The 60,905-nt window shown below is 40.2% G+C and overlaps 2 protein-coding genes and 1 long non-coding RNA gene across 5 annotated transcripts; 1 reads left to right on the top strand and 2 right to left on the bottom strand.

Moving 5' to 3' along the window:
* Nucleotides 1–6,226: 6,226 nt before the first annotated feature.
* Nucleotides 6,227–15,368, bottom strand: LOC148969317 (G2/M phase-specific E3 ubiquitin-protein ligase-like). The gene is made up of 4 exons (XM_089126785.1): nt 15,244–15,368; nt 6,864–7,174; nt 6,571–6,749; nt 6,227–6,235 (listed from the first exon to the last, which is right to left on the bottom strand). Exons 1-4 carry the CDS (start codon nt 15,366–15,368, stop codon nt 6,227–6,229), a joined length of 624 nt encoding a protein of 207 aa, XP_088982911.1.
* Nucleotides 15,369–20,725: 5,357 nt separating this feature from the next.
* On the bottom strand, nt 20,726–25,787 carry LOC148969316 (uncharacterized). 2 transcript variants are annotated; one of them, XR_016149950.1, is made up of 3 exons: nt 25,360–25,787; nt 23,995–24,071; nt 20,726–21,034 (listed from the first exon to the last, which is right to left on the bottom strand). It is a non-coding gene; the product is annotated as an uncharacterized LOC148969316 (long non-coding RNA). The 2 variants fall into 2 exon arrangements; XR_016149951.1 differs by lacking the exons at nt 23,995–24,071; nt 25,360–25,787 and adding an exon at nt 24,640–25,304.
* A 27,505-nt stretch (nt 25,788–53,292) lies between these two features.
* Nucleotides 53,293–59,713, top strand: ikbip (IKBKB interacting protein). 2 transcript variants are annotated; one of them, XM_039670219.2, is made up of 3 exons: nt 53,293–53,736; nt 53,823–53,940; nt 54,986–56,372. In XM_039670219.2, exons 1-3 carry the CDS (start codon nt 53,486–53,488, stop codon nt 55,601–55,603), a joined length of 987 nt encoding a protein of 328 aa, XP_039526153.2. In that variant the 5' UTR covers nt 53,293–53,485; the 3' UTR covers nt 55,604–56,372. The 2 variants fall into 2 exon arrangements, with proteins under 2 accessions (XP_039526153.2, XP_039526152.2); XM_039670218.2 differs by lacking the exon at nt 54,986–56,372 and adding an exon at nt 58,691–59,713 and having other exon boundaries at nt 53,296–53,736.
* The last annotated feature ends 1,192 nt before the right edge of the window (nt 59,714–60,905 follow it).

Below are 60,905 nucleotides of genomic sequence, written 5' to 3'. Positions count from 1 at the left end.
AAAATATCAGACAAGGTAAAATAAACTGCCAATAATTTGTGTTTCTTTCTAGCTGAGCCTAACATATTTACCACCTCAAATGAATCCTGGTAAATTATCAAACCCAGAGATGATGGATCAGTTTGAAAGAGAACTTTCAGAAAAATTCTTACCATCCTTTACATACCGAAACAGATCAGTTTCAGCTGTTTGTGAGTGCATCTGTTCATATTGATCCCTGACAGACTGGCACTGAAACAGAGCGCTGATGTTCTGCTTAACTGGGACATATTGAGCAAAGCACACTTTCCCAATTCTTTCACTGACTCCTAACAAAATAGAGACTGGCTCAACACAGTGGAAATCTTGCTTGAAAGTATTCTTTCTCCTTTGTGCTGTACTTAGAACTCCACTATTACAAGCTGTCAGCAAATCTCCTCTAGACAACTGATCAATCACATCATTAATCCTTTCCTCTGGTCATTCAAGCAAAGCAAGTTTTTCTCTCAGTTTGCTAAGAAAATATGACTGTCCAATGTCATGAATGTTTTGAAATTCTTCAACAATGCCCTGAATGGTAGACTCAGGTAATAACAATTTAGCTTGCCGTTTCAGATAAAAAAGGGTTACATTTCTTAGAAAAAAAGATTCATCCACAACTTCAGAAAAGTTTTGCTCTACAAAATATGATATCTCGCTCTAAGACACAACATCTGAAACTGGAGTTTCCAAGGCCATAGCAGGCTCTATCAGATGGTTTACAGAGCACATATTATGTGTCCGTGATACATGTGATGCAAATGTAGATCTCACCTTAAATGTTCTGCTGCAACCAAATGGGTACCGGATCTCCAGACCTGACCGAATATGCACTCAGCTAAGGAATTATTAGGAACACCTGTTCAATTTCTCATTAATACAATTATCTAATCAACCAATCACATGGCAGTGGCTTCAATGCATTTAGGGGTGTGGTCCTGGTCAAGACAATCTCCTGGAACTCCAAACTGAATGTCAGAAGGGGAAAGTTTATTTAAGCAATTTTGAGTGTGGCATGGTTGTTGGTGCCAGACAGATCGGTCTGTGTATTTCACAATCTGCTCAGTTACTGGGATTTTCACACACAACCATTTCTAGGGTTTGCAAAGAACGGTGTGAAAAGGGAAAAACATCCAGTATGCGGCAGTCCTGTGGGCGAAAATGCCTTGTTGATGCTAGAGGTCAGAGGAGAATGGGCCGACTGATTCAAGCTGATAGAAGAGCAACTTTGACTGAAATAACCACTTGTTACAACCGAGGTATGCAGCAAAGCATTTGTGAAACCACAACACGCACAACCTTGAGGCGGATGGGCTACAACAGCAGAAGACCCCACCGGGTACCACTCATCTCCACTACAAATAGGAAAAAGAGGCGACAATTTGCAAGAGCTCACCAAAATTGGACAGTTGAAGACTGTAAAAATGTTGCCTGGTCTGATAAGTTTCAATTTCTGTTGAGACATTCAGATGGTAGAGGTAGAATTTGGCGTAAACAGAGTGAGAACATGGATCCATCATGCCTTGTTACCACTGTGCAGGCTGGTGGTGGTGGTGTAATGGTGTGGGGGATGTTTTCTTGGCACACTTTAGGCCCCTTAGTGCCAATTGGGCATCGTTTAAATGCCACAGCCTACCTGACCATTGTTTCTGACCATGTTCATCCCTTTATGGCCACCATGTCCCCATCCTCTGATGGCTACTTCCAGCAGGATAATGCACCATGTCACAAAGCTCGGATCATTTCAAATTTGTTTCTTGAACAGGACAATGAGTTGACTGCACTAAAATGGCCCCCACAGTCACCAGATCTCAACCCAATAGAGCATCTTTGGGATGTGGTGGAGCGGGAGCTTCGTGCCCTGGATGTGCATCCCACAAATCTCCATCAACTGCAAGATGCGATCCTATCAATATGGGCCAACATTTCTAAAGAATGCTTTCAGCACCTTGTTGAATCAATGCCACGTAGAATTAAGGCAGTTCTGAAGGCAAAAGGGGGTCAAACACAGTATCCTTTAGGTGAGTGTATGGCTCTTTAAATGAGACAAAAACTGTTAGGGTCCTACATTGAACTTCACAAAAGTCTACATGACATTTAAATGTTTTATCACACATCATTTAGCAGACCGGTGATGTTCCAGTGATTTCTGTTTATGTGGGACTTCAATGAAGAAAACTTCAGGGTTTCTGCAGGTTTCAGTAAGTCAAATTTAAGACCTTTTTAAGACATTTTAAGACCATAAACATAGAAATTTAAGACCTACATTATCAAAACGCATTATCAAAAATTTTAATAAATAAAAAAAATATTTGTAAAAAATTATTTTGTGTGTGTAGGTGAAATTTGTACTTTGCATTTTATGCTGTAAAAACACAATTATAGTTGAATTTAGTTGATCATGCCTAGAGATAAAATCAATCAATCAATAAAATCAAAGAATAAATCAATTTGCCAAATCTATTTCGAAACCCAGCAAATAAATAAAGTTAGCATTAATATGCACTTTTTGTTTACATAGACATTAAAATATCATTAAAAATGATGGCCAGATTTTTAAGGAGTGTCTTGCAACAGGTTATCTAGTTAAAATAGTCTTCACAAAAAAATAGTTTTATAAACAGATAAACCTCGCGTATTTCAGCCTTTAAATGGTCTTTTATAAAAAGATTGAGTCAAAAAAAATGATAAATTACTGACAGTTACATCCCCTTACTTTTATTATTAATAGTAAAATTCAGACGATTTTCCTGTTGCGTCTGTCGTTGCTAAGCAACCATGCACTGCGCTCTACATAACGACAAAGACGTTTTAGGCTACGTCCACATTAATCCGGATAGATTTGAAAACGGGGTTTTCGTTTAAAAACGCTCTCGGTCCACACTAGCGTTTTCAGGTGTTTTTCCGACGTTTCAGTGTGGATGAGAAACTTCTAAATTCACTTTACTGCGCATGCGTGAAACTTCACAAAAGCTCACTGAGATGATACAGATGGGAAAATAAATAATAATGTTATCGCACAATAACAGGATAATTTTATTTGGCAAAATATCTCACCATCACGGATGCGTCCAGGTCGGATAATTTGGTCTAAAACGCAACTGCTCTCCTGCTTTGCCGCAGGACAGCAAATGTGAGTAAGCTACATTATCTGTCGTCTTTGCAGTGCTGTGCTATGAAGAATAGCACATATTAAGTAATATAGAAAATAACATATTTTAGCAATAGTGTAAAAATTAATAACACATAACAGGCACAATACCAATAAACATGAATATCTATTGGTACTACATGGATCACATGACTAAACTTGCGTCATCGTTTTGAAATATCTCCGGTTTCACTGTCCACACAACAACGCGAAAACGACGTTTTCAAATTTATCCACTTTGGAGAGTGTTTTCCAAACGATACGTTTTTGTTGAGTTAAAACGGCGTCTCAGTGTGGACGGAAGGCCAAAACGTTTTCAAACGAAAACGTATTAGTGTGGACATGGCCTAAAAGTATTTGCTCTTTTCTTAATTTCTGTCAATATGTAATATTTGTCAAATGCAAACTGCATACTCCTTTGTGGCCTCATTGCTGTAAACCAGACAAAGAGAGAGACCAAACACACTGAATTGTTCTCCTTAAGTCCACACAGAGGTACAATGTCTTATATATATATATATATTCAAGCATTTCAGAATGAACTTTCTTCAATCTAATCTTAATTCATTTTCACATGATGTGGCTGTGCAAAACATATAACTATACTACATTGAAAAGATCTGAACTTTTAAAACATTACAGACTGAAGCACGGGCACAGCACACAAAACCACTCAATTCCTTGTCCTTACTCAGATTGTCCTTGTTGCTTAAAGAGTAACTAAACCCTAAGCCAACTTTTTATAGTTAATGATCTTTAAGAACAGGGCTTTATTAATACCAGTCATTGATTCGAGTAACTTTTTTGACATTTGTGTATATTTGTGTTTTATTTCTATAATATATGGTGTAAAAACATCTTAGTGCTGCCCTCTTCAGGTTGAACCGGGGCTACTGCAGTTGAATTTTCCAATTGGATGTTAGCGGTTCTTCGTGACGTACGCACATTTCAGCTCACCACGCCCTTGGTAGGAGCTACGCTCTTGGCAGTATAAAAAACAGCTTGTTTCGTCAAAATCATTGTAGCGCATCAGGAGTTCCCAGACAGCAAACTGACATTGAATCAACGTGGAAACGACGTCTCTCATGACATTGAAACAACGTTGATTTTGCTCATCGAATTAACGTTGAACCAACGTCAGACGCGGCATTCTTCAAAGCTAAATGAAATCGAAAATTGGTTTGCTTTCATAATGTTGATTTCAAGTTGATTTTCCGTTAGTTTTGAAAGAATGACGCGTCTGACGTTGGTTCAACGTTAATTCGATGAGCAAAACAATGTCAGATCAACGTTGTTTCGATTTCATATTTCCACGTTGATTCAATGTCAGTTTGCTATCTGGGTATTGACATAAACTCGATAAAACTCATCAGATTCATGTACATGTCGTCTTGTGACCGTGTTAGGAATAATAATGACATAAATGTAATACTGAAAATAAAATAAAATGAAAATGACCTCAGAAGTTTGTGAGTTTATTAAAGCTAACTAAAAGTATTTGTAAACATTTTAAAATCTCTAAAATTACTGAATATAAGACTGTAATTTTAAATCATATTTTTTCCAGATCTGCAGGTGTGGAGGCTAACATGAAGCCAATAAGGAGAAGCACAGGTGATTTTGTATACTATGGAGCTTTTCAATGTTTCATTAGTTAAGATTATATGATTTTGTTTAGTTCTTTCGCATCTTATTGATAACAAATCTATTATTCATTTGTGCAGCCACCCAGGCTAGACTGCCTAACAGGAGTGTGTAATGTGACCCAGGCACACCGATAAAGCCTTTCACAGAGTGTCCCGGGGCAACCTCTACACCAATAAAGAGGAAAAGATGTGAGGTGTCCACTGATGACTCCAGCTACCATCAAGATAGAAGTGAGAGCACCATGAACTGCACAAGGGCATGCGTTTAGTCCTGGTTTTTCAGTTATATTTGACTATTCTAATTTGGCTATTACTTGTTTTTAAATACTTTTGATGATTTGTCATTAAGTTATTTCTGATACATACACATTTCATAAACCAAATTATGATTATTTATCCCTTTATTTAAATTTCTTTTTACTTTTACAGAGTATCCAATGAAGTATTACCCCACAAAGTGACTAAGTACATTGTTTATGAAGATAAGCTGCTGGAGCTTTTCAGAAGATGCCCCATCTGCACCCGGAGTTTGGTTGTTTCACAAACCACCATTGGGACACTTCTCCATATCAAACAGCACTGTGATTACTGTGAGCACTCCAGTGATTGGTAGAGCCAACCAATGGTAAACAATATACCAGCGGGAAACCTACAGCTCTTCGTTTTGCCAGATATCGAAGGTGAGAGATAATAACGTAGCGCTGTCATATTTGCCCAGGTTATTATATGAAGATGTTTTTTTTTTTTTTTACTTCTTCAGTTCTTGGATGCCATCAAAATCCAGGGTATCTCTGGGCCGTAAACTCCTTATCCCAACCATAAACTGAAGATTGAGCAGGATAAAGCTATTGGAACTGCCATTGCTAATGGGGCTGTGACTCTTGGTGGGGACACAAGAGCTGATTCACCTGGTGATAAATAACTAATTAATCATATGTATATATAGAGTCCAACGAACGGTTCAATATGAATACATGTATCATTACACCTAATATATTAGACTGCTGTCAGGCAGTTTAATTTGTTGACGTTGGCTTTGTGCAAATAACACAATTGTAGGACATTCCGCAAAATATGGCAGCTACACCATGATGGACCTCAAAGCCAATAGCGTCATAGACATCCAACTAGTCCAGGTAAACAACTACACAATGAAAACATTTTGTTACGTAAATTACTATATACTGTGCATTGGTCTGTGCAAGTGTTTGTGTTTGCTGAGACGTTTGAAACAGCCAAAGAATGGAGGATGAGGGATTTGAAAGAAGCCTGTCTTTTCTCGGGTCTTTGGTGACTGATCGTCACACAGGGGTACAGAAGTTTATGAGGGAGCAAAGAAAGGGTATTAGACACTTCTTCGATCCTTGGCATATGGGAAAAGGTTAGTATTTTGAATTGAATGAAAACCGTATCAGTATTTCTAACAGAACATTTTTCAGTTAAAGTGGTAGACAATTATACGGGAAGATTGCACAAAGTGAACTTTAAAGGTGCCCTAGAATGGATTTTTAAATTATTTTATGTTTCCTAGGTTGCCCTTATAATTTTAGTATGTTTTTTAGATCAAAAAAAGTCATAATTTAGAAATAAAAGGCATTTTTCCTTGATTTCCCTGATTTCAGCCTCTGCTTTGAACACTCTGATTGAAGGGGCGTGTCTGCTGTGTGTAACCGGCCTCTGCTGTGATTGGCTGACATGCTTGCATATGAAATAGCTATGTATTACATGTGAAACTCTCTCGAATAATTTTACTACCTTTGTGAGTTTTTCTCTGAAGCAGCTGTCTGCAATTTCCTCAAGGGAGACAGGAAATGAACATGTACCACAGAGCTGCATAAAGAGACGGTCAGAAAAGAAACAAGGGCCAACTCCACCATGAACTATGCACACTGCAATCATTTTTGCTATGGTCATGTACAAGCCATTCTCAAGTGCTAAAAAACATATACAATATACATAGGTAGTGATATACTTAGTGAATGTGATGAAATATAAATCTATTTTAATTTAATAAGAAAAAAAAGAAAAACAAATTAGATAATCCTCACCATGAGTATCAAGAGCCAGTAGTCTGTTATCTTCCGGCCCTTCAAATATTTTTGATATCTGGATTTCCCTCATCAGCAAGTGAAGATATTCCCTGGTAGGTCCACCATCATCTACAGCTCCTTCTCCAACCCTATCAGAGTCCACAAAAATCACATCCAGCCTTGCTTCTGGATTGAAGCGCCTTCGTTTGAAAGCATGCAGGCTACCTTGTAATATGTTTTCTCGACTTACATTAATTTGATTGCTTGTGGGACAACATGAGAGATCAACTCTGCTATGAAGCTTCTTCAAAATCATCTGTAGATCAACTCTAAAACACAAAGGAGGAAAATAATTTAGCTTTCATGTGTCTGAAAAAGTTTAGTTCTTTACATTATTTAAAGCAGAGGTGCCCAAACCTGCTCCTGCCGATCGAATGTCCTGCACAGTTTATCTCCAACCCTAATCAAACACGCCCCTTTTATCAGAGTCTGATCTCTCCCCTAACACACAATAACACTCCCGAGCACATTCGCCGCTCAATTGCGAGTGACTGTCAGTACTATTAGTTACTACAGCTGAGCCTACAGTTTGCTACCTAGCTATGCCTTCGACACGGACATGCATAGGCTACCTGGATGCGATCATGTACAAAACAGATCGGTATCTTCATTTAAATTCCCTAAAAACGATCACATCAAGAAGAGGTTTTTTTAGAGAGCCAACCTTGATGAAGAGCTGAGGATCACCGCCAACACCCGCCTCTGCAGTGATCGTTTTACACTGGATCGTTTTATAAATGCTGGAGACAACTGGGATTCACTGATAATCCACTGTTACTGGTGAACGGGGCTGAACCGACTATCTCCCGCCTCAGTCTTCATCCTCCCGTCGCGAAAGCAGTTTCACCTAATATCACCGTCGACAGCTTTCCCGCGAGTGGGCGTGGTTTCAGCGCAGCCAGTGGACACGCCCCCAGCGTTTGAGAACAGAGATAACTGCTCATTTTTTCATGATTTTGATAGCTTGTTTTATGTACTTACCGGCTTTTTTTAATTTTCATTCAAATTTGGCTGGGTGGCTAATAACACATTTTTCTGTGGTGTGACAAACTCTAATTTTGACTTTACAGGGACTTTAAGCATTATATTTATATCAAAGAAAATGATTACAAACCTGGTATAATTCTGCTAATGGCAGAATGTACAGCCTACTCCGGCCAAGAGCTTGCTTTAATTCTTTGACAGAAGTAACCTGAAGCTTCTGTAATTTCTTTCCTCTGTCAGCCTTAGCTAATTCATATCCAATCAAATTTAGGCTGACATCTGGGAAACTTTGACAGATGCATTGTTTGAAATCTGCCAAACTCCAATTCATTTGGATTTGGGAGACTTTTTCTTTACCTGTGTCATCCACAGGTCTACCTAAATATGTTTTGAAAGAAAAAAATGATAACATTACTGCATTATTGTATTTCAAAAATAAAATAAAATCTCATAATTCACTGTGCCATTACCAAATCCAGTTTGTGTCATTTTTCTGCGTTCTGCGACTGTAGGTATCTTTGTAAAGGTTGGGCCAGGAAGCAAAAACAGGCCAACATTCCAACAAAGATTTCCTCGTCTTCCAGCTGTACCTTTAAAACAGAACATTAAAGACTGAATAAATTAAATAAGAGAATCATCTGATCAATGTGTTCATTTTACCAGTTTGATATCCTATTAGAAAAGGAATAACCAGAAATTGAAAGACAGTTAATTTATTTTTAATTATTAATTAACTTACTGAGATTTCGGCTTGACTCCGAATGTCAACAAATTTATGTCAAAACAGGTCGTTTCTTTTTACACAAAAAAACCAACAACAACATATAGAATAGACATTGGCTCATGGTTTTAAAGATCATTAATTTGATACTTAAATCACATGACTTTGGCAGTTTGATACAGGCTCCGAATCACTTCTGAATCACTCACTGAATCATCAAAAAATGATTTGTAAATGTTTCGAAGCATGTTCGAAGCTTCGAAAGCCCTCTCATCATCACTAATGAAGACTCATCAGGGCACTTGTTATTGTAGCCTGGACAGATTGCACACTACATAGTACGTAGCAACAGCTTTCGAAATGAGACGTTCCCGTACAACCTTTTGCAATGCTTTGGAAACGCACCCCTGGTCAAGCCAATCACGGGAAAATTTTTACAAATCATTTACAGACAATTTTGGGAATCATTTGTTTTGCACAATTAGCCTACCAACTTCTATACACAATAGGCTACATTTAAAATGATAGTATGGTCTATTTCAAGTCAACAACAAAAAAACGACAACATCAAATTGTAAAAAAAAAGCTATGCAAACCAATGAGTATGAATGGTAGGTGAGTAACATTTGGTAACTGATAAAAAGAAAGGTTTTCGAAAACATGTGGCCTACCTGAATGTCGATTTCGAGAACGTTGAAAAAGCCTCCTTGTAGCAGCAAGCAGATTCTCGTTCGATGAACTCTGAATAAGTTCCATTCTTGCTCTATTCGCGACATCAAAAATTCGATCAAAGGCAGAAACTGCTGCATCTAGCGTTATCTGCTCTGATGAAGCTGTTTCTTCCTCCATCTTACACGGACTCGGACTGCTTTGAAGGCGCCAAAAGTACGAGCATCTGATAGTGGGAGGACCGCTGATGGTTAATTTTTTTTTTTTTCGAATGTAATTGGAGATATCAAGAATTTAATTGGTGATATCAAGAATGTAATTGGTGATATCAAGAATGTAAAGTGATATCACGAATGTAATTGTTGATATCAAGAATGTAATTGTTGATATCAAGAATGTAACTGGTGATATCAAGTATTTAATTGTTGATATCAAGAATGTAATTGTTGTCGCTGTAGTCGCTGTCACGTCGCTCGCTCAAGTTTCAAATGTAGACGCCCATCAAGCGCCCAGCGCGCTAATATAATTGAAGCGACGCGCTCATTTTTTCCAGGCGCAGTATATTTGTACTTCATGGTTGTCTATGACAACTATTGACAACAAACCCACCGTAAGCTGTCACGAGACTATATATGGTAGCCCATAAGGGATAAAAATAATAATAATAAAAAAACGCAGCAAACGCAACTACGGGCCGCACTAACATTAAACTTTAATATCAAGTAGGGGGCCACAAAATATCCCGCGGGCCGCGAGTTTGAGACCTCTGAATTAGTGTCTAGTGAAATTATTAAATTATTTAACTAGTGAAATGTAGTTGTTGATATCAAGAATTCATATCCTGCGAATGATTAAAACTCAAAACGGCTTGCCTATTGCCATTCCCAGGATATAAATTATTAATATCAAGAATTATAGCTTTTACTAGTTGAAATTCAACTGTTAATATCAAGAATTATAGTTTTTACAAGTTAAAATTGAATTGTGGATATCAAGAATGACAATTTTTACTAGTTGAAATGTAATTCCTGATATCAAAAATTGCCATTGTTACTAGAAGAAATCTAATTCCTGATATCAAAAACTATTATTTTAATTAGTGAAAATGTAATTGTTGGTATCAAGAATTCATATCCTGCAAATGATTAAAAGTTAAAACGGCTTGCAATAGTGCACAAAGATCACAGAATCCGGAAGTACTACGTATCAGTGTGATAATCCCCTATTATGTGGAGATTCGCCTGTTTTTCAGGGGTGTTTTTCAAAAACTAGATTTAAGTAAGTAAGAAGTAGAAAACAATGGTGTTTAAGACTCACTGTATGTCATGTCCATGTACTGAACTCTTGTTATTTAACTAAGCCAAAATAAGTTCAATTTCACATTCTAGGGCACCTTTAAGATGCCCCAAAAAGGTTAATATGTCACAAACCTATTTTTATCATATAACCTATACTGAAACACCACCTTGGTCTATAAAGTGCTGTGGGAAACCGATTTTAGTAATTGTTTGTATTATTCTTTGTGTTCAGGGCTTGGTAAAAAAATGGATGCTCTTAGTAAGGGTAGGGCACTGCAGGACGTGGGAGTGTGGAGAAAGAGTGTGGTCAATCACCGTCTGCGACCACATCAACATCTGGGGAAGAGGTAGCGGCCAAGTGGAGCTCTGTGGCAAACCATATTCAGGACATCCACCGCCACGAAAACACTGTTTCCTTCTTGTCTTCACGAGCCTCTGATTGGTGATCAGAAAAGACTGGCTCAAACCAAGTACAGATAAGCTGTAATGCTAATGTATTTTATTTTGTTCTTTTGTCACTCTCTAGATTTATATTGAACTCTTCATTACATCAATTCAAAGCTAATCCAAATTCAAAAGCCCCTATCATAGCATTTGAAATGTTCCTATTTTTGTTTCCCAAAAACAGTTTAACGTGCATGCAAGGATAAAAAACACATTATTTGTCTTATAATATGCATTGATTTTTAACTGATTTGCTCACTGACTCCCAAATGATTCCTACAACGACTAATTTTTCCAAACCACTCCTTTGCGTGACTCTAATCGGCGGTGATTGGTCAGATGACCCAGTCAGTTATTGTTTGTTAGCCCAACGCATAAACATATTGATAAAGCACAGCAGTACTACAAGACGCTCTATTCTTTATGACAACTCCAATAACAGCGACAAACATTTCACATATTTAAAAAAAATGACATTGGAGACCTAGAAGCTGCGCTGAGCGTAACTTACACACATACGCACACACATACTTATTGCACCTTCCCTCCTCGCGCCCCGACGCTACAAAACCGTTCAAAGCCCATAAAAGCAACAATTATTAATAATACTTACAGGTTGTGATTCGGAGGAGGAAGCTGATCCATATACACTGGGTACTGAGACATCCTTCAGGAACAACCGCTTGCGAATCCACATTTGAATTCATTTATGTTTTTGAACGATCCGTAATTAAAATGTTGAGAACACAATCGGGCTATACTGTTGTGGTATCGTTGCAAATATGAACTCTAACCAACGATTCTTCACATGCTCGTCCCTGGTAAATGAACACAAAGTGGCTGAACTATCTTTGCATTGTAGAACACAGCGTCTTCTCGACATGATGCTATGATGAATATTTGAATGTGTAGACTTCAAGTTTACACTTCCGTCTGCGCACGCAGTAACTGGGCGTGGCCAGTATGTATCTACGTCACGATGTAACAGCTAATGACTCCTTTCAAAAACAATTCATTTCATAGACTCAGAGTCGACTCTCACTTTTGAAAAACAATAACTTTATATACGGTGCACTTTCAGATATAAATCTTTGCAGGATGTTTTCATTCCCTTAGAGCTCATTTTCAAAAATCCATGATAGGTGCTCTTTAAGAACTTTAAATCTTTTGTTTAGGCACAGCAGGATGTGAAAAATTCACAGTAATTTTGTTGTCACCACGTCTTCTTAAAGGAGAACTCCGGCGCAAAATGAACCTTTGGTCTAATTACACACTGTTACCTGGAGTCCTAGACAACCTTTATATGAGATTTGTTTTCATGATTGCCGAATGTAAATAGTTTTATCTCTAAAAACAGTTTAGCCTATAACGCTAGTATAACGCTATTATATGCGGCATAGAGTAATGACAAATAAAAATCGCTTGTTATTACCACTAACAAGGCTCAAAATAGCCACACACTAACACGACAGCATAATAAGGGTCCCTACATTCAAACTGAAACATTGAGAACTTTGTCAGTGTCCATACAGTTTAATAAGAAGATATTTTATACACTCAGTCAACTTCACGAATACTGGAAGAAGCCATCTTTGAAAAATAGTCTCTACCAGTCGATCTAGGAACGCCGACCCAAGTGCGCTGGTGAGATGTGAATAAGGTGATAAGGTGAGCGCGAACAGTAGGCTACGTGTACATATTGAAGAGAAGAAAATGGTTTGTGTTTGTGTTTCTTCCGGAAACAACGGACCATATGAGATTCTGCACAGTTCAGTGCAAAAAAAAAAAAAAGCCAATTTGCCTAAGTTTCTCCGTTCAACACCATGTGCTGCTCACCTCAGTCAGATTGTGAATTCTGTCGTGGGAAAGTGCAGATACGATGTCAGAAAGAAGATAAGGTCTTGATTTTCTTGTGCATAAAAGCAATTAACTACTTCATAAGCGGTTCTTGACTCTGCGACACACAAAAAAACATTTACTATATGATTGCAATAACATTTAATCCTTTTTTTTACGAACAATGCTCGACAATAATGAACGATTTTCACTTACAAGTTAAAATGTTGTTTTGAAAACAGCTTCAATCTTTTGGGGAATGCTGTCTGCTAGATGTGTGAATCCTTACATTTAACTTCACTCCTAAATTGGAAAAACCCGATTATATCTAGGGAACCAGGGGGGTAGGGATTTTAATTTCATACCTGTACCACGTTGTCCTGAGTCGGGAAACACTGGATTGCGATGTGATTAAAAGTGCAAGCTTCACTTTTAAACAATCAGGATAGAATTAATATTTTACAGGGACTACATCCTGTTAGTGGTGGTTACAAAAAGGAAAAGAGGAAATAAAACTAAGAATAAAATAGTGTCATCAGAATATATTGTCATTAAAAATAAATTGAATTTCATAAATGCATAGTGTATGATTTTGGATGATGGCGATTGGTATTCCTTGCCTTAGATGATCGATCATTTGATTATTTTTGCCTTGGAATTTTCACATGATGGGGGAGGGGCGCGCGAGCTCCGTGTCCTGTGTCTTTTATTGACTTTATATCTCCCCTAAACATATGAGTAAATTGTAGCGGAAATATACTTTACATAGGTTAAGGCTGTGAAAAAATGGGAAGTGTCATTTGATGTGTATTCGCTGTGTATATAAAAGTTCGGTTCAAGTTAACCGCGTGTGTATACAGCTGGTGAACTGATGGCAGAGACCATGCGGTCATAAAAATGTGAAAACTGAGTGAATAATTAAATTAACATCATATTGGTGTTTTTGAGAACTAATTTAAAAAGTTAAGTTACAGGTGACAGTGCTTAAAGAAAAGGAATCTAGGTTCATAAGAGAAAGTGTAATATGTGTAATACAAAGAGATATTTAGTTTTGCTGACATGCTATAATTCCTGAGAAGTTTACAAGAGTTATGGTAAACGGCACATATATATGTTTAAAATGTAGAGTATCATATGTGAATAGCAATATTTAGTACGTATATCATTAATGTGCATTGTAATTCAAGTTTCTATTGAAATTATTTGTTTAATTGGTGGGAACAGTACCTATTGTTGAGAAGCTGTGTGTGAGTAATTCTATATTTGTTCTGTATATTGTGTTTTTCTCTAAAAATATATGTTGTTATGTTTTATTGACATATGAGAATGCAGAAATATTTGCATTAATGTCAGACAATACAGAGCAGCTCCATGTCCTGTGTCTTTTATTGACTTTATATCTCCCCTAACCAGCGTGACAAATGTTGTAAGTTGTAAGATTTGAAACTTTGAAAAATGTGAAATTATATATATATATTTTTTTTGGAACAAACTATATGAACTAAACAAGAACAATTAAATCATTTTCTCAGAACACAAACAAATTAAATAAATAAAGAAAAGTGGTTGAAGTCTCCTTCTCGAGGATCTGCAGGACCCGTCTGATAATGTGCTTCAGCACAAGTCTCATTGGCAGTCTGTTGATGACGTCGTCTGGGTCGCCAGAGAAGACGGCTGGCGGCACAATGAAGACCTCTGACTCACTGCTGAGGAAGTGGCCGGTGTCGTCTACCTCAGAGACACCAATGATGTCTACCTCTCAGGGATCTGTGGAAACAAACCAGTATGGGGGAATTTCAGTGTATTAGTACTAAAAACACCTCACTGTATTTCTTTTGTACCATTTTGCTTTTCTGTATATTACATTTTTGTTTATTGACCTGTTGTATTAGAACACACTTGCAACTCTAGCCTATCATCAGATTACAGTCATGCTGATATTCTGAACAGTTATGCTTTTGTTCATGTGATATTTATTCATTAAAATGTAGGTTTACATCTCCAAAATCCATCTTTACACTGTTTCAGTGTGTACTATGGCAGCAGTGGTGTTGTGCATTATGTACCTGCACAGACGTGTAGAGGAGTGTAATTTCTCCTCGGCGTCAACAGTCTTACTCAACTGTTACGTCCTTTTAATTTATATGTTGACATTTTGACAACTTTGAATCACCCATTAGATGCACAAACTATTTAACATATATATATATATATATATATAATACAGTGTTGTAATTGATTTAGTATGTTTTTCAGACCTCTCGGCTCACAAATACAAAATTCACAATATTGTATAATTGAATTTGGCACAGGCATTACAGAACACGGTAGTTAGTAAATGATATTATACTGCTAAATGTATTAGACTGATATGAAATGTACTCACTTCTCTGATCTTCCCCTGGAGGCTGAGGTCTCCACCCCGTGAGTAAATGTCCTCTTCTTCGTCACTGGTGAAGCCGGACACAGGGCATGTTTGGCCTGATCCCCTGCCTCTTCTGGGATGTCCATTGGAACAGTTTTAAATTTCAGGGTTCCTGGGCCAACAATACATCTGCCCGTAGTGTTTGGCAGGACAGAACTAACCCCCTCCTCAAACTCTGGGGTAAATCCATCTTTTTTAATTATGAATGTTTGTAACCCATCTGTCAAAGCACTCAAACAGTCGGTTTTAAATCTTGCTATTTCAATTTTCTGTCCCTTGATGAAGCTCAGGACTCCCTGGTTAATTTTGTTTGCAATGCACTTGCAACACAGAAATGGAGAGTCGCCATGCTGAAGAAAAGGCAGAGGAAGGTACATGTAAAAACTCTGGCAACTATTATTTACTTTTGTTTTATTCATAAAATTGAAGTCAAAGCAATATTTTGAAGGAAATTGTGTTGAGTTTTGAAGGAATGGTTCACCCAAAAATAAAACAATATTTTCTCCCTTCTCTTAAAGGGTTCTGACCGAACTTCATAAAAAAACATTAATTTAATTTAAAAAGGTATTTTCTGAAGTAATTTATCCACTTATTTGAGATGTAACCCTTCCTCTGAAATCAAATCCTGTCAGAAAATAACTTATTAAAAATCATAAATCGAATTTGAAATAAGTGGAAAAATTACTTATTATTACTATTATTATTCAAGTCAATGGAGTCAGGCAAAAACTACGATAAACCTGTTGAAAAGCATCTTTTGCTGTGATTTTTGTGTGAGCAGCATATCAGTGAACACCCCAGACCACTCGGTGAGTTTGACGTCTTTGTAAACTAAAGTTTAATGTGTTTTATGAATGATTGTTCCAGTGCACAAAGGCAACCATTGTGTAGGTGGGGTGTGCTAACCACAGTCTATGGTGCTAACACAGAAACCTACCCAGATAGCAAACTGACATTGAATCAACGTGGAAACATGACATCGAAACAACGTTGATCTGACATTGTTTTGCTCATCGAATTAACGCTGAACCAACGTCAGACGCGTCATTCTTTCAAAACTAACGGAAAATCAACTTGAAATCAACGCGTTGTTTCAACGTTATGAAAGCAAACCAATTTTCGATTTTCATTTAGCTTTGAAGAATGCCGCGTCTGACGTTGGTTCAACGTTAATTCGATGAGCAAAATCAACGTTGTTTCAATGTCATGAGAGACGTTGTTTCCACGTTGATTCAATGTCAGTTTGCTGTCTGGGTAACATTTTCGAGACAGCAGCATTTGTCCAAATTTCAATCTTAACCGTTCCATTTCATCAGAAACAATCTGAAAACAGGGCTTTAAGTGTAAAATACCGAACTACCCAGACAGCAAACTGACATTGAATCAACGTGGAAACGACGTCTCTCATGACATTGAAACAACGTTGATTTGCTCATCGAATTAATGTTGAACCAACGTCAGACGCGGCATTCTTCAAAGCTAAATGAAATCGAAAATTGGTTTGCTTTCATAACGTTGAAACAACGCGTTGATTTCAAGTTGATTTTCCGTTAGTTTTGAAAGAATGACGCGTCTGACGTTGGTTCAACGTTAATTCGATGAGCAAAACAATGTCAGATCAACGTTGTTTCGATGTCATGTTTCCACGTTGATTCAATGTCAGTTTGCTATCTGGGTAACCCTTTAAATGTTCACACATGTTCTAATTTGTTACACTGATAATTTAAATTTAAATTATATGTTTTATTATATTGACGTCTTAATTATTATGTTATTATTTATCCAAAACACAGAAACGAGTTGCATTTTAACTCTTCTGGTTCCATTGTCCTATGGGTTTTTGGATGGCTGAAATAAGGTCATATCCAAAGCTTTCTTATGGCAACCAAGTGTTTGGCTTTACCAACTGTTGTACATTACGCAGCTGCCGCGTATCGGCCGATTCCGATACACGCAAAAAACGCAAATATATATAATTCAATTAATCGCTTAATTACAGGTTTTACTTAGTCGCTTTGGTGCATTTGGTGCATAGCTCACAGCTGAAGTAATTGCAGAGGCCAGACAGACTCACGGAGGCGATTGACATCTCACAAATCGAACTCGTATAACTGTCTGTCGCACGTTCTACTGTTACATCGTTACTTAATAAACAACATGAGATAAAAGAATTAGCATCAAACAGAAATTAACCGCAAACATGGGGTGTTTGAGGCGCACATATAACACTGCAGACAATTCAACAGGGAGCGCGCAGCTCTTAAAGGGGCCACACCTTATTTACACTCGTTATAGGCTGATATAAAACAAGATGAGAAATTAAATATTCCCAGCACTTTCTATGATGTAGTATGCTTGCTTATCAAAGGAAGTAATAAGAAATGACTCTTATATTAAGATACTTAGCCTAGTGAGAACAGGGTGTTGGGGGAATCACTTTTTTTCTCTTTTTCATCAAACCGCAGTTTTTGCAAGTTCCCGCAATTTTTGCAAATTCCCGCAATTTTTGCAAATTCCCGCAATTTTTGCAAGTTCCCACAATTTCATTGCATAAATATCCCGCATATTCCATCGCATTATAAAGAAAACGGGCTGCGTAATCAAGGATTTTTGCCCGCAATAATCACAAAAAAACTCTGGAAGGACTGTATTACAATCTAGAACATCCTCCAGATTTGTATCATTCATTATATGGGCATCAATTTTGTCACCTGCGTGCATCACCTCGACATCACCGCAGTGCCGGCGCTATGGGGGGGCATTAGAGGGCAATGCCCCCCCAAATGTATTTTGTGCCCCCCCAAATTGAATTATGATATAATTTAAAAAATAATATCAGTTTAATTTAATTCACATTTCAGTGAGAAATAGTACAAATATATGTCTACAAACGGCTCATTAGCTGAAAATACAATAAAGCCAACATAAAAACCAGTGTGACGCTGTGAGGAAACCCCCCTGCCGCCCCCCCCCAATCACGCACGTTAATACTTGAATGAAATGATTTTCAGTTGGCGCGACCGCGCGAGCTTGAATCCTGCATTCAAAACAAAGTAAACAGATGAAAACTCTCCAAAAATGGAAATTAGAAAATTGTTCAATACCACAGTTTCTCCTTACACATCGATTACCCCATACAGCAAGACAACGACAGCCCGGCTTTGGTATTTGGTGCTTCTACCGTGCAGTTTTGTAGTCGAGACCGAGACCACAGTCGAGTCCGAGACCGAGTCGTAAGTGTATTTATCTAACTGGCATGTACTGTAATGTTCACTATGTGTTGTCACGTGATGAAACTAATAGTTTAGTTGGCCTAGTTTTTGCGCTGGCCATTGTCCTGAAATGTCACTCACTCCCGCCGTGGAGAAACAGGTGTTTAAGCCTATATTTTCTTGTAAATGGAAATTGTAGAATAATATCTGTGTATGTTGTGGGTGTTTTTATTTGTTAAAGGTGTTAAAGGTTTTATTTGATAAAGGTAACTACATGATGCTTTTTTTAAGGCTACGAATATAAATGCTTATGTTAGAACATAGCAGAATAAAGTACTTAGAGTACTTAGCTTTTTTTTTCTCACTTCCGCCATTGAGATAGCATATAAACGGCTTCTGTCAGTGAGACTCTATGTACATGTTCGTTAGCTTTGCTATTATAAAGCTGTGGTCAGAGTCGGTCTTGCAAATTTTTTTTTTTTTTTTTTTGTATAGGCCTATTTAACCCTTGATCAAATTTCTTAAGAGTCGCTCGTCTTGCAACAATGTGTATGTTTTATGTGTTTATTGTGTGGGTTGCATTACTTCATGTTAATAGCTAACAGAAAAGGCAGTAGCAATAATAAATATAGGATATCTAATATCGGAAAAAAAAGTCCCCATACCTACCTAGTGCCCACCCATTGAAAATAAATGCCCCCCTGCTAAAAGCGGTCTGAAGCCGGCTCTGCATCACCGGCCAGTCTCCTGGAGATGTGATGCCCGCTGTGCCAGGCTGTACCCGCTGTGCCGTGCCACATCTTCAAACTTCAATAGAACCTGAATCAAAGAAATCACTGTTCATACATAGTTTCTGCAGTGCAATATTATCAATTTCACAATATCAAAATGTATATTTACTGAAATTACCATTTTATTCAACTTATGCAAAGTTATAGTATTATTATGCTTGTATTGCGCTAAGTATTGCGGATTCTTACATTCCATATCCAAAACATTTGACATTAATTTTTTAAATAATAGTTTATCAGATTGGTTCCTGTGTTTTCACATTTCAAACTTTATCAAAAAATGTTTCTAAACATTGTGCTGAAAACCCATAGGTTTAGACTTATCCAAACGCAGTCTTGAATGCGCCCACAAAAATCGTCCATTTAGAAACAGTTCCACTTACAAAGATCACTTTTATCAATGCCATTGATGCTTTTGTCTTTCTAGATGAATTTATAGAAATCAAAACAGTTGAACAATAAAATATAATAACACACGGGAACTCGCGAGGCTGTTTCATTCATGCTTTCACTATTGAACAGACTAGCCGCCCGGATGCCCTGGAAGTGATCGACGCGAATGTGACGCGAGATTTGTGCGATCTTAGTTCCGGTTAGATCTATATGCTGAATGCATTGCCTGTTCCATTTAGGCAATGGGCCAAGTCTGTCTATCTTGTTTAGTTTTTGATAGTTACCCAGCAGCTGTGTGGCTCATTTTTTTATTTGTGTCTATGAATAATTCACAAAAAGATTACCGATTGTTTCCAACACCGATTGTTTCAAACGCCAATTGTTGCACATTAAAGTATAAAAATATTAAATGTTAAAAATGTTCTATTCATCACAAGAATCAGTAAATATACAGTTGGGAATCTGAGCGACTGACATGACTCCTGAGCGGATCTTCAACAATAGTTTAGCAGCCAGGACTCGGGGCTTCCAAACACCGCGAACACCAGGCCAAACCGTCCATCCAAAATGTCACGGTCATCGTGCACGAACTGCCCAGCACAAACTTCCAAACTTTCTGCCTCCTTCACTTGGTCCTCCGTTGTGCAACAAGAGGTGAGACGATAACAATCCGGCTTTCACGAGTTCACACTTACATATAATTTTGAGTGAGTAAGATTCAATGCGTATTTGGCGTGCTGTCCGGAGGGAGGGCTCCGTGCTCGGAATTCTGCCCGAACCCAGAGTACTCCCCCCGTATGCAAGTGATTTTTTAGAAAGAGGAGTGTGCAGGACTAGGAGTGTGGAGAAGGGGTGGAGGAGGGATGCTGCAAACTGCCAATGGATCGAGGTAAGACTGCTGAGTCTATATATACCCTCTTATCATTGGTTGCTGATTGCTGATTGCCGTCCACTCGTGTTAATTATCTGAACGTGCTCCTCCCGAACTTAGTTATTAACAAAACTTCATTTCACGAGTTCACACTTACATATAATTTTGAGTGAGTAAGATTCAATGCGTATTTGGCGTGCTGTCCGGAGGGAGGGCTCCGTGCTCGGAATTCTGCCCGAACCCAGAGTACTCCCCCCAAAAGGCTAAAGAGCAGAGGACAGCCGCCGGACTTAAGACCCCCCAAAGAGTGCCAAGAAATGGCGGGCTGGCATCTCGAGAAGGGGCCTGGATGCTTGGTCAGGGAGGCCCGTGATGTTGGCTCACTGCCTGGACTGATGGCCCTTGTTGACTGCGAACAAGGTGTGGTTGTTGTATACTTGTCCAGGAGGTTTTCGCGCTGCATCCACTGTAAGACCAAATATTCGCTGAAATGAAAGAGAAAACATGAGTGCTCTACCTGGAACTTTCTCGCTCCGTCCGATGTGAGACCAATGCTCGCTGGACGGAAAGAGGAAACCTGAAAAGAGGAAAATGAGTGCTTATCCAGGAGATTTTCTCGTACTCTCGTCCACGGTGAGACCGAATGCTCACCGGATGAAAGAGAGAAAATTTAAGTGCTCTAATGGGAAAGCTCTCACTCCGTCCGCTGTGAGACCAATGCTCGCTGGACGGAAAGAGGAAACCTGACAAGAGGGGAAAATGAGTGTTTGCCCAGGAGATTTCTCGTATTCCATCCGCTGTGAGACCAGCTGCTCGCTGGATGAAAGAGAAAATTTTAAGTGCTCTACTGGGAAAGCTCTCACTCCGTCCGCTGTGAGACTAATGCTCGCTGGACGGAAAGAGGAAACCTGACAAGAGGGGAAAATGAGTGTTTGCCCAGGAAATTTTCTCATGTCCGTCCGCTGTGAGACCAACTGCTCGCTGGATGGAAGAGAAAATTTTAAGTGCTCTACTGGGAAAGCTCTCACTCCATCCGCTGTGAGACCGATGCTCGCTGGATGGAAGAAGGAAAACTGAAAAGTGGAAAAATTGAGTGCTTGCCCAGGAGATTTTTCTCACACTGCATCCGCTGTGAGACCAACTGCTCGCTGGATGAAGGAGAAAAATGTAAGGGCTCCTCTGGGAAAGCACTCACTCTGCTCATAAAGTGATGGCGGTTTTTTGAGTGTCTAAGAAAAACGAAAAAGGGTAATTTAAACATGGCATTGAGTGTGTGAGTGGAACTGAAGGGCTGGTAGCTTATGCGGAAAGCCGAATACATTTAATGAGAATTTCCAGTGTTATGGGGTGTCCGGAGTCGGGGGCGGGTGGGCTGGGATCTTTGGATCCCTTTTATCAGGGTTTGTGAATTGTTTAACTCCACAGAAGTAGTGCCGTACGACAGTTTATGGGAAAAACTGGATTGCCGCTCAAATAACCTTTAATAGGAGATAAAAGATTTGATTGGAAAGAGAAAAATCGGGGGAAGGCAAGTTATAAGAGACGTTATATTTATCGTTTCCTTTCTTTGTTACCTCCAAGCGGTAATATAGGATTGAAGGGTCCTGGGAGATACCGCTTGGAGGATAAATTTTGATGCGTGCGACGTTAGCTTGGAGACCAAGCTTGCTGGACAGAGGAAATAATCAATTAAGGGTTTTAGCAGGAATAATAATTCTAAATGGTGATGTACTGGAGAGAAAACATCATTGTTATAGCAGTGTAGAAAATAAGCCAGAGGAACAGAGCTCCTGCGGGAGCAGAGAAGAGGTCACTGCTTGAGCAGTGTAGAAAATTATCCAGAGAAACAGAGCATCTGTGGGAGCAGAGGAGAACGTCGCTGCTGTGGCGGTGTAGTAAATTAGCCAGAGAAACGGAGCTCCTGTGGGAGCAGAGTAGACATCATTGCTGTGACGGTGAAGAAAATTAGCCAGAGAAAAGAGTTTCAGATGGAGCAGAGGAGACGACACTGCTGTGGCAGTGTAGAAAGTTAGCCAGAGAAACAGGGCTCCAGTGGGAGCAGAGGGGACGTCACTGTTATAGCAGTGTAGAAAATAAGTCAGGGAAAGAGAGCTCCAGTGGGAGCAGAGTAGACATCACTGCTGGGGCCGAGTAAAAATTAGTCAAGAGAAAGAGAGCTCCAGTGGGAGCAGAGTAGACATCACTGCTGTGTCAGTGTAGAAAAAATAGCCAGAGAAACAGAGCTCATATGAGAATTATTCAGAGAAACAGAGCTCCTGTAGGAGCAGATGAGACATCACTGCTGGGGCAGAGTAGAAAAATTAGCCAGAGAAACAGAGCTCCTGTGGGAGCGGATGAGACATCACTGCTGGGGCAGAGTAGAAAAATTAGCCAGAGAAACAGAGCTTCAGTGGGAGCAGATGAGACGTCACTGCTGGGGTAGAGTAGAAAAATTAGCCGAAAGAAACACGGCTCCTGTGGGAGCAGAGTAGACATCACTGCTGGGGCAGAGTAGAAAAGATTAGCCAGAGAAACGGAGCTCCTGTGGGAGCAGAGTAGACATCACTGCTGGGGCAGAGTAGAAAAGATTAGCCAGAGAAACAGAGCTCCTGTGGGAGCAGATGAGACATCACTGCTGGGGCAGAGTAGAAAATTAGCCGAAAGAAACACGGCTCTTGTGGGAGCAGATGAGACATCACTGCTGGGGCAGAGTATAAAAGATTGGCCAGAGAAACAGAGCTCCTGTGGGGGCAGAGGAGACATCACTGCTGGGGCGGTGGAGAAAATTAGCCAGAGAAACAGAGCTCCAGTGGGAGCAGAGGAGACATCACTGCTGGGGCGGAGTAGAAAAATTAGCCGAAAGAAACACGGCTCCTGTGGGAGCAGAGTAGACATCACTGCTGGGGCAGAGTAGAAAAGATTAGCCAGAGAAACGGAGCTCCTGTGGGAGCAGAGTAGACATCACTGCTGGGGCAGAGTAGAAAAATTTGTCAGAGAAACAGAGCTCCTGTGGGAGCAGAGTAGAAAAATTAGTCAGAGAAACGGAGCTCCTGTGGGAGCAGAGTAGACATCACTGCTGGGGCAGAGTAGAAAAATTAGTCAGAGAAACAGAGCTCTTGTGGGAGCAGATGAGAAATCACTGTTGGGGCAAAGTAGAAAAATTAGTCAGAGAAACAGAGCTTCTGTGGGAGCAGATGAGACATCACTGTTGGGGCAAAGTAGAAAAATTAGTCAGAGAAACAGAGCTCCTGTGGGAGCAGATGAGACACCACTGTTGGGGCAAAGTAGAAAAATTAGTCAGAGAAACAGAGCTTCTGTGGGAGCAGATGAGACATCACTGTTGGGGCAAAGTAGAAAAATTAGTCAGAGAAACAGAGCTCCTGTGGGAGCAGATGCTTCAGTGGGAGCAGAGTAGACGTCACTGCTGGGCAGTGGAGAAACGTACCTGTGCAAATGAGCTGTGGTGTGAAGCCGAGCAAAAGCGGGAAGTAGATTGGGGCCTGGCTGGCCAATTATCATCTTCTTGAGCGCAAACAAAGATGCGAAAAAGAGGGGAGATTTAATCTTTGCAGGATTATGCACATCTTTATTAACGTTTCAAAATGGCTTAGGGAACTTTCACCCTGGCAGTTAAGTCCGTAACGGGGAATGGTTCGCATGAAAAATCGCAAATGTGAACGCCATTATGGGAACCGGGTGCGCACTGGGGTACCGGACCCGAGACTACCTGGAGGAGGTGGTGGTAGAACTGACTACCCAGCACGGACTCGGGTGCGCCCTTGTTCAGGAAATAAGGTATCCTGTGCATGCGTTTTAGCTTATTGTGATGTATTCAGTTAAATAAGTAAGGGGTGATAGTGTTGAGGAATTACCCTGGATACGAGCGAGAGTGAGCCTGCAGTGTATTCGAGCATTGTACGTGGAATCAGAGCAACATATTTGAAAATCCACTGTATTCTTAAGGGTCCGTTTGCAAGCAGCAGAAAACCACCTTATGCGACACACGTACAATAAACCTGTATTGTTCACTTAACTGCGCATAATAGAAGCAATTTTACTAAAAATAAATAAGTAAATACACAATATTTACCCACGTTCTGCTTTCCATCGAGCGCCGTGCACGTTTGCAATGACATAAGATGCACGCGAACGCACCAAGGTTCGATAGAATTAAATTGGGTGTGGAACCGGACCCACGCTGCGGGGGGCGTCGGGGACAAATGCGCTCGGACCGCTGCAAACACAGGATACAAACCATATATGGCATTTCATCGTAACAAGCCTAGTGTAAAAGCTCCGTTGTTTCTCATTTATTTATTTGTCATTTCTAAGGGTGGTTCCCTGCCGATTTGTTCGTTCTGGATTAGTAAACCAAATGGTGAAGCTGCGGGTTAGAATTGATCTGAACTTCTGAAATCTTAAAAAGAGGAGTCGATTCCTGTTAATGGAATTGATTCCTAGCTTTGGAATCGACTCTATATTCCTAACGCCTCGGATCGAGGAATCGATTCTTTTTGGGATCGAGGAATCAATTCTTTTAGAATCGATTCCCAGCCCTACTGTTTACGTGTGAGTTTTACGCCATAAAGAAGCATCGTGTTTAAGGAACGCAAATCATTGTACAGAAACTATTTATATCGATCACAATTAGTATCCGGATAGCGTAAATGCTCGACATTCAACGATTGAAGCGATGCGAAGTTCAATCAGGGACGCGAAAGTTTTCAGCTAAGCACTCACAGAGTTGACCCGGCAGATGTTTTAGAGTGTGGATCAGCCGGGACTGGATCTGCAGCGTGGCTTAACTTACTTACTGCCTGTTGCGACGGCCGACGCTGGAGGAATGTCCATTCCTTTGCGTTAAGATGGCAGCATTGCCTTGTCCATATCTCTATGGCAGGAATTATTGAATGGTCCGGTTTAAAGATACCGCGGAAGTAGATTGCGGATGTTTCGCCCGGGGTGGCGATGACCCGTTTGTTTGGCCTGACGCCCATGGGATGATACCGGGTTGCGGAAAAGATTCCTAATTCTGGACGAAAGATTCTCTATCGAAAACAGGAAGAGCTAGATTCGGACATGGCCAAATGCTGCAAACTGCCAATGGATCGAGGTAAGACTGCTGAGTCTATATATACCCTCTTATCATTGGTTGCTGATTGCTGATTGCCGTCCACTCGTGTTAATTATCTGAACGTGCTCCTCCCGAACTTAGTTATTAACAAAACTTCATTTAAATTCTGTCTATTCGGCAGTTTTCCAACAACGGACCGAATAGCTTTTCTTACGTCTTTCTCTGCTGCCATTACTGAATTGAAACTGACGCGCTTACTTACATAAACGTCATCGTTCTCAGCCACTCCCTCTATTCGCTGATTGATCCTACAAAAAATTGATTTTTGGAAACCTAACGATACACAGCAGTAGGAAAGGAAAATGAAATTGAGCGGAAGTGCGTAGGAGGGCGCAGCCAGGCTACAGATGTATACCATCTATCAAAGAAAAATTGTAGGAGATTTTCCTTATTTTCCCCACAAGCCTTGAACTTTGCTTTTCCATTGCTTGGGTGTCCTTTGTTCTTCAGAATATATTTTGATAATTTGACGACCCTTCATTGCACGTCGGTCTCGTTGTGCATTCTTGATGCTCATGACTTTGTAGGTGTCTGGTACAAAATGAATTACTTTGGACTTGCTAGCTTTGGCCACATTGACAATCAGCCTGAGAGCACCGTCAGCAAACATCCCGAAAGTTGGTTGGGGTTGCATCGCTTGTACAAGTGCCATAGCATCCCACACCCACGTGGAGCCCTCGGGAACATCGTCCACTGTTGCTGGTGGGTTTACAGCAGCTTCCAGGAAATGGAACAGCTTTGCTTTGTCCGTTTTCATCAGAGAGCCTTCAAAATGAGCAAGTGAGGCAGGTAAGGGCTTAAACTATGTACAAGCATCTCACTCATGTCAATGTTTCTTGAGGTCCAAAGTACAATGGCCCTTATTTATCAAAAGTGCGTACACCAAATTTCCAGCGTTCACCTTGCGTACACTCAAAACCACGGTGAGTTTGAGATTTATCAATATGGACGTGGGCGTACGGCACGCTCGAATCCTACACCAGCTCAGGAGGTGGTGTACGCACGTTTTGAGTTAGTGAGGAAATGCGCAGAAAAATTCCTAACACCACAAAACGCACTGACAAACTAAAAGATATATTATGACCCACTTTAAAACAAACAAACAAAAAGACAACATAGTAATTATAAACTTCAGTATTTATTTTTGTGTAACGTGGACTTCAATGTTTAATTTGTGTGACTTTACCAAAGCATTTGATTTGTAAGCATATGTATTCCTTCAGTTGCGAGCCCGCTTTACCCTGACGTTTCAGGATTATCCCCGGCAGGTGCGCACGGACTGGGTTCGGTAGCCTAATGAAAGAAAATGACCAAAAAATAATTCAGACTGACTATTTATTAAAATAATAAAAAATACGTTCTTCTTCTTTTAAATGATAATAATAATACAAATAATAATAACGACATTCTTCTTCTAAATAACAATAAGCATCATTAATACAAATCTCACTTCATGTCTGGCGTTACACAGAGTTCAGTGTGGCCGCTCCAATTTACCTTCAATGAAATCTAACCTTAGTGTAATTGACAGAATTACTAAAAAATATTTTGCTACTTAAAGTAAAAGATTTTTAAGAAATCTCAAGAGATGGTGGATGTGTGAAATTTCATGTTTTTTGATTGACGTTAGTCTACTAGAATTTTCTAAAAAATATTTTGCTATACCTAAACGTTATAAGTCTATTTCCCTCATTTTACATATAAAACGCATGTGGACTGATATTTTCCCATTTTCTGGACTCCTTTATTAATGGAGTATATAAACAGACGTTTCAATATATTGGTATTAAATGCATTTTCTGAGACTTTATATTTCAAATTTTTACTGCAAATGTCGAAATGCGCGCTCTTTGGTCCATCAGTGCTTGAGTTGAGTTTGACTGATAACGTTGGAATAAAAAATCTCATAATAAAATACAAAATTGACTGATTTATGAATGTATATGCATAGTTCTCATCAGTCGGAAAAACAGATAAACGCATTCAGTTGTAGTTTTGATCCTGAAAGAAAACAGCACAACAAAAGAACGAATCATAGGTATACATGGAGTACGTGTTATGCTTCTTACGCAGACTTTTGGGACTAGTGTCAAAGCGCAATGAATGAAATGCACGAATGCTAATTTAATAGACCCCCTGAAATTAACGAGGGAGAGCTGTGTTTTATTTTCACAACATTTCATATAGTTTGGAACATGAAAATTCATAATATCAAGCCACCGAACGAACATATAGAGCACTATTGAAATAGTTGACAGGTATGAACATGCTAGACACATACGCTACTCAAAAAGTGCATTAAACCAAAACGATTAATTCATGCATTTCCAAAGGTGGATCTTCTTTCAGTTGTTCGACTTATAAATTGTTTTATTAGAGTCGAGACATCGATTTCATCCAGGAGATCACTGTGGGCATTCATAATGGCCAAGTGCGTTAGTCTCTCCTGTGACATGGTGTTACGCAGCCAGGTTTTCAACCTGCGCAATATTAAAAGTTCAGAATTCTATTTTATTCTACTTTCACATTTAAACTATTTCCAAAATCACTCACTGGGGTAACACACTCATTTTTAATTAACATTTTTCCTGGACATTGCCAGTCTTAGCTCTCCCATCTTTCCATTCAGGGCTGTTCCGATCTGGCCAGCTGAAACGGAGTGCTTTGAACATCGAATGGTAACCACTTTTAAAGTTGACTTCGATCAGTGTTGTAAAATGGCTGTCATCCTGCTACACAGAAAATTAAATATGTACAGTCATGTACATCATGTACAGCCCAGTGCACGGGATTTTAAAATGTTGTCAGCCCAGTAGATAATTTGACTAGGCTCACATCACTTTAAATACAGACCATTGGCAGATGTCAAATAACAAAGTCAACTTACCCATTATTGCTTTTACTTTTATTTCATCCAGGCCGCTTCTTCTCTCCCCATCTTCCACCTTTGAAACCTTGGATTCCCCTCCTGAGGACAAAAAGTTTTTAAGTATGAAAAATAACCAGTATATAGTTCACGTTCTCATTATCAGCAGCATGACAATCAAAATGGTTGAAAGCACACACATACACACAGTCGGTCCATTTAAACACTTAAATGGTAAATAGACTGCATTTATATTGCTCCTCCTACCTCCTACTACTTTCTACTCCTACGAGCACTCAAAGCGCTTTACAATGTATGCCTCACATTCACACACCAGTGGCACAGGCTGCTATAAAGTAAATAGTGAGTGAAGTTCAAATGTGTGCATGTCCTCTTCATAGACGCTGAAAACACCACAAGTGTTAGGCACGCTTCAGTGTAGTAGAGCAGTGATTCCCAACTCCCGGTCCCCGGACCGGTGCCGGTCGGTGAACCCGTTAGTACCGGGCCTTGAAATGTTCCCAGAATTTATTATTTTTTTTAAATAATAATAATAATAATAATTGTCTTTTTAAAACGCTTTTTAACATGTTACGTTATTTAATCCAAAAAAAAAAATTAAAATAAATACAAATTTTAAAATGAGTTTCTTTGAGCGCCTTGCGATTGCTTAGCAACGCGTCATATCTGAACAGACTGCAAGATAAAGCGCAGTGCGTACAGCTGAAGTGACCGAAGAATGTGGAGAGATGAGCGGGCTCAGAAAGCTTCAATGGATAATTTCATTGCAGACAGTTACGGTAAAAGGAAAGGTGATGACCAACTTGAAATATAGCGAGAGAAAGAAAAAGAAAAATTCAAGCTTCATTCGTAAGTACAATACCTCATACATTAGGTATAGATTCAGGACAACAGGCGATTCCGTGGCGTCAAATCCATTGTGTGTAATTTGTGGTGAAAAACTCTGCAATGAAGCCCTCAACTGCAGCGGCACAACACCACCAAACACCCAACTCAAAACGGAGGAGTTTTTTTTTAGTATGTACTATGGTAGTCAATAGGGAATGAGATCTGTTTGATTAAAACATTCTTCTAAATATCTTCCTTTGTGTTCAGTAGGGGTAATGGTACATGTATTGAACCGTTTCCGTTCGGTACGCATACAAACCGAACGATTGCTTGGACCATTTTTCCAGCCGGCAACATTCGCGCTGATGCGGCCAACACATCGTTGCGCAACAAACTGCGCTACTCATTATGTGCTTCACGGATCGTTTATCAGTTCGGACCAGCAACATCTGTGCAGCGCGAGCCGATCTCCATCAAGCAACACTATTACTACACAGCGCTAAGAGATCCGGTAAAGAAAACATTTGAATTCGCCACTGAGGTAATAACATCGCTGCGAGATCTAGTGAGATGCATTCACATTTCTCCGTTATTAACGTAGATCTCTATTAGATCAAACAGCGCTGTCATGGAAACCAGGAGAAACATTGTGCCGTGAATGAACTAGTACTTTACCTCCACAGACCAGCAACATTCACCATGGATTTAATATAGTAACACTAACTGGGACCAGTTTGGCTGGAATGGTGAAATGCTTTCAAGTACTTCACACATCTTTTTCCAGCACTTCAAAACTCAAATATTATATAAATAAATATATATTTAAATGTTATTTTTAATGTGATGACCAAAACATTATTTGTTCATCCTTCAAAGATGAGCCCCATTTATAAACCTGAAAGTTTCAAGATCTAGGAAAACTCACACTTATTTAAAAATATTTTTTCTTTAAACAAATAGGAAATTTCTCTGGCATTTCTTTCTTTTTGCTGTATCGAAAACGTACCGAACCGTGACTTTAAAACCGAGGTACGTACCGAACCGTGAGTTTTGTGTACCGTTACACCCCTAGTGTTCACATAGAGGTTTGGAACAACATGAGGGTGAGTAAATACTGACAGAATTTTCATTTTTGGGTGAACTAACCCTTTAAGGTAAAAATTAAGGTAAAAATTAGTGTTGCTTTAACATAACAAATGTGACCATAGAATAAGCATCTTTAAACACACTCTACACTACTGTATAGACAATACTAACCTCTCAAATTACTTTTGATGAGCGTTTCAATGTCAAACACCCCAAGCAGCAAAATCCTTGCCATTGAAGTCCCACTGGATGCCTGGCAAGCAGAGCGCCACACATTTCGAGATACATACACCCCTGAACCTGGGACAATTTCTTCCTGTTGAAAAAAATTAAATTGATAGGCTTAAAAGTTTCAATTCATATAAAGTAAACAAAATATCCAGCATTCCAGATAAATTTGTCTGTTGAAATTGGTCCCAATAGTATTATGTCAAGCATTCCTGGTCCCTACTGTCAATGTTGGATATTTAATATTATCAATAAGTCAAAAAGAGCCATTGCCACAAGGTACCAGGAAATTTGGGAGATTAGATTGGGACAAATTTACAGTAAATTGTATTTGGTTATGATCAATTAATATAGAAGACAAGGTGATTGCAAGCAGTTCACATTACTGCAGAGTTTCTTCTCCGGCTCAAACCGCTGACGCCAGAGAGCACGAATGCACCTCCGGGACACTGTCTCGTGTGGCACTGTTTTGGTTTGATGAAAGGCGGCGGCCTGCGTCCCATTCTAGACCTCCGCCGACTGAATTTCGCCCTTTTCAGAGGGAAATTCAAGATGTTGACGTTGAAAGCCATCATATCTCAGATTCGGCCAGGAGATTGGTTCGTGACAATAGACCTCAAGGATGCCTATTTTCACATCCAGGTCGTGCGGCGTCACAGAAAGTTCCTCAGGTTCGCCTTTGGAGGGAGGGCATTCCAGTACAGGGTCCTCCCCTTTGGCCTCAGCCTGGCGCCAAGAACGTTCACGAAATGCGTGGATGCAGCACTGGCCCCCTTGTGGCTCCAGGGCATCCGTATTCTCAATTATATGGACGACTGGCTCTTTCTAGCCCAGTCCAAGGAGTTGGCTACCCACCACAGGGACACTGTTCTGCGCCATATTCAGTCTCTCAGTCTGAGGTTGAACATGGAGAAGAGTGTTCTTACTCCAGCTCAGCACACAGTTTTCTTGGGTGTGCACATGGATTCCGTTCGTATGCAGGCCCCTTTGGCTCCTGCACAGATTTGCAGTTTGATGAAATGTTTTGCCCGTTTTTTGCTAGGCCATCGTGTTTCTGTGGGCACTTGCCGCAGGCTTCTGGGGTTAATGGCCGCAGCCTCCCCTGTGCTACCCCTGGGTCTGCTCCTCATGAGGCCCTTCTTGTGGTGGATGAAGCTCTCAGGCATCCGGCCCACTGGGCCAGCCTTTCGCCTGTTGAGGGTGTCGGGCAGTTGCTCTCGCACCCTGTCAATTTGGCGGGACCCCCTTTTTCTTCGGAAAGGGGTCAGTATGGGGACGGTATTCCATCGCCAGATGATTACGACAGATGCCTCTCTAACCGGCTGGGGAGCACTTTTCGAGGGCAGACCAGCGTATGGGATCTGGACGGGCGAGACCCTCGCTTGGCACATAAACTGCTTGGAGCTGAGAGCCGGCTTCCTGGCTTTGCGTCATTTTCTCCCTTTTCTAAAGGGTCACCATGTCATTGTCAGGACGAACAACATGGCGCTAGTTTCCCATGTAAACCGGCAAGGAGGTTCTCGATCTCGCACCCTGGACAGGCATGCGCGTCATCTTCTCTTATGGTCTCAGAGCAGGTTCCTTTCTCTGAGAGCGGTCCATGTCCCAGGGATTCTGTACCTCGCAGCGGATTTCCTATCGAGGCAGAAACTCCAATCGGCGGAATGGATGTTGAACCGTCAGACAGTGTCCCTGATCTGGGAGGTGTTCGGGAAAGCGGAAGTGGACCTCTTTGCCTCGCAGGAGTCATTCCAATGCCCGCTCTGGTTCTCCCTGAATCCTCCAGCTCCGTTGGGGATAGATGCATTCGCCCACCCTTGGCCAATGCAGAAACTCTACGCCTTCCCGCCCGTCAAACTGATCCAGGCGGTCCTGGCCAGAGTGAGGGAGAGCGGAGTCCGGTCTAGTCCTTCTTCTAGTAGCCCCGTTCTGGCCGTCTCAGCCATGGTTTTCGGAGTTGATTCCTCTGCTGGAATCGTCCAGTCAGAGAGGATCTGCTTTCCCAATTTCAGGGCAGGATTTGGCATCCTCGCCCAGACATGTGGAAGCTGTACGTTTGGCCGATCAGAGGCCGTCGGCATTAGGCTTGGATCTCCCAACTGACATTCAGGAGACCATCGCTAGTGCTAGAGCCCTTTCTACAAGGAGACTGTATTCTTCCAAATGGAAGGTTTTCATGTCACGATGCTTGGCACATGATAGGAACCCAGTTAACTGCCCTGTCGCTTCAGTATTGGAGTTCCTGCAGGATAGGTTTACCTCCGGGGCGGCTGCTACCACGCTCAGAGTCTACATTCCAGCCATTGCAGCACATAGAGAATCAGCCAAGATTCCCTTGGGTAAACTGAGGTTAGTTTCGGCCTTCATGCGTGGGGTTATTTTATTTTGGGGTTAAAATATTTTGATAGCTAACGTTAGCCTTTAACCTTGGACTTTTTGTAGATATGTCATAAATGCTGCAGTTATTTCTGCCCATATATTTCAAAACCACAAAGTTGTCCAAAGTTCAAAAACATCTCAAGGGGCACTTCAACAGAGCAGTGCAACATGAAGGTAACATTTGCAAACATCTTTTTTCTTTCTTTTTTTCTTTCTTTTTGAAACATCATAAGACATGTGCTTATGGGGCCTATACTCTTTTACTGTCTATGGGCCTATACTGTTGTAGGCTATTTCACAACATACATCGATGGAGTTGCCCCTGCCGAACCCAGCAACATATCATTTTATAATTATGCAAAGCGACTTATAAATGAGTTTATTTTTTAATGCAATTGAAGACGAAAAGTAAAGTCATGTACGAACACAGTTTTTTCTTCCTTTTTTCTTTACAGCAAGATGATGTTTAGGTGATCATTAAATAAAGTAGCCTACAGAATTGTTTATTATTAGTGTTTTGTCTATTCTGATTTCTTTTGCTTCACATTCAAAATATCAAAAAACAGATATTGTAATGTTAATTAGACCGTTAAGGTTGAACTGAAAGAAGAATTTGAATTTGAATTAAAAAACAACAACATTGTAGCAATATAATATCACATACTATTTTTCAGAAGATAGTTCAATCTATAATTGTATCCTTTCCATTAGTAATAATGAGATTTTTTGGTACATGCACTAGGGAACGCAAATGTGCTCTTATCCAAATGCAATTAAAAATAATAATAGGATGCAATATTACGCTCTCCAAATAAATTATCCAATAAATATTTGCGTGATATTCGATCTTTTGAACAGCAGGAGGCGCTGTGTTCGAAAAACGAGGGGTCTGAGAATGCGGGACTCTCGGTGGGGGACTGTAGATGCAGACTCCGAGTCTGCAGCTTCATAATGTTGCAAGAAAGAGGAAGAGGAGGGCAAGAAAGAGGAGAAGGAGGAGGGGGCAAGGAAGAGGAAGAAGAGGAGGAGGGGGACAAGGGACAATATTGATTGATTGATTGATTGATTGATTTGATTGATTTACTTTAATGACCACACAGCCAGGCTGGTGGAATTTGTTTTCAGTACAGCTCATTTCTTGGGTGCAGGTTCCAGAAAATACATTAACAATGAACATTAAACATATATAATACAATACCATACATATACATACAGACAAAACACAAAACACAGGCATAAAGGGTAACGGGTCACGCTTAATCCAGTCCTCAGCGTTCAGAGTTCAGAATGTTGATTGCTTTCGGAAAGAAGCTGTTTTTAAAACGAGTTGTCTTAGCAGCGATCGTCCTATAACGCCTCCCAGAGGGCAGTAACTGGAAGAGGTTGTGTGCAGGGTGAGAGGTATCAGCAGTTATCTTGTGAGCTCTACGTAATGTCCGTTTGTGGTAGAGTGCTTCGATGGATTTCAGTGATGAACCGATGACTTTAGATGCTCTGTTGATGACACGCTGTAGTTTCTTCCGAGAAAGTGAGTCAAGACTGCCAAACCAGACTGTGATGGATGTGGTGATGATGCTTTCGACGATGGCCACGTAGAAGCGAAGCAGAAGATGAGACCTTACTCTGAACTTCTTGAGCTGTCGGAGATGAAAAAGTCTTTGCTGGGCTTTATTGTAGATATGATCTGTGTTGATTTTCCATTTAAGGTTATTGCTAATGTGGATTCCAAGAAGTTTGAATTGATCAGTGATGGAAATGGGTTCACCTTCAATGAGCACAGGAGTTTTGGGGGATGGTTGACGTCTCAGATCGACGATGAGTTCTTTTGTTTTTGATGTGTTGAGTAGAAGATCATGGTCTGTACACCAGGTCACTGCTTGATTGATCTGTGCACGATATACAGTTTCTTGGTTGTTGGTAATGAGTCCTATAATGGTTGTATCATCCGCATATTTGTATAGGCTGACAGAACCGTGGTGTGATGTGAGCTGATTTGTGTAGAGTGAAAAAAGCCAGGGTGAGAGAACACAGCCTTGCGGTGCACCTGTACTGAGGAACAGAGGGGAGGATGTATTGTTATTCATCCTTACCCTCTGTTTCCTGTTCCAGAGAAAACTGTGAATCCAGTGGCAAATGCATGGATCGATGTTCATGTCCAGTAGTATATTGACCAGTTTGACGGGGTTTATTGTATTGAATGCAGAACTGAAATCCATGAACAGGATGCTGGCATATGTATTTGCGGACTCAAGGTGGTTCAGTATTTGGTGTATTGCTAAGTTGACGGTGTCCTCAACTGACCTGTTGGCTCTATAAGCAAATTGTAATGGGTCCATGAGTGGGGTGGTGACAGTTTTTAGGTGATTGAGTAAGATGCGCTCGAATGATTTCATGACTGCTGATGTCAGGGCAATAGGCCTGTAATCATTGAGGCAGGAGATGGTCTTGGCTTTGGGAACCGGGATGATGATAGATTCTTTGAAGCACTCGGGTACTGAGTTTTGACTGAGGGAGGTATTGAAAATATCGGTAAAGACCCCAGCCAGTTCTGCAGCGCAGTGGTGGAGAACGGTGGGGCTGATGTTATCTGGACCGGGGGCTTTATTCCTCTTAAGTCCCCTAAAGATGCTTCTAACCTCCTCCTCATAAATGGTAAAAGGGGGGAAAGGGAGGGGGTCGGGGGGAGACGGTGGAGTAGCCGGTGCCTGATCAAACCTCCCATAAAAAAGGTTGAGTGTGTCAGAAAGCTGCTTATTGCCGTCAGGTGTAGGAGTGGGTTTCTTTTTGTAATTTGTCATGTTTTGGAGTTTTTTCCAGATAAAACGTGTATCATTCGTAGTGATTTGTTCTTCTAGTTTAGTAGCATAGTTGGATTTAGCTCTTCTTATTGCAGATCTCAATTTGTATTTGGCAGCCATATATTGTTCTTTATTTCCTGATAGATGAGCTTCATTTTTCTCCTTTCTCAACTGTTTAATGTCTTTGTTATACCACGGTTTATTATTATTATATTGTTTGATTTTTTTGAGTGGAATACACAAGTCCACGCAGTAATTGATGTATGACGTTGTTACGTCGGTGACGTCATGGAGATCGCCTGCAGCACGGAAAACTTCCCAATCCGTGCACGCGAAACAACCGCAAAGTTTTTCAATGGCCTCAGGGGACCAGCACCGGACGAGTTTAGTTGGAGACTTGGAGGATTTAACTTTTTGTCTGTATTGTGGAATTAACAGCAACACTGCGTGATGGGACCGACCCAGCGGAGCCCTCGGGAAGACACGGTAAGCCTCTTTGATGGTAGTGTAGCAGTGGTCCAGCGTGTTGGTTCCTCTGCTAGGACAGGCTACCTGCTGGTGGTAGCGGGGGAGCTCAGATGACAAATTTGTCTGGTTAAAGTCCCCGAGGACAATGACTGCTGCATCCGGGTGAATATTTTCCACTGAGGAGACGTAGTTTGCCAACTCGGCTATGGTGGTAATAGCGTTAGCGTCAGGTGAAATATACACACAGATCATGATTACTGACGCGAACTCCCGTGGGAGGAATGATGGTCTGCATTTGACAGCGAGGTATTCCAGGTGAGGTGAGCATACATGAGTGAGTTTTGTAGAGTTTGTACACCAGCGCTCATTGATCATTATGCAGATCCCACCGCCTTTAGACTTGTGCGATAGTTTAGGTGATCTATCAGCTCGGTGTAATGTGAAACCTGGGAGTGATACCGCTTGATCGGGTACTGATTGATCCAGCCAGGTCTCTGTCAGGCAGATGGCAGAGCATTCACTGTAGTCTTTGTTTGTTTGTAACATGAGATGAAGTTCATCCATTTTGTGCCGGAGGGATCTAACGTTTGACAGCAATAGGGCTGGAAGCGGTGGCCGGTGAGGGCGTCTCCTGAACCTGGCAAAGGTTCCTGTGCGGCGGCCTTTTTTTGTCGGCGGCCATGGTGTTGAATGGTTTGATATGTTTAATTCCTGTAGTTTCTCCAGCAAGGACGTAGATGGACCCAGATTACTGTGAGAAGAGTATCTGAGGTTTAAGAGCTCCGATCGAGTGTGCTGGATCAAAGATGACACTTCACAAACAAGTAACGCAGATATTAAAATAACAGAGAGGAACACTGCATGTACTGTGGCAAGCCTCACGGCCGCCATCTTGAATGTGATGTCGACGAAGTGCTCTGGCCTGACCCAGGCCAAAGACAAGAAGCACATTGATCACATGTTTACTCCTTTTATTTGTGTCCCTTTGAGTATCGTATACTGTAGTACAGTGCACTGCTGTAGACTGTACAATGAAAAATTACGAAATTTGTTTTGACATATAGTTCTCCCTGAGAACTATATGTTTTGAACAATGTGTTTTAAATTGTTTGGTGTGTTGTTTACTGACTGCTTGATAGTGTATAGCATTTTGATCACTTTGTTTATGATTTGAGAGCAGCGTTTGATTTTGAACACAGGTAAAACTGTTTTGAGGCGAAAGTTTCATTTTGTAAGAGGAATCAGAGGTTTTGTAAATAGTGCTTGAAGATGAGGTTGTGTTTAATGTTTTCAGAAAACGGAGCAAGGTTTCAAAAATTGTTTTAGCTATTGAGAAAAACTGTAACTCAAAAGCAAGAAGGGTGGGAAAAACGGTGCCTCGCGTGACCCGTTACCTGAAGTGATCTTGATGGTCTAACATATAAGGCCTTTAACCTGAAAACTTTTAGAATTAAACTGCCTGTAAGCTGTTGACCGTCACTCAGCTTTGGTGTTATGAGCTTGTTGCCACACCCCATTAAGATTTCCAAACTGTACAGAAACAAAGAAAAAAAAGGTTATAGATTAAAAATATCAACTAAAAGGTTCATATTTTTAATCGAAAGGGATTCATACCTCATCAGGTGGAATTTTTTCTTTGAACCCATCTTTGATTTTTTGTAGAACTGTTGTATAATCCCATGACTTATTTAATTCAAACGCACTTAGGGCCAATCCCAATTCTACCCCTTACCCCTTCACTTTCCCCTTCCCCTCCGTTTTGCGTGTCCACGTGAAGGGGTAGGGTTGTCCCAATTCTCTTTTGGTTGGAGGGGGAGGGCTAGGGTGAAGGGCCAGATAGCCCTTCAAACGAAGATTTTTCGGGAGCACACTTCAAACGAAGGGGTATGAGAAGTGTCACTGCTAACCCAGGCTGGCTGCCCAAGCGACAAAGGAGACCCATAAATTTAAGTATTTGTGGCTTTAATAAGTATTATAACGACAAATAATGATTTGCTTAATGTTACATTCAATATTGTGTTCATATTTACGGTCAGTTTCTTCACAGAAACATTTGTAAAAAAAATCGCTAAAATTACTGTAGTTTGCTAACGATAGTCCCGCAACATATTTTCGTCGTCTCCGTTGTTTCCTGCGAACTTCACAAGATGCAAGAAAATAGTTGTAACCCACGCGACTGAGATAACTGCAGCTGTCGACGGGATCTTGGAAGTTGTGATAAACATCAGCGCATCTCCTGTGACGTAGGTGCTAGCGACGACTCATAATGACGTTTAACGGAGGCGTAGTGGTGTCCCATTTCTTAGGGGAATATTTTCACCCCTACACATTGCCACTCTGTTTCAAGGGTCAAGGGGAAGGCGAAGGGGTAGGGCTAGGGGAAAGGGAAGGGGTAAGGGGTAGAATTGGGATTGGCCCTAAATGTGTCCGATTTCATGCAAGTTTTGTTTGGTCCGCTGTTTGACAACCATATCGTCTGTTGGACTCCTCAGCAGTACCACATCCTTGTTGAATGTTCGATGATTTGGAGCCCTAGGTCAATTAAGAGAGAGACATCTTAAAAGGTTAGTTCACCTTCACCCTAAACTGAAAATTTTCTGATAATTTAGTCACAACAATGCCATCCAAGATCATTTCGCTAGGTAATACCCTATTCCTCAGCTGGGATAGAGCAGTGCCCTTTGAAGCACTTTAAAGCTCTTTGAAACTGTATTGATTTGGACTTCAACATGTGGCCAATGAGTCAGTTTTGTTGTAATGTATTGTCTGTGACAAATGCCTGGCAGTTTGCGCGTGGCTGCCAAGGTTCACCCCAAGAGGTGGGGTTTGGTTATGGGAGACAATCTTGTATCGGCCCAGGCCCTCACTGTCGGGTGGGTATACTTGAGCAGGTGCGATCAGTTTGGTGCTTGTGTTTTTACGTGATGTGCTGTTTTGTGTAATGTGTTCACGGTTCTGTGAAATGTTGATGTAAAAAATTAGTATACAAAGGATCTGCTGCATGATTGTGTAACTCATACTATGCAATTTTTTTTGAAAGGCCTGACCAGGGACTGGGGTTGCAAATAAGCCATTGGCCAATATGGTTTACCTTCAAGAGTCCGCTGTGATAATGGAGGGGAGAATAATGCAGTCTGCCTATTTATGAATGTCTTCCGGGGATTTACCAGAGGAAGTGCTCACACAACCAACGGATCGAGAGATTGTGGCGGGACGTATGGCAGGGCATCTCCAATACTTACTATGCATTATTCATGCTTTTGGAAAGTGAGGGTAAAATTGACAGTACCAATGAAATGCACCTGTGGACATTACATTATGTGTATATACCTCGAATTAACAGGGATCTCCAACTGTTCATTCATCAGTGGAATGCTGAGAACTGAACGGTACATGTCTCCCCATCAGCTCTTCATTCGAGGATGTCTCTCACAGCTAAATCAAAACCAGACAGGAATACGTGGAATCCTTGGAGCATAGTTGCCAAGTCCGCCTATAATACGCGAATTTGGGCTTGTTTTTTTTAGTAAGTTGCGTCAAAACAGCACAAGTTGCGGGTTGCGTTTTTTTGGGCTTATTAATAAAAATATGGTTGCTTGATAGGAAAATCTGACAAGCAACTTTATTTTCTTTACATCTATGGTTACGGTTGCCGTTTTCTCAATCTCCGGTACATTGATACACACTTTCTGCTCACAACTATAGCCAATCAGTGCAATCATTTAACATCCCGCCGAATCCGCCCCCTTGTCCCCCTCATTAGAGAAAAATATAGTCCCGCGATGCTGTCATCTAAAATATGATATCATAGATTTCAGTTTCTACAATGGCTCCAAGTCAAGAAATGTTGCAGCGCTTCAGTGTTGGGATGTACTGAAGTGGAGAGGAGAACGCTGGGGAGATGATGGACAGTGCAGGGGAGGAGAGGGATGACCAGACCTTCTTTTGTAAGAAGTATGTTGGAGAATGGGTGATGGTGGAGGGATCAGTGCTAATGACATATATTATGTATGTTAATATATTTTGGGTGATGGTGGAGGGAACAATGTTAATGCCATCTACTATTGATGTCTATAAAGGGGGCAGATAAATATAAGAATATTATTCTTCCATCTGCTCCTTTCTGATAAATTATCACATGCTTGAATAAAAAAACAATATACATATGGTTCAAATTATTCTATTATGCTAAATATATGTTACAGCTCCCATTAAAGGACAACTCCGGCGCAAAATGAACCTTTGGTCTAATTACACATTGTTACCTAGTAAACCGTTATCTGAGATTTGTTTTCATGATTGCCGAATGTAAATAGTTTTATCTCTAAAAACAGTTTAGCCTATAACGCTAGTATAATGCTAGTATATAGGGCATAGAGTAATGACAAATAAAAATCGCTTGTTATTACCACTAACAAGGCTCAAAATAGCCCCACACCAACGCAACAGCATAACAAGGGTCCCTACATTCAAACCGAAGCATTGAGAACTTTGTTAGTGTCCAAACAGTTTAATAAGAAGATATTTTATACACACAGTCAACTTCGCGAATACAGGAAGAAGCCATCTTGGAAAAATAGTCTCGACCAGTCGATCTACGAACGCCGATCCAAGTGCGGTGGTGAGATGTGAATAAGGTGATAATGTGAGCGCGAACAGTAGGCTACGTGTACATATTAAAGACAAGTAAACGGTTTGTGTTTGTGTTTCTTCTGGAAACAACGGACCATATGAGATTCTGCACAGTTCAGCGCACTTGGATCGGCGCTCGTAGATCGACTGGTCGAGACTATTTTTCAAAGATGGCTTCTTCCTGTATTCGCGAAGTTGACTGTGTGTATAAAATATCTTCTTATTGAACTGTTTGGACACTAACAAAGTTCTCAATGCTTCGGTTTGAATGTAGGGACCCTTGTTATGCTGTTGCGTTGGTGTGGGGCTATTTTGAGCCTTGTTAGTGGTAATAACAAGCGATTTTTATTTGTCATTACTCTATGCCCTATATACTAGCATTATACTAGCGTTATAGGCTAAACTGTTTTTAGAAATAAAACTATTTACATTCGGCAATCATGAAAACAAATCTCGGATAACGGTTGACTAGGTAGCAATGTGTAATTAGACCAAAGGTTCATTTTGCGCCGGAGTTGTCCTTTAATCCTCTTGTCTTTTCCTGCTTGTCTTTTTGTCCTTTTCCATCTCTCCGGAGATGAGGTCCGAGGATTTTCCGCTTTTTTGCTGTTCGCTGATTTAAAAAAAAAAAAAAAAAAAAAAAAAACATTTTTTTTCCCCAAAACCATTTATACTTTTCTAATAAAGTAGTGGTTTCAGTTTCAGTTTAATATGTTGCAGGCTCATTTATTAGTAATAAATATATTGGGCTTGTTCTGGGCTTGTTTTTGAAGCTCCAGTTGCTTATTTGTCTCGCAGGAGTTGGCAACTGTGCCTTGGAGCAGATGAAGAGCCAGTTGCAGATGTGAGAAGAAGCTTCAGAAGAAGATAACCCCCAAGATTTTTAAACAATTTTCAACTGGCCAGAATCTGTTGAGATTCCTGCCAACCACTTCAACATTGAAGGAGGAGTCATGGAACAACTTGAGCAGCAGGTCAACCCTCTTGCTGGAAGACGTAATGATTTAGGAACTGATCTTTTGGAGCAAGTTATTAATTTCCTTGGAAACATTGCTCAATCCATATAGATCACAAATGTTCGGAATATTTAAGATTTTTTAATGTTTTTTTTCTTTACGGTCACTTAAAGGAGTAGTTAACTTTAAAAAAAACTTTTGCTGATAATTTGCTCACCCCCATGTCATCCAAGATGTCCATGTTTTTCTTCCTTCAGTCAAAAAGAAATTAAGATTTTTGATGAAAATATTCCAGGATTTTCTCCATGTAATGGACTTCAATGGGAACCAAACGGTTCAAGGTCCAAATGAGAGTTTGAGTGCAAACTGTTCAAAGGGCTTTAAACGATTCCAGATGATGAATAAGGGTCTTATCTGGGACCCTTTGAGTCATGACTCGAAAAAAGATTTGTTCATTTTGATGAACGAGTTCGAACAGGAGAGTCACGAACGCGCATCACAGAACAGAGCAAGGTGAGCATTTGAGCTTATAAAACTTAAACTTTTTTAATTTATTTTTTAAATGAGTGATCGTTTCGCTTGATAAGACCCTTATTCATCGTCTGGTGTCATTTAAAGCCCTTTGAAGCTGCACTGAAACTCTCATTTGGACCTTGAACCGTTTGGTTCCCATTGAAGTCCATTATATGGAGAAAATCCTGGAATGTTTTCATCAAAAACCTTCATTTCTTTTCGACTGAAGAAAGAAAGACATGGACATCTTGGATGACATGGTGGTGAGTAAATTATCAGCAAAAGTTTTTTTTAAAAGTGAACTACTCCTTTAAGCTGTCAGTCTATGGTATTAACCAAGTATTCATTTTGAGTGCTCTGCTCACATAAACTTATTGCTGAAGTAAATTGTATTTACAGCATTATATTTAGATCTTTGCATTTCACAATGATTTTGAGAAACAACGCTGTACTCTTTTATAAACATAACTGAACTACAGTCTATATATTTGTCAAGAAATACATGACCAAGGACTGAAAATAACATTTCTTTTGGATTCTGTAATAGTGTAATACAATATTTCCTCTTATGTTTGGAATCTTTATTTTCAGAGAAAAAACAAACATTTGTAACAACAAACATTGTAGTCTTTAAATTAATCATGCACAAACTGTTGAAACTACCAGTCCACTTTTAACATTGGAAGGGTTTTCTTTTAATTTTGTATTTCTAAACCTTTTTATGCATTTGCATTGTTAACATTCAAGAACATAAGAAAGTTTTTGCAAAACAATCTCACTGAACTTAATGAGATAGTTCACCTAAAAATGAATATCTGTCATTAATTACCCACCCTCATGTCATTAAACCCCCAAGCCTTTCGTTCATCTACAGAACACAAATGAAGATCTTTTTGATGAAATCTGAGATCTTTCTGTTCCTCCATTGACAGCTACGCAAATACCACTTTGAAGTTCATAAAAAGATCATAAAACTAATCCATATGAATTAAGCATTTTATTCCAAAATATTCTGAAGAGAGACGATTGCTTTACAAAATTAACAGATTAAATCTAGGCTTGTATTCACATATAAACTTTCAAAAACATATGGAAAAACATAATCAAAGAAACATGAACAAAACTGAAAACTCAACACAATCACCGACTCAGCCACAAAGACAAACCCGGGAAACATATGACAATGAACCGACAAAGACAGCAAACAAGAGGAGACTTAAATAGGTTACAAATCAAGAGGGAACAGGTGGGAGAACTCAAACACTAATCAGGTAACGAGTGGGAGGGATCAAACAATGACTGGGGCACATGGCCCAACATAACAAAACACCCATGTGCAACACAAGACAGGACAGACACGTGACAGATTTTCCCAAATCCATGGTACCCTTCCAGTGCTGTGTTAAGCAGGTCGGTTTGCTCCTCCTCTTTTTGGATCCCTCTAGGCAAAAAGAGCACCATCCCACAAGTTGACGAAAAAGGAAGCCGGCGATCTTCTAGCATAAAAAACTCGATTATTGGTTCTCCGGGGAAGCCCAATGGGGGAATGCTGTCTGCTCCCGTAATAAAGACCAGCATCTCCTGGAAGGTAATTGTTGATTGTTTTCTGTACAATCAAGAAAATACAATATTATATTTTATTGATAGCTTATTATAGTTAATTGATCAGCTGTATAAAGGCAATATCACACAACTGTGCTGTTGCTCTGAATATAAGAACAGCTGTGATTACCTATTAAAACCATGCAAATACTGTATATTGAAGACAGTGTTATTGAAGAAAAGCATAATCATAAAATATGACAACATTATTCAAAAGTATACCAGTCTTATTACCCTGAACTGAATTCAGCAAGAAACGTCCTGCCTCCAGCACAACACAGACTCCAACACAAACTCCAAAAAAATATAAAAAGCACAAAAAAAAGTTTTATCTGCTAAAGCTCGTCAGGCAAAACGTGAATCTGATCGACAAAGGACGAAAACACGGATCAACATCGACAGAGCTTTTGAATTGTGGAGAGAATTCATTTTTTTAGGTATAAAAACAGATGCTGAGTTGGCTTTCCTCCTTTTGGACAGGTAAGCAAAAAATACTTCAAAGCATGTAAAATAAATTTAGTTTTTTGTGCTTTATTTGGCTTAAGTTAGATAATTGTAGTCTAACAATGACCAGTTGCTAACGTTATTGTCTGTGAAATACTACAGTTGTAATGTTATGGTTTTCCACATTACAAAACCAGCTTAATGTTGGTTTTGCAAGGAATTATGACTTGGTACAAAACAACTGTTTCGTGACGATAGATAGTAATGCGCACACTTGTACGCCGGAACATGATAATAGTCTGGATAATTTACATGTGATTATAATCGATTTTCAAGAATTCTAAATCACATGAAAATAGCAACTACCTAAAATAGTAACTAATAAGTTCCCTCAACACAATGTCATATTATGAGAGTTTATAATTACAGTTACTTGACCAGCTTTTTTCTTTGTTGCTGCTTGGTTTGTAAATTGAAACAATTACAACCAATACATTTTTTTTTTATTAAAAAATTATACGTCTAATTGAATGTAAATATTGTTGGTGCACTGAACTTGAAATGTATTTACATGTCTATAATAATAACAACAGCAATAACATACTGGTTTATGCAAAACTTTAGCCAAATAATCCAACGATTAATATTTGTGTAAACAAATTTATTGGTCTAAACTACTAACAAAGTAACTTAGCAACAGGTCAGTGATATTAACACATCACTGGGTTAGCTTCTTGGTCACTTTAACATCTTTTTTAAACTAGGCATTTAATTTCCCTTACGAAAAAGAAGTATACTTAAGTAATGTTCAAGTATATTTTTAAGTATACTAAGTATATTGTCAATATGTGCTGAAGGGGGTGGATTGGAATCAACTGCTGCTTAAATATACATATATTGATTGATTATGATCAAGGTATTAATCAATATTTTTCCTTCTAAATATCAAATGTGTTGAATGACTTCTCTGGAGATTTTACTTTGTTATAGAAGTTACCAGTGTGATTACAGAAATGCTATTTACATGTATTCATTATTTGATATCTGAATGCAGTAACAGTGCTTGCTTATTTAGCCGGCTTTCAGAAATGAAATATTGACTTGTTTAGTGTTTGAGAAACGTCTTCAATCTGTTAAAACAAATAGGGGTATATAGTTTATATATATATATATATATATTATATATTATATATATATAGTTTAAGAGACCATTTCTCAGTAAAAGCCTATATTTTCCATTTAGACTAAAGTATAATTCTCCTTGAGACAAAGAAGGCATTATCTTGATGTTTTGAGAGGACTTGGACTCTTCTATTTACTGTTAGAAATTGGCCAAATCCAACATTGGAAAAGCAGTGTGTCTGTGTGTTAGTCTTCTTAGTTACTGGTTCTGGAGATTGACTGAGTTGTTCTTGACATGTTGGCGCCCAGTAACCCAAATCTGAGCCCTGGAAGGTCACGAATGGGCATAACTTCAGGGTCTGAGTGTCAGCTGCATAATCAATGGAGAAATGCTTCCGTCTATCTGTATATGTGTTGAAAATTACTATGTTTCTCTATTTCTTAGCCAATGAGAATCATTCAACCTGTAAGCAATGATGGGTCTACATTGATCATATCTTGTTCTGGGTCGTTAACTGTATATCCCCTTACAGTACAAGCAGTAAACTTGTAAGTGTACTATTTTAATATCCCTTGGGACTAAATTGACCCACTTTAAGGATATAAAATAGTATATGTTGTATGTACTAGTAGTTTACTATTTTTATACTTGTAACACATTTTTGGTTTATGAAAGTAAACTTTGAACTTATACTTCCAGTTTTATACTGCAAGTTTACTTTAGGTGAACTTAATATTAGACTTAGTTTACTATTTATATATTATTTTTTCTCTTGCAGGAGGCCTACAGTATATGTTCTAATGTTATTTTTTATACTTTGAAAAAAAATACCTTTTACCTCTAACTAAAAAATTTTAATTAGCTTCATGCATCCTTTTTTATCAATACTTGAATGTTACAAATGAAAAGAATGAAACAAAAAAGTTGAGAATATCTGATCAGATTCAGAACGATGATCAAAGCACACATGGAGTCGATCATGGAGTTATCTGTTTTTGTCAAGTAACACACACACAGGAAACGGTAATCCAATAGCAGTAGTTTTTAATGGGGTAATCCAATCGTAGTCTTCCAGGCAGGGGTCAAAATCCAAATAATCAAACCAAACACAAGAAACAAGCTAGAAACAGAACTCAGAAGTGGTGTGTCATAACAAGGACTCCGTGACAATGACTGAACAGACAGGGTATAAATACACAGATACTAACAGGGAACAGCTTGGTACAAAGATGAACAGCGTGCAATGAACAGTGATTGGTACAGACAATGATTGTGGGTAATGTAGTTCCAGAGTGAATGGTGACAGCGGACACCTGGGGAAACACGAACCAGACACTGTGACAGTTTTAAACGAGGAGGTAATGATGTCAAGTCAGTAAATGATATTAAGATATTGTTAAATGTATTAGACTAATATGAAATGTACTCTTCCCCTGGAGGCTGAGGTCTCCACCCCGTGAGTAAATGTCTTCTTCGACACTGGTGAAGCTGGACACAGGGCATGTTTGGCCTGATCCCCTGCCTCTTCTGGGATGTCCATTGGAACAGTTTTAAATTTCAGGGTTCCTGGGCCAACAATACATCTGCCCGTATGTGTTTGGCAGGGTGTGTTTCTGAAGGACAGAACTAACCCCCTCCTCAAACTCTGGGGTAAATCCATCTTTTTTATTCATGAATGTTTGTAACCCATCTGTCAAAGCACTCAAACATTCTGTTTTAAATCTTGCGATTTCATAATAATTCACACACACTGTCTGTGAACAAGTTGTTTTAGCAGAAGCCTTCTCTTTCGTCCCCATCTCTATCTGCTGCCAGCTGGAGCCCCCATGGGCTGTGGGGGGGTTTCCCGACTGCGGCTTTGAGATAAAGCAATAAATATTATTAAGCATTAGAGTTTTTTACAGTTGCTAGGACCAGTTATTCTCCTTTTCTTACTCTTCACACTGTTGTGCTCACTTCACACTGAGAGGACGACAGTCATGAACATATATTCATGTTTTGATGAATGAAATCTGGCTAAAACATTTTTAATTCTAACTTCTAGATATCACACCACTGAACAAGTTGAGGAAAACATGTTTTACATTGCAAATATTCTTGATATTGGCTTGTCAACAACAATAACAACTACAACAACCTGCTGTAACCAAACATTGTTAGCACTGTTAAAATTAAGGCTTAAAATAATTTGATGGAAACAGTGTTGAGGCTTTCAGACATTTATCTTCGCCTCTATAATTTACATACTGCACCTTTAAGACAATTTCTGACATTTGTAAATGTATGATGTCCTTGGTCCTATGAATGTCCTGATGGCCGCGAGGGATATTTTACCATTTACCCTACCCCTTTCCAGTTTATGATTTTGGCTAACTCATTGGGAACTGATTAGATTAGATTAGATTAGATTTATTTGACCACTTAAATATAAAAATATGAAGAACAGTAAGAAACTGTTGCATACATTAAAAAACAAATACAAAAGTAGTCAGGGATAACACAATAAAGCCCGAAGACTTATTTCCATTGTGGTCCCTTATAAAGGCAGCAGAAGAAGTCAAGTGGCAACACATCACACATCAATCATTCACATACATAAACCAAATTCATACATATTATACAAAAAATAATAATAATAATAATAATAATAAATAAACTTAGTATTATAAAAACTACATTTGGCCCCTAAACCATAATTTCAGACCTTGTTTAAAATGACCTATACTTCTTACTGTCTTCAGTGCACCAGGTAACCGATTCCAAAGGGTAGTTCCAACATAAAGAAGAGAATGTTTGCCCAGATTTGTATTAAATCTGGGGGGAACAAAATCAGTTGAGCTACCCCTAGTGGAGTACCTGTGAACTTCGTCTACTCTATTAAAATAATTTCTAAAATATTTAGGAACATCTCCATAAACAATTTTTTATACCATACCCAGCTGCATCTGAGACACCTGATCCTCAACTTTTAACCATCCCACCCTTTCAAAGTGGGAAGATTCCAGATGAGTTCTAATGGGGAGGTCTAAAATTAGCCTTATTAATTTATTTTGAGACGTCTGAAGTCTATGTTTCAGGTTTACTGTGAGACCATTGTACCATGCACCACAAGCATAATAAAAAAATGGCTGAATTAAAGCTCCTGCCAAAACTAGCTTTGTTTTTTCATCCAATAACTTTGATATTCTGGCTAAAAAACGAACTCTTTGATTAACTTCGGTCGCATAATCGCCGCATTATTCCTTTACGTCGAAGCCTCCAACCAGCCGTAGGTTATTAATCTAAGGGAAACACACGATTCTTATCATATATGAACGGTTAACACCGATAACAAGTGTCCACACCAAACTTAAAATACTGTTATCATTTATCATCCCATGAATTTAGTGACATGAGTGCAAGTAAAAGATGACATCATTTGCATATGTGGACATAATTTCCTACAAATGTACTTATTGCAGCATGTACACGTTAGAAAATGTAAACACAGTCTAATTTTGTATTTTTCACAAGACAACTATTTTTTTTTTAATCACACAGTTATTCTGTTTTTGGTGAGTAAACTTCTTGACTCACCAGGTTTTCTTTAAAATCAGTTGACAGCAATTTCTGCCCCAGTCTCTCGAAGTCTTTTACTGGCGAAAGATTTTAGAAATTGTGCCCTGGAGTCCCTTTGCATTAAGAATCCGTAGAACCGACTGTTGCTGGCCAATAATCATTTCCTGTTTCGTCAGCATCTCACGGATTAGTGCTAGAACAGAAAAGATAAAAAATATAACATGAACAATGGTAAAAACAAAATAGTTTTTTTCATTAAAACTGATTATGTTTATCAGTGGTTGTATATTAAGCAGGGGTACGTTTGTGTGCATTTAGCAAAAAAAAAACACAAAAACCCAGAACCTCTGACATACTTGGCAAAAGTTCTGCCACTGCACCATTAAAAATCTATGTATTGTATATCTATGTATTTCTCACGCAAAAATTCTCCCCACCAACACATATTAGATCTTATTAACAAATTAAATAAAATGTAGTATTTAAATCAATGGCTTTAGAGAAAAAGATCAACAGCTTTGGCATTAATTGCACTCATAGAAAAAATGACATCTGCAATATACAGTTTAGACTACTCTTCATTGCATATGCTGTACAGCTCCCTAATACTTCCATACTTCGCACACTGCACACATGTCTGGGGTAACACAAAACCTCTGTTGGTAAACTGGGGAACACCTTGGACTGCTGAAGTACTGCAAAACTGTTTATAAATTTAAGAATTTGTATTAAAAAAATGCAGGAATGTCACAAGGAAAATGATGTCAATGATGATAATTAAGTGTAAAGATAGGTATTACTGAAAATATTTGGTGATTGGGGTTGATCCATTCATAAAGCAGCTGTTTTTTGATGTGCATAAATAGCAAGGTTTTACAAGGTTTTTCTTCTTCCTGTTCCTTTTTATTCGTTCATGAAAACAAAACAAAAAAATTTTGTAAAACGGTATGAACGAATGAATGAATAAATAAATACATTTTACTTTGTGATTTCACCGGAGCGAATACAGAGTCTCCACAACGGATTAAAGCATGTGTCCTTGTGAAGACTGTGTGCGGCATACTTACAGACAACAACTTCAGGAGTAGGAGTCTGAGGAATAGTCCTTCGCCATATGGGCTCTTTAATACACATCAAAACAATGCAAGGGGTAAATGGAAACCGTTTATTAATTTATATGACATAATTTTGGCCTATACGCCAACTTACTGGTAATTAGTTCAGTTCTTCTGAGCTCCGTTTCCACAGAGAGGTGTGTCTGGGAACCAGGGTCACGTAGGCTCTTGTGGAGCTGGAGAGGTTCATAAAAAACATGCGGTAACACTTTATTTGAAGGGGTGTGCATAAGACTGACATGACAATGTCATAAACATGACATAACACCTGTCATGAACATGAAGGAGTCTTTATGAATGTTTGTGACTTTTGTCATTAAGTGTCATTCAATAAATTATGACACTTTTAATGCAAAGTTGACATTGTTTAAAATGTCTTTGTTATGACAACTTGACATTATCCAAGACAAAAATGTTTTGATTATGACAACTTGACATTAACACAGACAGAAATGTCTTTGTTATGACAACTTGACATTAACCAAGAAATCATAACCTGTCACAAATATGTCATAACAGGTCTAATTATCAAACTTAAAGAAGTTATTTAGCTTTGCGTTAACATTACATTACTGTCATATGTGGTTGGTTTTGACTTTGTCCGTCATGACACCATTATAACTGTGTCATTAATATTTGACTTGTCCTCAAGTAAAGTGAAACACACTGTACTAGTTATAAAGATGTCATTAAGGGTTATTACACTGTCAAATGCTTTAACAACAGTGTCATTAATATTTCCCCTTACCTCAAGTAAAGTGGAACACGTTGGACTAGTTATGAAGATGTCAGGTTGACGGGTTATGATTTCTTGGTTAATGTCAAGTTGTCATAACAAAGACATTTTAAACAATGTCAACTTTGCATTAAAAGTGTCATAATTTACCGAATGACACTTAATGACAACAGTCATAAACATTCATAAAGACCTCTTCATGTTTATGACAGTGTCATGTCAGTCTTATGCACACCCCTTCAAATAAAGTGTTACCAAAGATGCAAATAGATTTGTTTTGTTTAAATAAAGTATATGTCTGACATATAACCATCATTTCCTATAGAACCAGAGGCTCACGTTCACATGTGAAATCATCAGTTGGCCAGATGGCATGGTGACTGGTCAGCATGTCTGTATAGGATACACTTTTTATATGTGTGGGTCAAACTGGTGGACTTGTGGAGCAATAGGAAGGCCTGTGTTACCCTGCTGTAATTCATCTTATCCAGAGTCCATCACAAAAGAGCTCAAAAGTCGAGTGCTTTTTTTTATTTATTTTTTTTAAGTAATTTGTGTCACTTCAGTGTACTGAGAAAATCATATAATGTGAAAAACACTTTATTATGAGACAACAGAAAACAAATATTACAAAATATTACACCTACATTTTACGGCTTGCTGTTTTTCGGCCTGGCTCCTCTGCTTCTGACTCAAGGTCGGATTGAACCTCCGCCTCTCAAACCTTCCTTCCACCTTATATTATTGTTTAAAATGTGGTGTTATTGTTCATTTGAAAGTTTATTTGATCATTGTTAATGTTCATATTTTAGTGTATTTGTTATTTTTTTCCATAAAAGCCCTATAACTTTTTAAATTTGTGTTTTCCTGCTAAAATGTATAACATGTCGTAGTTTCTGGACCACATCTGGCCCGGGGACCAAGCCGAGTCTCAGACTGATCTGTCTTACAGTAACTGGGCCAGAACCGGGCCACATAAAATAATGCAAATCACTTTACAGTGTCTGGGCCAGAACAAGCCAGAATTGAAGTACATGGCCCTGTGGTGGGCCAGACAAATTTTGCTATCTGGGAGTAGTGTTGCTTTCGTCAACGAAAATTATGACTAAGTATTGTCGTCAACGAATCTTTATCACGTGACGAAAATGAGACGAGACGCAACGTAAATGCTGGTCGTGTGACGATGACTATAACGAAATGTATAATGCAATATCGTTGACGAATAAAAACGAGACTAAATGTGGTTTACAAAAATTAAAAACTATGCTAAAATGTCTTCATTTTCGTTGACCAAAACGAGACGAGACAAAATGTTATTTAACGTTACGTCGTCTTTCATTAGCCTATGTGTGTAGGCTACTTCTTACATGTTTGGTTGGTAAAATAAATATGTTGTAAATTCAATTTAGAGCATCTTCCATGTCTGGAATGGATGTATTCTTGAGTCTATAAGGACAGCAAACTGACATTGAATCAACGTGGAAACGACGTCTCTCATGACATTGAAACAACGTTGATTTTGCTCATCGAATTAACGTTGAACCAACGTCAGACGCGGCATTCTTCAAAGCTAAATGAAATCGAAAATTGGTTTAATTTCATAACGCGTTGATTTCAAGTTGATTTTCTGTTAGTTTTGAAAGAATGACGCGTCTGACGTTGGTTCAACGTTAATTCGATGAGCAAAACAATGTCAGATCAACGTTGTTTCGATGTCATATTTCCACGTTGATTCAATGTCAGTTTGCTATCTGGGTAACAATAATATAAGAATATAATAAGAAGATACGATTGTTTGAAATGGGTTTGGCTAAAAGAAAATTTTGGTTTCGTCTATAGGCTAACCTATACTAGGCTACTTATATGTTGACTAGGTTAAATAGAATTGCATATTAAAAAGAGACTAAAATGTCATCGGTTTTCGTCGACTAAAACTAGACTAAAATGTCATCGGTTTTCGTCGACTAAAACTAGACTAGACTAAAAAGAGTATGAACGTGACTAAAACTAATAGAAACTAAAATGTCAGCTTGACACAACGACTAGACTAAAACTAAAATTAAAACAGGCCGCCAAAAACACTATCTGGGAGGCATTAAAATGTACACAGCTAAATAATTACGTTCTAATTTGTATCTGTTACTGAATGAAATGTAAACAGCATTGAGTTAAATTTATAATAAAGTTTATATATATATATAAATATAAAATTTATATCCGTATAAGCCCCGCCCACCTCATTGCGTCACTCGCGCTCCTGCTGTTTCTCAGGTTTCAGCGGAACTGCTGCGTGGCGATTCCCAGTTCCCACAACTCCCAACATCCGATGGGGAAAACACACACGGCACGATTTAACAGATCCAACAGAGGATGACATCTGCTCTCTAGACTCAAATCTACACACTTTCAGGAGCGCCTTTAGCACTGATTTCACGCTTGCTCTTCAAACATGCAGATCAGCGACATAAAACATCGACAGAAGAGTTCAAACAAGCAGCAGAACGGAGAGAAACGGAGAAGTGAGGATGAGAAGAAGAAAGAGTCCGTCATCAGAGACAGTTTCAGTCCTGATGAGAAGAAGAAAGACAGTTTTAGTGCCGCTGAGAAGAAAGAGTCCGTTATCATCAGAGAGAGTTTCAGAGCTGACGTGAAGTTCTGCGTCAGTCTGATGTGTCTCGCGCTCTCCGTCATCGTCGCTTGGTCAGTTCACTTATCTCTCACTCATATTAATAATAATACATCAGTTTTCCGCTGTCTATGAGTGTGGTTTCGTCTGTCCTCCACAGGCTGCATGTTCAGCAGAGCGCAACGCTAGCAGAAATGAGGGGAAAGTACGAGTATTTGCAGGAGAAGAGCCGCAGTGTTGAGGAGCTCGACGAGAAACTGACTGAAGTCTCACAGCAGGTCTGTGTAATCAAGTCTAAATACTAATGTGATAGTTGAGTTTGTGCTTGTTTCAGAAGCTTCAAAAACCTTTACACCGTTTACACTAAAGTTAAACAAACTCATTTGGGTTACACTTTACATTAAGGTTTCATTCGTTAATCTGATCTAACAATAAACAATACAGCCATATGGAAGCTTGTTTACGCCACACAAAAAAAAAAACATTAAAAAAGGTAATTGTGACTTTCCCCCCCAATTCTGAGGAAAAGTTGCAATTTCAAGAGGGAAAAACATCTGTAATGTGAGGAAAAAAGTCATAATTTCGAGAGAGGAAAAAAATAAAAAATGTGTGAAAAACAAATGGCATAATTTAGTGAGAGAAAAAAGTCCAAATTGAGAACATTTTAGGGAAAAGGTCAGAATTGTGTAAATATATAAAAATAAATGAACTCCTGTAAAGTTAAAGTGGAATGTAAACACGTCAATACGCCCCCTGGAGACATGTCAATTTCGCACAAATGATTTTACACGCCCGAGTGAAGTGGTTTTACAGGCAATTCGAAAAAGAAAGATTTTGCAGAACTGCAATGGAAACAGTTTATGCTCATTTACAGTCACCTGACATAGATGAGAAGTGATGGACAGAAAACGAGAATCTTTGTCAAACTCATAAAACACAAAAGAATTACAGGAAAACTGGATTCTAAACCTCTAAGGAATGCCACCATCAGGATCCTGAAGCAGAAATGAGGGAGAAACACCTCGTATGAGCCGTATAAGAGTGTTTTCTTGCCATTAATGCTTGGATAAAACGCCTACGACTCCTTGCGTTAATAATAATGGCCAGTGTGGCCGTTGCTATAATCGTTGGAATGACTTATCGTGAAAGGAAAAAAAACATTCTTTAGTCGCATAACATCGGTTAATAGAAACGCTGTCATTTCGCAATATATTTTAGAAAATATCGCAAAAGTTTTGCGCAAATCTGAATGGAAGCGCAGCTTGTGTTAATCGTAGCATTAGCGCTAGCTCAGCACTGACACGTGTGTGTGTGTGACCGCAGCTCCAGGCCTCCGCAGACGCCGCTACGCTCCTGTCGAATCTGCGCCTCTCACTCGGCTCCGTCCTCAACACGTCAGCGGCGCTGCGGGAGCATCAGGACTCGGCCTCCCGCCGGCTCCACACACACACACAGCAGAGCGCCGAGCTCCGCGCGCTACACACCCACTCCCGCGGCGCGCACACAGAGGTGGCGGCGCAGGTGAACACGCTGGAGGAGCGTCTGCGGGGGCTTGAGGAGCGTCTGCAGGAGGTGCAGGACGGCGTGCGCGGGAACACGCGAGCGCTGGAGCGCACCGAGGAGGAGGAGCTGCAGCGGATGCGCGAGCTAGCGGAGCGGAGCGACTCCAGTGTGTCCCGGCTGCAGGAGCGGCTCGAGCGGCTAGCGGCGCAGGCCCGCGGGCTACAGGAGCGGCTGAGGGAGGAGGAGGAGGCCGGTCGGGCTCAGCAGGACGAGGAGGTGGCTCTGGAGGAGGCCGTGCGCTCCATGCTACGGGTGCGAGCGCTCGTCAGCGCCACCCGCAGGCGAGTCCAGGAGCTGGAGGAGCAGGTGAAGAGCGCGGAGGAGCGCAGGACGAGGACACACCACACCACACCACAGGCTAACACTGGCGAGAGCTGAGCCCAGGAGCCGCACACACGCTGCTTCTACTTCCCTCACGGACTGTGGCGGGGTCAGTGTGACCCGGCTTGAGCCGTCGCAAATATCAGTTAACATTTGTTTTTTCTTGGACTTTTGTGACCTTTTCTCTTTTAGGGTCATGAACAAACATGCAGTGTTTCAACTCTGATGTGTTTTGACAAGGGCTATTTGAAAATCTCAACACTTGAGGAATCGGACACTTGTTATAAAATGAAAATTTTGATTCCTGTGTGCGCATTTCAATATGACTTTAACCCATTCCAGTGTGAGACGCTGCAGGCGTATCCGTATCGGCTCTTAAAGTGACGGTGCTCATATTCCTGCGGTCTCTATTATAACACTAATCAAACAACAGAAGACGGAGAGAACATTCACTTGTTCTTGACTGAGTAACTTTTATAGCTATATTTGTAGTGTATATTTAATTTATAAAGCACAGTGTTCTTTCACATGTCATTACAGTTTCTGTAACATCTTCAAACACGGTTTGTTTGATATTTCAGTCGTATTTCCAAATTATATTTCAATCGTATTTTGTCCCGTTGTATAGTTGTGATTTACAATTATTTATTTTTTAATTACTGAGTGTTTTACTTGTCTTTTAATAATGCTTGAAGTTGACATTAGTTTGGCTAGTTGTTTTTCTATGGTGTTTATAAACCTCAAGCAAACGCTCCTTGTGTACGTGTACTTTAGCCTTAATATTTGTTCATTATATTCAGCTACAATTAAATGTTTTGCAATAACAGTTTTTTTGTGTGTTTTTTTTTTACCTTATTGGAATCGAAGTTAGGAATCTAAATCAAAAAAATTAAAACGATACCCAACCCTAGTTTTGCCGTACACACGCTAAATAACTTATGTTCGTGGGTCAATTTGACCTGCATATTTTAATGTTCGACTAAGGCAAATGTACAGGCCCAAAATAATAACATTTCTCGGTTACACTTTGTTATTTTAGTTTTTTACCCTGTTAAAAAAGGAGCTTTTCCCCAGTTATTTCAATACTGAAAACTATTTTGTCGGCTACAGAAAAATATCATTTCTTTTTTCAATCTATCTTTTCTGAAACACTGTTGACCCGTGTGAACAGCTATTCAAGAGCTACAGTACGGGCCTCTGGTCTATTGGTCAGTCAGTGCCTGAAGTGCTGTCCGATTGAGTTATGAGTTATTCTCTCATTGTGATTGGTTGATCAGGGAACAATCAGTGACCAAGTGCAAGAAACTAATCTTGTCAGAAGAGTCTACAGAACAAAAGATGAGGCAACTTAGCAAAAGTAAACATTAATTTCATTATACAGTCAATATTAAATTGTTCACTATGATGTTTTGAGCATAAATGTAAAAAAAAAAAAAAAAGTTAATGCAAAAAAATTCAGAATATTTTGACAAAAGAAAACTTTTTAAAAAGTGTTTAAAAATATTTTCATGAATGACATGTTCAGATTTAAGTCTTGTTTAATTTTTGATAAGTTTTAAAATGTTGGTGTTTGTAAACCTTTGCTCAGTCGGATCAGGGTGACTCAGGCTGAGAAGAGAACACACACACACACACACACACTCTTGTGTGAGCACAGATCTGGGTTACAGTGAGACACTACAGTGGAAGTCAATGGGTTTTGCCAAATGACATAAACAATAAGTGTTAACCTGAGATTAGCACTTGCCACTCATTTCCACAGTAATATCCTGTGTGTATTTCTGAGACGGTGTGCGATGCTGTGTGTGTGTGTGTGTGTGTGTGTGTGTCCCAGTGTGCGATGCTGTGTGTGTGTGTGTGTGTGTGTGTGTGTCTCAGTGTGCGATGCTGTGTGTGTGTGTCTCAGTGTGCGATGCTGTGTGTCTCAGTGTGCGATGCTGTGTGTGTGTGTGTGTGTGTGTGTGTCTCAGTGTGCGATGCTGTGTGTGTGTGTCTCAGTGTGCGATGCTGTGTGTCTCAGTGTGCGATGCTGTGTGTGTGTGTGTGTGTGTCTCAGTGTGCGATGCTGTGTGTGTGTGTCCCAGTGTGCGATGCTGTGTGTCTCAGCGTGCGATGCTGTGTGTGTGTGTGTGTGTGTGTGTGTCTCAGTGTGCGATGCTGTGTGTGTGTGTCCTACTGTGCTATGGTGTGTGAATGTCTCAGTGTGCGATGCTGTGTGTGTGTGTGTGTGTGTGTGTGTCCCAGTGTGCGATGCTGTGTGTGTGTGTGTCCTACTGTGCGATGCTGTGTGTGTGTGTATGTGTGTGTCCTACTGTGCGATGCTGTGTGTGTGTGTGTGTGTGTGTGTGTATGTTCCAGTGTGTGCGATGCTGTGTGTGTGTGTCTCAGTGTGCGATGCTGTGTGTCTCAGTGTGCGATGCTGTGTGTGTGTGTGTGTGTGTCTCAGTGTGCGATGCTGTGTGTGTGTGTGTGTATGTCTCAGTGTGCGATGCTGTGTGTGTGTCCCAGTGTGCGATGCTGTGTGTGTGTGTGTCTCAGTGTGCGATGCTGTGTGTGTGTATGTCTCAGTGTGCGATGCTGTGTGTGTGTGTGTGTGTGTGTGTCCCAGTGTGCGATGCTGTGTGTGTGAGTGTGTGTGTGTGTCTCAGTGTGCGATGCTGTGTGTGTGTGTGTGTGTGTCCTACTGTGCTATGGTGTGTGTGTATTTCTGAGACAGTGTGCGATGCTGTGTGTGTGTGTGTGTGTGTCCTACTGTGCTATGGTGTGTGAATGTCTCAGTGTGCGATGCTGTGTGTGTGTGTGTGTGTGTGTCCCAGTGTGCGATGCTGTGTGTGTGTGTGTCCTACTGTGCGATGCTGTGTGTGTGTGTATGTGTGTGTCCTACTGTGCGATGCTGTGTGTGTGTGTGTGTGTGTGTGTGTATGTCCCAGTGTGTGTAATGCTGCGTGTGTGTGTGTGTGTGTCCTACTGTGCGATGGTGTGTGTGTGTGTCCCAGTATGCGCGATGTCGTGTATGTGTTTTTATGCTACCGCTATAATCAAAACATACTTAAAAAACATACACAAACATAAAAAAGTACTTTCTGACTGAACTGCACTTGTGTCCTCTCTCTCTCTCGTGTGTGTGTGTGTGTGTGTGTGCAGTGTGCACTGCTGTCCCCGGCGCCGGTCTCGGCCCAGACGTCGGCTCTGTCCGCGGAGCTGTCTCGCCTGCAGGAGTTAGTGTCGGGCCTCAGCTCTCGGCAGCAGGAGCTCCAGCAGGACCTGGCCCGGGCCGTGGAGGACGAGCTCAGCCGGACCCGTGCCGTGGCCTCCATCCGGACGGACCTGCGGCGCGTGACGGGCCTGCAGACGGAGCTGGAGGCGCTGCTCACACACACACACGGCCTGGAGCAGGAGCTGTCCCGCACCGAGAGGCTGATGGTGAAGCGCATCGGGGACGCCCTGGCCGGCAGCATCGCCCGCACGTCCGAGCTCAAGAGCAACGCCGAGAGCAGCGGCCGGACACTGGACCGCACACACACACTCCTGCAGCAGCTCTCCGACGACGTCATCAAGCTCTCGGAGCGGGTCCTGGCGCTGGAGAGCGGGCGAGCCAAGCTGCGCCGCACCCTGAGCTTCACACACGACCTCAAGCCCACGGTCTTCAGCGTCAGGCAGGACCTCGCCCTCCTCCAGCCCAAACTAGACGACCTGACGCTGAGGATCGGCCTGCTGGCGGCAGACATGACGAGCCGGGACGAGCCCACAGGAGACGCGCTGGACCCGACGCCCTGAACCACGAGCTGCCGGTACCAGTCATCTCAGGTCCGAACATGACGAGACCCAGTGAGCTTACGGCCCGATGTGAGACACAGAGGCGGGACTTATGGAGTGAGCAGCCAATCACAGCGCGGCAATCTCACACTCACAACACTGTATTCCTGCAGGACACCGGTGCTTTAAACTGCACTCGTCTCTTCAGGCCGCACTGCATTGTGTTCCTCGATGTTGAAAACTAGTGTTTGTTTCATATGGTTGTAATGTCTGAACATGCTGCACTTGCTCACTCAGGTCGTCCACACAGAGGAGACGAGAAGCACAGTGTCGAAAGTGTGGGTAATATTTCACAATGCTACTGTTTTACTGCGTTTTTGATCAAATAAATGCAATCTTGATGAGCATAAATGACTCCCTCTGTTTTTCAATCATTTTAAGCGTCTGCTGTCAGGGTGATTTCACATGCATGTACAGTGGTGTGAATAAGTGTTGGCACCCATGCTAAAGTTGCCTAAAAAGAGGAATAAAAAATCATCTTTTGGATATTGATCTTAATGCCTTAATTAGAAAAATGAGGAAAACTCCAACCTTTAAGGACACCAATTTTCTTTGTGAATGAATAATGTATCATAAATAAATAAATATTTTTCCTTAAAATACAGGGTGCATAAGTCAGGACAATTCCCATAGAGTCAGGCAGGTTTTTATTTTTAAAAGCCAGTTATTTCATGGATCCAGGATAATATGCATCCTGATAAAGTTCCCTTGGCCTTTGGGATTGAAAAATCCCCACATCATCACACATCTTCCACCACACCTAGAGATTGGCATGGTTTTATTTCAGTTCGCCTAATAGCTGGTTTGATTTGCATTGTAAGATGATCTTATGGAAAGTACCCCATGCTAATCTCTAGGCATAGTGAATGGTGTGTGATGATGTGGGGATATTTTAAATCCAAAGGCCAAGGGAACTTTATCAGGATGCATATTTTAACGATGTCTTTAATAACTTTTTGAGGCCGGCAAGTTTCAGTTCCTCAAGAAGCCTATGGACTAATATGCAGGAGCGATCCAGCTCTCAGATTTCATCAAAAATATGTTAATTTGTGTTCCAAAGATGAACGGTCTCGGACTCAGCGCGATATGCATGCCGGTTAGAAATGTGTCCGAGAGCGGTCCGCCTTACTCTGATGTCATGCCGACGTATGTCAAAAAACTCTCGCGAGCGCAAGGCGCACCTGTCAGATTCTGCAGTCGCGCGCAGTTGCTCTCCACCGACTGCGCTGATCAAAAGCATGATGGGAAACAACTTGCTGACGACACAGCTTAATGCCCAGACAGCAAACTGACATTGAATCAACGTGGAAACGACGTCTCTCATGACATTGAAACAACGTTGATTTTGCTCATCGAATTAACGTTGAACCAACGTCAGACGCGGCATTCTTCAAAGCTAAATGAAATCGAAAATTGGTTTGCGTTCATAACGTTGAAACAACGCGTTGATTCCAAGTTGATTTTCCGTTAGTTTTGAAAGAATGACGCGTCTGACGTTGGTTCAACGTTAATTCGATGAGCAAAACAATGTCAGATCAACGTT

The sequence above is a fragment of the Pimephales promelas genome, chromosome 24 (assembly GCF_988280905.1).
Source record: "Pimephales promelas chromosome 24, fPimPro1.hap1.1, whole genome shotgun sequence".
In the NCBI taxonomy this organism is placed as follows: domain Eukaryota; kingdom Metazoa; phylum Chordata; class Actinopteri; order Cypriniformes; family Leuciscidae; genus Pimephales; species Pimephales promelas.
Note: the sequence above shows the minus strand (reverse complement) of the source record. Positions and strands in the feature narration are given on the sequence as shown.

Bases quoted from the DNA above. Each gene is read 5' to 3' on its own strand.
- ikbip (XM_039670218.2), top strand. From the start codon at position 53,486: ATGCAGATCAGCGACATAAAACATCGACAGAAGAGTTCAAACAAGCAG. The intron at 53,737-53,822 runs GTCAGTTCACTT...TGTCCTCCACAG, and splicing joins CTCTCCGTCATCGTCGCTTG to GCTGCATGTTCAGCAGAGCG. The intron at 53,941-58,690 runs GTCTGTGTAATC...GTGTGTGTGCAG, and splicing joins TGACTGAAGTCTCACAGCAG to TGTGCACTGCTGTCCCCGGC.
- LOC148969317 (XM_089126785.1), bottom strand. From the start codon at position 15,368: ATGGACATCCCAGAAGAGGCAGGGGATCAGGCCAAACATGCCCTGTGT. The intron at 7,175-15,243 runs GTGAGTACATTT...TTTGTGTTTTAG, and splicing joins TCCAGGGGAAGATCAGAGAA to AGTTGATCTACAGATGATTT. The intron at 6,750-6,863 runs GTGAGGATTATC...TATGTTTTTTAG, and splicing joins ACTGGCTCTTGATACTCATG to CACTTGAGAATGGCTTGTAC.